Here is a 72,089-nt window from a genome sequence, read left to right as displayed (position 1 = left end):
AAAGGAAATTTCTTGAGTAACCTGTGTAACCTACTGACCATTTGACATAGATTGAAATACACACACACACCTCCTATTAGAAAGAGTGTAATTTGCGGACCACTAACTATTTTAATATTAACCTCATTTTCTAAGTCACTTCTGGAGCAGAATGTGAATAACCATGAAAGCTAAAGAATAAAAGAGAAATGGCAGGCACAGGTCTGAAATTAAATAGGAATTTATATATGAGAATCAGCACCCGAAGGCAGTGACAGGTCTAGGTGCCCAGTGACGGGGCATGAAAAGAAATCCACCCTAGCACTGGGGTGGGAGCATGGCTTCTGAATGTCTGCACCTAGCTGATCACTACATGGGATATGAGTGACAATGTCTGAGATTAAGGATAATTGAGAAACCACCTTGTGCTATTACCCTCTCGTACAGAAACAATTAGAATCTCAAAGACTTGCAAGTGGCTGACATGGTCCTGCATCCAGTGAGATGCAGCTTGGACTTCCATCTCTCTGCTCTGCCCATGGCTCTCCCAAGCTCGGCTGGGGGCGGAGGGCGGCTAAAGTGAAAGGCAACGCTCAGGATTCTAGACTTCAGCTGTTTCTTAAGCTGATGAAGCCTGGAACTGCTGCCCACTTCAAGCACCTCTCAGTTCCTCACTCTGATTATTTGGCATCACAACCAAGGAAATCTGAGATAAAGGAGGAACTTCCTGTCTAGCTCAGTGCCAGAGACACTGACACTGTAGGGGGCTCTGTGGAACAATGTGTCTCTATTGTGTGTGGTGGCAGCAGTGTGGTCTGAAGGCTATATCCTGAAATTAACCTTGGGCAGGCAGCAGAGAAAGTTTCCCATAAAACCACCCATGAGTTTCCAGTGGGGACTTTCCCCTGCCTGTATTCCAGGAGAAATCACTTTTACATTCACCACACCTATTTACGTAAACCCATGTGGCAGGACGTAGTCATTCCTTACTTTCTGAAATTAGGAAAATATTAAGGAGGGAAGTGAGAAAGAGGTTCCCATCATATACCCATGTGCCCATTTTTTTACAAATAAAAAGCTGAAGTATGTATACCCCACCAAAATATCTTGGCAAAATGGAAATCTAGATCTAGTCAGTGTTTGCAAGTTACACTCGTTCCCCACAATGTCTGAGGTAACTTGACTCTCTCTGTTATCACATGTTGGCTGTCATAAGGCCCTGATCAGCACTGACAGTGTAGCCCCTGTCCCTTAAGAGTTTTTCTTAAGGCGCAACTCATTTTCTCCACAGGCATGGTACAGGAGCTGAATTAGATATGATGCCTCTCTTCATCCCTATTTTAGAAATAAAACACTGACTGCATTAATATATAAGCAGATTTTCTCAAATCTCAAATCCAGAGAGTAAAAGAATCAAGGTTGGGGTCCAGGTCTTCTACTTGTGTGGTTTAGCCTTAGTAACAGATATCTTTGCCGGGAAGAAACTATTCGCACTGTGAGACAGACCCAGGTCTTCAGTGAATGCTTTGGTAACAAAATGAAAGAGATAACATATAAACATACAAACCCAACCATTTCCTTTACCCAAGAACTTATTTGGTCCTAGACTATAAACGATGTTTATCATTTACTGGATTTCCCAAAAGCCATTTGCTTTGTTCCTCTGTGGAGATAGGATATAAGTTGCAGCTGTGAGATTGGTGTGGCTGAGTTGATCACATATGAATCCCGCTTTTCTGAGTCGCCTCAATTTGTTGAGTATCAAAAGCTTCTAGCAATGGAAAGCAGAATACAAACTAGGCCAACGTCACCAGTATTCTGCTTCCCATGTCTTCTGTGTCACCTGCTACTTCTAATGACAGAAAAGACATATTATATTTATACCCTCATGGTATTTTTTTTTCTAGAAGAAAACCAACAAATTAATAGAAGTACCATGCCACATGATTCCATAATTACTTTATTCAAACGTGCTTCTCTTTTGCAAATACAAATAAAGGCATCAACTCATTCTTTAACTTATTAAACCATTTTTATTGAGCATTTGCTATTATGTCACACTTAGCCGGATGCAGCTGGTTTAACAAAGCATTTAAGTAACTCCTGGGGCACAGACTTTTCTATGGAGAACATGAGCAGCCTTTGACAGTGGAGAGGCTATTGAGGACACTGTGGGAAGTTGCTGTTAAGAATTGTGTCTTCAGAAATGACATCAGTTCCTTTATGTGCCTGGTTAGGTGTTAGAGTTCACGGTTTTTTGCGTTTTCCCATCATCTGAATCGTCAAGACTGATTTGAACTCTTCCTGGGTTGAGATCAATAACCCTGTGTCCACAGCAAACAGAGTCACCACCAACAATGGGAAAAACAACTGTAGCCAAAAATACTTGCTTCTGTAAGCTAGAATGGAACGTGGATAGAACAAATATACAATTCAGATCAGAATATGGAGAAATTGATCTCAGAGATCTTTCTTCCTGAAGAGGGACCCAAGCATGACTTGTACCGTTAGCATGATCCAGTATCCAGGAGCAGCAAGAAAACACCCAATTTACTGAGTTCCATAGTCTGTGCTCTCTACAGTACTGTGGAGGGGGAATGATTACCAATAGCCCCTGTCTGTCTAATGGTTCCACTAGCCAGTGGAAGTCATACAAAGTCGGATGCTGTTCACTGACTATTTGGACATAGAAAGGACACACCACGGAGCCAGGGATAGTTAAACATCACAGCAAAGTGTTTTTTCGTAGTGAATTATCAACATTCCAAATTTCCTCCTTCAGAGGCAAACATTTCAAAGTTTCCCTCTTACATGACATTTGGTAAGAGCAGCTTTTCTTATGAGCCATAGGGAAGCCCAGCTGCCTGTCCTCAGCAGGCACACACTCATCTTTGAGACCTGCACATGCAGCTCACTGACACGTTGATTTCCTTCCCCACCATCCTCAGCTAATATAAACTCTTCAAGCTGTTTGTATCCTTGTTCCCTTTAGCTTCCCAAACCCCTTTCAATTTAATAAATACAAACACTCTTGTTGGGAACAATAGAAAAATTTTTTCAAATGTTAATTGTCACCTTTTATGTCTAGATAGGCTTTTTAAAGTTTGTAAAGCCATTTAAGGTAAACATCTCCTTCATCTTTATAAATGTCCATTTTGTGCATAGGTATTAGCATCAGCACATACCAAGTAAGAACTCTGTGTGGAGATATGTATTGGGTCTCCTTGTTGCAAATCTGTTAGACGTTCCAGAAACTCACAAATGCCTTTGTTGTACAAACTTCAAACTCTGGCTCATATTCTCACTTTCTCTTCCCCTGTTATAAACTACTTTTGTCTTTAACAACTTACCTTTTATTACAGTAATTCTGAATTCCTCAGATGTACAGTTCAGCCGACTAACACAGCCTGTGCAGTGGTAGGTGCCACTGCCGTTAAGTGTGGCTTTTCTAGAGATGTCGGAACACTTATAGCAGTACTTGAAAGCAATGCCATTCTGGTAATAAGTTACTGAGTGGACATTCTTGTTCTTCCAGCCATGGCACCTGATGTCAAAGGACTCATTCTCCAAGACCACATCCGCAGTAGTCTGAAGGAGCAGCCAGTCTGAAGAGCATTCATTACATAATTGTTATTTTTTTCTCCTTTATTAATTTATTCTTGTTACATCTCAATGGTTATCCCATCCCTTGTATCCTCCCATTCTTCCCTCCCTCCCATTTTCCCCTTACTCCCCTCCCCTATGACTGTTCCTGAGGGGGATTACCTCCCCCTGTATATGTTCATAGGGTATCAAGTCTCTTCTTGGTAACCTGCTGTCCTTCCTCTGAGTGCCACCAGGTCTCCCCCTCCAGGGGACATGGTCAAAGGTGAGGCACCAGAGTATGTGAGAAAGTCATATCCCACTCTCCACTCTACTGTGGAGAGTGTTCTGTCCATTGGCTAGATCTGGGTAGGGGTTTAAGGTTTACCGCCTGTATTGTCCTTGGCTGGTGCCTTAGTTTGAGCAGGATCCCTGGGTCCAAATCTGCCTACCATAATGTTCTACTTGTAGGCTTCTAGGACCCTCTGGATCCTTCTACTTTGCCATTCTCCCATGCTTCTCTCATCTAGAGTCCCACTAGAATGTCCTCCCCTCTGTCTCAGTTTCCTGGTAAGTGAAGGCTTTCGTGGGACATGCCCCTTGGGCTAATATGCAGATATAAGTGAGAAAAAGTGGGGAAGAGCCTGGAACATATTGCCACAGGAGACAACTTCCTGAACAGAACACCAACAGCCCAGGCCTTAAGGTCAACAATTAATAAATAGGACCTCATGAGGCTGAGAAGCTTCTGTAAGGCAGGAGACACTGTCAAGAGAACAAAGTGACAGCCTACAGACTGGGAAAAGATCTTCACCAACCTATATCTGCCAAAGGTCTAATATCCAAAATATATGAAGAACTCAAGAAATTAAACACCACCAAACCAAATAACCCAATTGAGAAATGGGGCTTGGAACTAAACAGAGAATTCTCAGCAGAGGAATATCAAATGGCTGAGAAACACTTAAAGAAATGCTCAACCTCCTTAATCATCAGGGAAATGCAAATCAAAACAACTCTGAGATTCCATCTTACACCCATCAGAATGGCTAAGATCAAAAATTCAAGCGACACCACATGCTGGCGAGGATGTGGGGAGAGAGGAACACTCCTTCATTGCTGGTGGGAATGCAAACTAGTACAACCACTTTGGAAATCTATCTGGTGCTATCTCAGAAAAATGGGAATAGGGCTTCCTCAAGACCCAGCTATTCCACTCCTTGGAATATACCCAGAAGATGCTCCAGCACACAACAAGAAAATTTGCTCAACCATGTTCATAGCAGCCTTATTCATAATAGCCAGAACATGGAAACAGCCTAAGTGTCCCTCAATAGAAGAATGGATAAAGAAACTGTGGTACATATACACTATGGAATACTATTCAGCTATTAAAAACAATGAATTCCCGAAATTTGTGGATAAATGGATTGAGCTAGAAATGATCATAATGAGTGAGTTAACCCAGAAGCAGAAAGACTCAAATGGTATATACTCATAATTGTTATTTTTTAAACAATGGATAAGAGTCCTGAAGAAGGGGACAGGGAGCAGAAAGACACATGCCCAGACAGATAAAAGGGGACCATATATGAATGATCATTAACCCATATCTTAATTCATAAGATCAATTAAAGAACAAAAAAAATAATTTGTATAACCTGAATTCTACACCAGAGAATCATTCTCCTCCTGACCAGAGTCAGTCTGGATACATAAAGTCTTGTGCCCCACTGCTGAGCCCACATGTGGAAAGTCAAAAGGCCAGAATTCCCTAAAAAACTTTCCCAGCTAGGTCGACTTAAGAGGCAGCAGACAGACATACTCTTCCTAAAAGTTTGAAAAGAAATTTTGTTCACTCTTCACAGAGGCTTCTTGGTTTTGTTGTTAATTACATTTGTATGGTTTGAATTTAGAATTTTATAGATGTTAAAACATGCCTTTTCACTGAAGAAAATTATAAGCTGTGTCTTTTCCTTTTGAAAGATAGTTGGCCAAAACACTTCCTTAAACTATGCACATAAAATTTAATTACTTGTTTAATTTTTATTTACTGTCTTTTTATCTATGTAGACATATCAGTATACAGGACTGTATCTTGTTCTGTTTTATCACTAGTACATAACACAGTTTTTTTAGAAATTTGTAGATACTCAGTGGTTATTTGTAAGTAATGATTCAGCAAGTTATAAAAATCTTATTCCCTGGCTAATGTCATTTTAATAAATTATAGAACATTCACAAAAGGAGAATTTTGAATGAGAACATGTCTAACATGTGCAAGCATATTGTATTTAAGGAAAGCCCTTTGAAGACTTCTCTAAATTCTACTATCGGAAAATAAATGACTATTCTGCATTGTTTAGTTTGTATTTGGAATTTTATAGATGTTAAAATATATCTTTTAACTCAAGAAAAATATAACCTATAACTTTTCTCTTTTAAAGATGCTTCACTTATTCAACATTTGATGAATCCTGGATATGTTGTATTAAGTTTTGACACTAAAAAGTGATAAATAAACAATATTTATTGTAGTAAAATAAATAACTTTTTTCATAACAGTAAAGGACATGAGGAATGTGCAGAGGTATCTTTCATGGAATATGAATTATTCAGAACAAATCTTTACTCAGACATTATGATACATACACAGCTTTTTGTAGTGTCCATATGCCTGTCATGCCATCTCATCACAGACTACGTATCTATATCTAGGTATAATAGATTTAAAAAACAGAACACAGAAATAACATTGATGACTGCACAGACTATTGAAAGAGGATGTAAGGAGCAATTCAAAATTGGAAGACTGAAATATCTTGAATGATATACTCTCAATATCTTAGAATAAAATACATGACAGCCTTTTTCTATTGCCCTGGTTCCCAACTTGTGGGTCACAACCCCTTTGGAGAGTGTAGAACAACCCTTTCACATGGGTTACCTAAGACCATAGAAAACACAGATATTCATGAATCATAAAAATAGCATACTTAGACTTACAATCTAGCAGAAAAAATAATTTTATGGTTGTGGGTCACCACAGCATGAGGGACTGTAAGGTAGGTTGAGAACAGCTGTTCTAATGGGTAACTTTTCACATGAGATATATGTATTCCCGTGCCTTTAGAACTTACCTTGCATCACTTTCAGGTACACAGGCTTACTCTTGTAAAGTCCTTGGTTCTGACATATGTATTTTCCACTGTCCTGAATGGTGGCACTCATAATGACCAAATTTGAAGATGTCGCTTTAGAGATGGTGCCATTGTGGATCCATTTAGTAGAGTTCTTATGAAGAGAGCTGTTCCCGAGGCATGAAAGAGTCACTTTCTCTCCTGTAAATATGCTAATCCATGGTGGGTTCAAGGACACTACAGATTTCTGAGTGGCTTAAAGAAGGTAAAATAGTGAAGATATATTTTAAGTCATTGAAAATTATCCAGTCTCAAAACTAAAAACATGTCAATAGTCTATCCAATGGTCTAACTTGTTAGTAACAAGACTCTGTCCTGATATCTAGGAAAAGATAAAGGATGAAGAACACAGTGATGCTGTTTCAGGGAGCAAACAATATAGACATAATGATAGGGCACAAACAGAAGAAGTTTGGAAGGAATTGAAGTAATTTATTGTATGATGTATTAACATAATCTAATTCTCTTAACTTCAATGTCAGTATCCATAAATGTAAATTGTAATATTTTTAGGTAGGAGATAGTATTTGCCACAACAGGTAATTTCTCAGCATAATGATTTGTATATAGTTAGTGTTTGCTAATTAATTATTGAATGACTGAATTTAGAAATAATAGATAAATATTAACGCCTACGTATCATTAAAAGTGTCAGGAGAAACTGTCAATCATTTCATATTATAACAAGTATTGATACTGTTGGCTCTACAATGTAAATAAATCACATTGATTAAGATAAAATATATACTAGACTTAATATACTATCAGGTTTTAATAATTATTTAATTGTAGTTTTAAAATCTATTTAATTGTAGAATCCAGTTTTTGCCAGCTGTGAAACCCCCAGTGAGTCATGTAATCTGTTACAGGATTCTCAACTATAAAATAACAATAACAATAGCAATACAAAAGTTGGGTGAGTGCATGCCAAAGTTCTAGACAGAAGATATGATAAGAAGCCTCAGTGAAGACATGGCTGTTGGTTTAAGCAGAAGAGGGGACAACTAGAGAGGGGAAATGGCATATGGGAAACTTTGGGGCCATGAATAAAAGGGAGAGGATGAGGTAGATCTGAAAATCAGACTGAAGAAGAAGAAGAAGAAGAAGAAGAAGAAGAAGAAGAAGAAGAAGAGCAACAACAACAACAACAACAACAACAACAACAACAACAAGAGCAAGAACAAGAAGAAGAACAAGAAGAACAAGAAGAAGAACAAGAACAAGAAGAACAAGAACAAGAACAAGAAGAACAAGAAGAACAAGAAGAAGAACAAGAAGAACAAGAAGAAGAAGAAGAAGAAGAAGATGACAAAGAAGAAGAAGAAGAACAAGAAGAAGAAGAAGAAGAAGAACAAGAAGAAGAAGAAGAAGATGACAAAGAAGAAGAAGAAGAAGAAGAAGAAGAAGAAGAAGAAGAAGAAGAAGAAGAAGAAGAAGGAAATTCAGAGCTGTAAGAAAGCATTACAGGATACAAGCAAACAGCAAGAGAGAGCAATGTCCAAATACACTGAGGGAAGAAGGACAAAAACTCACCAGTTAACATGGCACTCAGAGCTGAAAAATCAACAAAGGGCAAGTTAGCGTATGTTCCCAGTTCTCCCAGACACTACAAGACTGGGATCAATATGGAAATAAGCCCCACATCCACATGAAGTTTTAATGATCAACAAGGAGAAGGAGCCACACTCTTTCCTTTATCCTCCTCTGTTGTTTTCTGTCTTGTACTCTAGGAGATGCCAGAGGATTGAAAAGAACCAACTATTAGCCTGGGTTTCCACCGGGGTGGTGCTCAGCCCAGTTTCCTTTATACTACAGAGTGCCCCACATTTTGCATGTGTGCTGAAAAGTCACCAAAAAACCCTCCCTGTCTCCCCCTGCCCCTCCCCCCCGGTTGCTCTCTAGATGCACTTGGGTCCCTCGTGGTGGAGAGTAGCATGATCCTGTACTTACAGATGATCAGTAGCGCTGGCCACGGTTGGGCAGACCCTCCAGCGGCAGTAGCCATTGCTTCTCGCCTTCAGGTGCTAACTGCGCCAGAGAGCTATGGCTTCAAAAACAGGCTCGAAACCACAAAGGAGAAGGAAATGTCTTCTGCATCGTATCTGGTTATCATCAGCTATGCCTGGGCTTGGCTTTCCCCAGAGATAATAATAGGGTTGTGCCAAATTTGGCAATTCTATAGTCACGCATTTGCTCCGTTGTACCGTCAGCTTTGTACCTAGAAACTGGTGGGTGAGGGTCATGGGTGTAAGCGGAGCCACAGGGATTCCTTAAGGTGCCATTCAGGGCACAAGCATTTGATTCGAGACTTAGACACACAGGGTGTAGAGGACTGCAGAACGAGACAAATACTTACTGAATCCCTTGTTCCAGGCACAGTGTTTAATATAACTGATACTGTACACACAAAATATTATGAGTTAGAGATTTCTGTCTAATTTAATTAGGTTTAGTTACAAGCTATATTTTATTGATAGGAAAATAGAACCTTGAAAGGTTAAGTATGGAGTGACCTATTAAATGGCTAATTTAGGCTTAAACATGTAAAAATATAACCCTGAAACCAATCTCTTAGTCACTATGATGCTCTACTTAAGAACACCCAATAACATGGAGAGCAATCGGTGAATGCTCTGAATTTCCTCTATGTTACCAACACCCTCCTATTTAATCTCCTGCTCCTTTGCTTAGTTTGCAAGTCTCCATCTGATTCACTGTGATCTACTATCTGATTGGTTCTTTGTAGATGGTCTCAGAGCCTCTTCATTAACTGGGTCCTGGTGTGGCTCATGACAACGAAGGTAGATGCGAACCTTCACTTATGGGGTCAAAGCTACATCCCAGCTTTGGTCAACTTTAAATTGTGTGATCATTCAATATGAAGAGGGTTTCTTTTTTTTTTTTTTTTAAATGCACATGAGTTCTCTTCTTCATCAGGGCCTCGCTGAGTAATTCTTGGTTTCTTTCAGTTCAGATTAAGATCTGATATTGCCAGTGATAGCGGAGATGATGACAGATGAATAGCCATGGTGTGTTTCTATCTACAAAGGTTTTCTCTTTGCCAGTGTTCTGGAATAGGAGGGAACCTTGCGTTCATATACATCATAGAGCTGATGTGACTGGAATACGATGTATCATTTCATGTTCTTCCTCAGAGTCATCTGAAGTCTATTGAATTAAACATAAAATTGTGCCGCTTAGTTATCTTTCCAAAATTCCAGCTTTCCATGAAATTGAGTAATATAGTCTTATATTGAACATAACTCCAGAACATGCAGTCACATGATGTTTTAGTGAAAGAGCTTTAATAGAATAGCTGGTGCGATTTTTCACTTAAAATTTTGTGTTTACATTTTTAAAATTGTTATCGTGATCATATCTACACACACATACACACACACACACACACACACACACACACACACACACACACCCTGAAACTGATCCCAGAGTTCTTCATGTTTTTTTCCCAAACTTTCTGTCTTCTCTGCCTCTTTAGTTCTTGAAAACCACATATTGTTGATAGTCACAGAATGGAAGTCAAATACCCCCAATGAGTATGTGGTTGGGTTCTACTTATAAAGTAGGAACAATAATATATCTAGAACATGGTTTCATCATAAGAGGTAATAGGAAATCTTGCATGTAAAACACACTGCACAGCATCTAGCATGTGAAAATATTAATAAATATTTATTCTTTCATTTGATTGTATTATTTGCTAAATAATTTTAATAGAAATATTTATTTGGGCTGGGTTAAGGCCAAAGGAAAGCTATATAATCTATTTTATTCAATGGCTGTTATCTTAGGGAGTGCACTTTGAGTAGTCTCAGTTCTCTCTGGCGTCCTGAGGAAAGAGCAGGCAGGAAATAAGTTTGATGGGGAGAGACATCAAGGAAGTGCTGGGTGGGTAGAGTTTGAATTTGTCGATCCTGGAAGAGACAGAGATGTTTACATTTTACACATTGTTGAGAGTTTATTGAGGAATATGGGGGTTCTTCTTTCTTAGGATAGAGGTCCTCCAATAAAATTGCCTGAAATGCTGCCCCTTTTTTACTGTGGCTCAAATGGCTCCTACAAGGGCTTTCCCTGCGGCCTACACATTGTCCATGCAGCTCCTCCTCATGTGAGAGCAGGAGTGCGCTGAGAGGCGCCTGCTTAGTCTGAAGAGGATAGATTTGCTAGCGAGATCATTTTTATTTGCGTACCACCCAGAGCTTATACTTAAGTGCCCAACACGGAGATGAAGAAGGTGCGTTAAAAGCAGCAACAGCAGAAAAACAGTGGGTTCAACCAAAGAAGTTCATTAAAACTGAAAAATAAGTTACAGTTCTTCCTTTTCACCCAGTAAACAACTAGCGACATGAACATCAGAAAGAATGACCTTGCATTTATGCCTGGACTGTATTTCTAAAATGAGCAAATAAAGAAGACTAAAACCTCAGAACAGGAAAGCGCAAAGATTAAATCAGAGTTTTGCTTACCATTCTTAATATAGTTTGATTCCTATTCATTTTAACCTTATCTGCAAAAATTTCTTCCAAATTTATTTTTTATCCACTGTGTGTATGGTATAGCTGCTCATATCTTGTACTCAGTTTTTTAAAATTAATAACATGTCCTTTGAGGCATAGGGATATTTTTAACACATAGAAAGTTCGTCTTAAGCAAATTGGTTTTCTGTATAATAATTATTATTGTGAGTATGCATTTGAGAACATTGTTCTGAAAGGGATCAATAAACTCAGGCCACCAAAAAATGTAAGATACCCTTCTATGCCTTGTAAGGTTTTTTGACAATTAGGTTGTGGAATTTAAAAAAAAAAAAAAGAAGAATGCATGCTTAACAAAATTAGTACACTGTATAGACTCTCACTTCTTACCACAGGAGGTCGAATCTGAGAACATATGTACTTAATAGTTAAAGGCATCAAGTCCTCAGATTTAAACCTGTTGCAAGTTCCCAGAAGACTTACTCTGTATTTCACTCTGTGGCATGGAGACATAAAGCTCTAATGGCCATGCATAAGAAATGGGATTTTTGCTCTGTGAGATGTCCTTGAAGTTGGATTTAGAGTGAGGAGCTTTTAACTGGAACTTTATTGTCCTGTAATATGTCTGAAAGAGAAACGTTAGAGCACAGCCTATTCACTGCATGCTCCTTCCAAAATCAGGAAAAAGAAAGGCCAATATGCTGGCTTATTCTATAAAACCAAGGTCCATGTGATATTGGACATGAAATGTTGAAAAGACTTTATCCCCGTCTTCTCATGGTGTACATAAATATCACATGATCTGCAATGATCACGGACAGCACTACATGTGCAATATGTCTTATCAACTTTGTCCCCCTTACCAAGTCTATGCGGTTAGCAATGAGGAAATTGCATTATAGAGAGGTTGGGCAGTTTGTTGATGGACTTAACAGTTGCAACTAAATACTTAGGGTTTGAATTCAGACAGTTTGGTTGAGTACATATTCATAACCAGACAGAGACAAAGGTTTTTTCCTCAATCAACATATAGAGGTCAATGCCTGAGGATTTACCATACCCATTTAAGAACTCCTCAGACTGGCCAGAGCTCATCAGCTACAGGCAGGACATCACTAGCCTAGCTCACCTGTTTCTTGTTTTATACCTTGCTTTCCTCACTCTAAGTGATGGTTTACCAGTCCATAGCCACACAATATAGTCTCCATGGTGGCATTCTAACTCTGTCCATCCCACATTTTGTTTCTATTTAAAGAGGTTTGTTGTTGTTGTTGTTTACTGAAAACTGCATTCCAGTCCTCTGCAAGGGCAGTAAACACTCTTCGCCTCTAAGCCACCGTGTCGACTCCTCATAATCTTTTCTATATTTTTAGGTCAAGGAGGGCATCTGCCTTGTTTTCCTTCTGTCACCATACACACGAGCCTACTCCAGAAAGCACATCCAGCAGTGGATGCTCTCTCACCTGATGAGCTTCCACACTGAAGTCAGTGGCCTTGATATTTTTCACTTCTTGGCTTGACCTGAATAGTTACCTACTTTTGGTTCAAAAAAAAATCTGAAAGAAATAAATAGAAACTCCTGGGGCTCCCACAGTAAATGGTACTCAGTAGAAAGATAAAGATGGGACTCATACACTTCTGGCTTGGGCACAGAGAGAGATTATTACACCAGGAAAATAAAAATGAGATTTTAAGAAGTAATTTCAAGTATAATCCCTCCCATCCCCCTTTTGAAGACTAATTTCTCTCCAACAACAACAACAACAACAACAACAAAAAAAAAAAAAAAAAGGAAGAATCACATGGAAATTTTCCCAAAAGTAATACTCAAATAGAGACTAGCTGGAAAATGTGTGTCTGCTATCTGACAACAAAATAATACTGTCATTCAGACCTAAAGGTAACCACAAATGGATATTAAAACTTAACAGATTGAAGTAATACATTATAGACTGTTTGTAAATAGGCCATACCAGATACACCAATTGAATGAATTTAGTGATGGCCAAATGGTTAACAAACTTAGAAAAACAATCCTAACTAGTGTTAACAATACTTGGGCATGACCTAATTTACAAAATATAGGGAAAAAACCCCAGAGGTTCACTATATTTTTCCAGAACTGAACCAAAAACTGAGTGTAATGTAGATTATGCCATACTCTGTGATGCAGCATGTAAGGTGGGCATGTGTGAATTTTAAGTTGCCTACTTTTGAGATCTATCAACAGCCACTACTCACTTTGCCTATGAACATCATTTCTAGCCAAGAGACCCAAAGGGAGTCAGGCTTGCCTTCCTGTCTCTCTGCAGATGCAGATCTTGGGCCTCTGTCATTGCTCAGAGCCACAGTGATCCTGTGGTAATGATGGTGCCGGCCTGGAGGGCATTTGGGGGTGGTAAGCAAATTAACATAGTCTAGTGCCTAGTTTAGAGCATGGTAGATGTTGTATCTATTAACTGTGGACATTACTAGTACTATAAATGTTTTGTACAGAGTTTTTGCTGTTAGAGAAGACAGAATTGAGGGATAGTTTTCCCAGAAACAAAATCTGAATGGAGGATGGTTGCCGAACGTATTCACAGCCCCTGATATTTTATTGACATAGCACTAGCACTTTGAGCTCATGGGGATGACTGTGGTAACACTTTTGAGCACTGCCCTCACTTTAGAGACGCAGCTCAGGCCTGCAGGGACAGGGCAAGGGTCAGAGGTCATTCCCAGGTGTGGTTCCAGACAGAAATTCCTGTTTTGCATGCAGCTAACGGCCCAAATGTAGTGTGGGCTGGAGTTATTTTATGCTTGCTTACAGAATTGAAAGATGGAAACAGCCTTCTTTAAAAAAATTATGTTTCAAAATTTATTCACTTTACATCCGGATTGTAGCCCCCTACCTTGTCTCCTTCTGGTCCGCATCCTCCTTCCTCTTACCTCCTTTCCTCTTCCTCTAGTCTTGAAAATGGGGCAGCCCTTGCCTACCATGTGACGTCAGCCTACCACATCTCATCAGGACTGCCTGCATCCTCTTCCTCTGTGGCCTGGCAAGGCTGCCAGGGTGATAACTATGGATCTATTTGCATTTTTTCTACATGTAGGCATCCAGTATACCAACACATTTGTTGAAGATGCTATAGGTAACTCTTTAGTGTATCAGCAGATAAGATAAGAGGTCTCGGGCTAGCCTAGAGTGTTTGCGTCTTAATAGTTAAATTGTGAATCCTAATCATTCATAACTGTGGTTACACTGCACCTACACTGTCACCAGTGTCTTTTAAGGAGTGAAGCTAGTTCTCTTGTAGGGTTGGGGGAAAATGGGAGAGAGCTCTCAGTGGTGGCTCATGATGTAATATCAGCACTCAGGATGCAGAATAGGAGGATTGTTGCACTCTTGAGGCCAGCCTGGGCTACAAGGTAAGACTGCCTCAACCAGAAATGAAAGCAATGAGTTGGGCTGGAGAAACAGCTCAGTAAAGTGTTCCCCTTCCAAGCACAAGGACTGGAGTTTGATCTTGAACATCCATGCAAAAGCTGGTCACAATGGCACCCTACTTTAACCCCAGGGAGGGCATGTGAACACAGAAGACCACCGGAGCCTCTGGCTAAATGGCTAGATAAATCAGTGAAGTTCATGTTGAAGGAAAGACTTTGCCTCCAAAAATAAGGGGATTGTGATTAAAGAAAAAACTGAACATTGACCTCTGGTGTCCTAGTAGCAGGTGAGCATGTGAACATACACACACACACACACACACACACACACACACACACACACACAAGCACATGCCTGCACTTACACAAAAGCACATACACACAAAACAGTTACAGACATCACACACACATACAAAGTAACAATAACAGAAAAGGAAAGAAAGAAGTAGAAAGCCTTGAGAAGTGTGTGTGTGTGTGTGTGTGTGTGTGTGTGTGTGTGTGTGTGTGTGTGCTGATGGTTGCTTGTCTCAATAACAAGTATATGGAAGGTATTTGTGGAAAGAGTAAGCAGCCAAACACCGTGTAGTACACAAGGCACCAGGACAGCCTTGTATGCTAAGCACTGCCCTACTTCTGGACTTGGTTTTGAATTTTACAGTTATTTATCTTGCTTGGCAAATAAATGCGAGAACAAGTCTTGCACTTTCTCATATATACCTGATAGCACAGAAAATAAACTGCCATGACTATAAAAGGAAGAGTACTGCCTCCCTTTCTTGGAACCACATCCTGCAGTCTTGATGTGTCAACGAACGAGATCAGCAGCAGCTACAATGGTCAGGATATATGTGTCTCACTCATGTTAGGCTGTGTGCATATTACTTACGCATTATGGTCCCACTTTCTTATAAAGTTTTCTCATTTTACTACTTCCTCATATTCAAATTCCGAGTTGTTCTGATTTAAAAGAGTATCTTTGTGTGGGTGGTACAAGAGGTAGGCCCAGCGTTAGGATTGCAGTTTTTGTAATTTGGATATCTCCTCTTAAAACAAAAATAAATAGAAAATAATGAATATTGGGTATTTTTGATGACTGCTTACTTGTAGCAAATAAATAAACCTCAGCACTCTAAAAAGGGCAAACCTGAAAACACGAGCATGAAATCCAGAAAAGAAATTAATTTGTTGCTCATACACACTCTTCTACAGTATTTTTCTTTTGCTACATATTTTTCCTAGATATTGCTTGATCTTCCTTTGATCAGAGAGTAATTTTCTGATATCACTTTAGTAAAGGAGCTAAAAGTATAATTTATTCCTCTAGCATCATTGATCGCTGTTTATTTTCCATTACTGCAGCAGGAGTGCATGGCAAATGCAATTTCAATGTTTGTAGTGCTGTGAGCTTATACTCGCAAACGGAGGCATTCTAATGCTTCTGGATGTTTGATTCCCATCACAAAGGCCAAAAATCATGGTGATGTACTTATAATTTTCTATTCTGTATTATTAAATAAGTTCTATGTGGGGGGAAAGACTTGTGTTTTCATTAGGCATTGAAATAAACCCCCAAATTTTTGGCTAATGACATTAGATGTATGTGAGGCTTATGTTTATTTTTAAAGATTAGCTTCCAAGGCCAGATATTTCATTCTTGCCTTTCTTTGTCCGCCCACAGATTTGCAAAGCCCAGCACTGACAGATTTGTGACTATGAAGTGGGATGGTTAGCCTTCCATCTCTGTGCTGTGAAGCTAGGAGAAGCCGGTTCCTGAGGAAGTGTTTCCTGGGACTCACATCTACACCAGAATGGACTAGAATAGATCACTACACCTGTATGTTATGTAATCCATCTGTTGCACTAGCCCAGAGCTAAGTGGCTCCTCAGCTGATGCTCCTCTTACCCAGGTCCTTGCTTTTCCTCTCTCTCCCCCCTTCCTAGCCCCAATAAGGCTAGCAGATCACCCTGCCTGTGTGCCTGCTGTGATGGTCTGCACTATCACCAGCTCAAAGGCAACAGGGCAAGCTCACTAAAATCTCACTAACGATGAACAAAAGTTTTATATTTTTCCCGTTAAGAGTGCCCAGGCATTTTAAGAACAGAAACAAAAAGTTTGCTAGCACAGATAGCATAATTTTGTAAATTTTATAAAAATGTAAAATTTCTTCAGAGCCTTGGAGATGCTATAGAGGTGAGAAGACATGAAGCCTAGCCTTGGATGACCTTACTGTAACATCTACATCTCAGTCTCTTATCTGTAGATGTCATATCAGGGCAGCAAAGATGGTGGGTTTTTTGTTTTTGTTTTACTTATTATAATTTATTCACATTGCATCTCAATTGTCATGCCCCCTCTCTTACCTTCCCATTCCCTCTTCTGCCCTATTTCCGTCCCCTAGATCTCTGATGGGGGAGGGGAGTTCCCTCACTATCTGACCTCAGCCTATCAGGTCTCATCAGGATAGCCTGAATCCCCTTCATCTGTGTGCCCACCCTGCCTCCCTGCCAAGCGGCAGTTATCAAATCACAGGCACCAGAGTTCCTGTCAGAGGCAGTCCCTGCTCTCCTCCATAATATGAACATAGAGAATGAGCTGGCCATGGGCTACATCTGAACATGACGTCTAGGTTCTCTGCTTGCAATGTCCTTGGTAGGTGTATCAGCTTGTGCAGGCCCCCCTGGGTACAGATCTGCCAGCCATGATGGTCTCTTTGTGGAGCTCCTGAACCCTTCGGGTCCTTCCATCCCCCAGCTCTTCCATGCAACTCTCAGCACTTTGCCGGGAGTCCACCTACAAGTGTCAAGTATTTGTCCTGATCTCCAACTGGGCAGTCTCTAAGAGGACATCTATGTTGAGCTAATATCTACTTATAAGTGAGGATATTCCATGCATGTCTTTCTGGGTCTGGGTTACCTCACTCGGGATGATCATTTCTAGTTCCATCCATTTGCCCGCAAATGTCAAGATTCCCTTGTTTTTGATAGCTGAATAGTATCCCATTGTGTCAGTGTACCACAGTTTCTTTATCCATTCTTGAGTTGAGGGACATCTAGATTGTTTCCAGATTCTGGTTATTATAAATAATGCTGCTATGAATATGGTTGAGCAAATGTTCTTGTTGTGTGGTGGAGCATCTTCTGGGTACATGGCCAGGAGTGGAACAGCTGGGTCTTGAGGTAGAACTATTCTCAGTTTTCTGAGAAAGCATCAGATTGATTTCCAAAATGGTTGCACAAGTTTTCACTCCCAGCAGCAATGGAGGAGTTCCCCTTTCCCCATATCCTGGCCAGGACGTGCTATTTCTTGAGTTTTTTAATCTTAGCCATTCTGATAGGTGTAAGAAGGAATCTCAAAGTTGTTTTAGTTTGTTTTTCTCTGATGACTAAAGACATCGGAAAAAACTTCAAGTCTCTGAAGAAAGAAATTGAAGAAGATACCAGAAGATGGAAAGGTCTCCCGTGCTCCTGGGTCAGGAGGAAATGGCCATCTTACCAAAAACAAACTACAGGTTAAATGCAATCCCTATCAAAATACCTACACAATTCTTTTTTAATTAAATTTTTACATATGTTTATTTTATTATACATATATACAATAAACTACCTATAGCAAGAAGAACTAAGATACAATCAGGAATTATATAAATGTTAATTTTTAGTGTTTTGGCTATTTTTATTTGACAGCCTTGAAGAAAACTTCTTTCCTATCTTGGTGTGTCTCAAATTCTGACTGTAGATCAATCTCCATCACATCTTATCATTATCAACTTAAAATATCTATCTAGACCTAAACACAATTCTTTACAGATCTTGAAAGAACAGTTATCAACTTCATACAGAAAAAACAAACAAACAAACAAAAAAGAGAATAGCTAAAACAGTGCTGTACAATAAAATATCTTCCAGAGGAATCGCCATCCCTGATCTCAAGCTGTACTATAGAGCAACAGTAGTAAAAACAGCATGGTACCAGCATAGACATAGGCTGGTTGTTCAATTGAATTAAATCTAAGACCCAAAAATAAACCTATAAACCTAGGGACATTTGATTTTTGACAAAGAGGCCAAAACCATACAATGAAAAAAAGACAGCATCTTCAACAAATGGTGCTGGTCTAACAAGATGTCCACATGCTGAAAAAGGCAAGTAGATACATATTTATCACCCTGCACAAAACTCAAGTCCAAGTTGATTAAAGGCCTCAACATAAAACCAGACACACTAAATCTATTAGAAGAAGAAGTAGGGAAGAGCCTTGAACTCCTTGGCACAGGAGACAACTTCCTGAACAGAACAACAATAGCCCAGGCTCTAAGGTCAACAATTAATAAATGGGACCTCATGAAACTGAAAAGCTTCTGTAAGGCAAAGGACAGTGTCCACAGAACAAAACAGCAGCCTACAGACTGGGAGAAGATCTTCACCAACCAACTGTACATCTGACAAAGGGCTAATATCCAAAATATATCAGGAACTCAAGAAATTAAACACCACCAAATGAAATAACTCAATTGAAAGTGGAGTACAGAGCTAAATAGAGAATTCTCAGCAGAGGAATATTGAATGGCTGAGAAATACTTAAAGATGGTGTCATAAAATGCATGACAGCAAACACAGTCATGTTTTGGGGACTAGAAACCACTGGTCTAGGTTTTCAGGAAGAAAATTGGGCCCAGAGAGATACAACACCCTGAACACAGTCCATCCCAGTATTCATCACAGCTTTTTCCTCTTCCGAGACTGTCAATGTCTGCAAATAGTAGAAATTTAGGAAGAAACTTAGATAAGAATTTGGCCCCAGAAGAAAACTTGGGGTCGATATGTGATTTGAACAATGTAACGCTTAACTATTAAAAGTAGAGACACTGTCATTATATTCAGGAGCGTGCCTTGTCTGGTTCTTTAAGTCTGTTTTTCTCATGATCAGAGTTTGCTTCTTTTTTGAGGGGCTGGTAAGGGGAAAGACTCAGAGAGAGAATAGAAATCGGTTGGGGCAGCAATCTCTAGGACAGGGGAGGCTCTGTCCTGGGAGTCTGTGGAGTGAACCTATCTGAGACTCCAAGCAATGTATGTTATGAAGCATGAAGTTGGCACCTCCTATAGCCAGATAGGACTCCCAGCAGAGGGAAGGGTGACACCAACCCACCCATAAAACCTTGGACCCAAAATGTGTCTTGTCTACAGGAAGTGTAGGGATAAATATGGAACAGATATTGAGGGACTGGCCCAGCTTGAGACCCACCCCACGTGAGAGGCCCTACCACTGTCACCATTAATGATACCCTGCTATGCTTGCAGCCAGGCATCCAACATAACTGTCTTCTGAGAGACTTCATCCTGCCGCTGATGGAAACAGAGGCAGAGACCCAAGGCTAAGCAATGGGCCAAGCTTGGGGAATGCTGTGGAAGAATGGGAGGAAGGATGGAGGGAGATGGAGGGGTCAAGGACAGCACAAGAAAACCTACAGAGTGAACCAACCTGGACCCATGGGGGCTCACAGAGACTGAACCAACAAACAAAGAGCATTCACGGACTGAACCTAGACCCCTTATATGTATATAGCAGATGTGCAGCTTGGTCATCATGTTAGCCCCCTAACCATAGGAGTGGGGGCTGCCTTGACTCTGTTGTCTGCTGCTGGGGCCCTTTCCTCTAGCTGGGCTACCTTGTCTCACTCCCTGGTGAGAGTATGCACTCAGTCCTGCTGTGACCTGAGGTGCCAGAGAGGATTGGTGGCCCTTGGAGGCCTCCCCTTCTCTGGGAGGAGGGAGAGGGGGGCATGGGAGGAGGGGGCTTTTGTTATGGAACTGGTGGGAGGGAGAGGGGGATGGGAAGAGGGGGATGTGGATGTGGAACTGGGAGGAGAGGAGGGAGGGGCTGGGGTGGGCTATAGAGTGAGTAAATAAATGGGGAAAAGTTATTAATTAATTAATTGATTGATTAATTTATACATCCCGACCCCAGGTTCCTCTCCCTCCTTTCCTCCCAGTCCTTCCCTGCTCCACCTTCCCTCTCTCCTTTCCTCACCCACTCCTCCTCCTCCTCCTTCATCTTCAGAAAGGGGCAGGCCTCCCACGGATATCAAACAGCCTTGACATATTAAGTTGCAGGAAGACTAGGCACCTCCTCTTCTTGATAAAGCTGCACAAAGTAACCCAGCAGGAGAAAATGGTCCAAAAGCAGGCAACAGAGTCAGAGACAGCGCTTGCTCCCACTGTTAGGAGTCCCACAAGACCAAGCCACACAACTGTAACCTATGTGCAGAGGGCCTGGGTCAGACCCATGCAGGCTCCCTGATTGTTGCTTCGGTCTCTGTGAGCCCTTTTGAGTCCAATTAGTAGACTCTGTGGGTTTTCTTGTGGCATCCTTGACCCCTCTGGCTCCCACAATCCTTCTTCCCCCCCAGGATTCGCAAGCCCTGCCTAATATTTGGCTGTGGGTCTCTAAATCTGTTTCCATGTGGGTGAAACCTCGCTGATGACAACTGGACTAGGCACCAACCTGTGAGTATAGCAAAATATCATTAAAAATCATTTCATTGGTTTTTCTTTTCTTGTCTTGTCAGTCGTGTTTGGAAGCACTCTAGGACGAGACAGAAACCTAGTGCAATGGAAACTCTCAGGAATCTATGAGGGTGACCCTAGCTAAGACTCCTAGCAATGGGGGATACAGATGAATCCTGTATGTAAGCAATGCTTCCAGTAGAGGGATTGGGACACCAACCCAGCCACAAAAGCTCCAAACTACAATTTGCCCTGCCTACAAGATGTGCTGGATAAAGGTGGCACAGAAATTCGGGAGTGGCCAGCCAATGACTGGTCCAGCTTGAGACCCATGCCATGAGACCCTGACACTACCCAGAGGGCCAGGAACCAAAGACTGGATAGTCCACACACCTAGGATAAAGCCACTTTTAAAAATGACAGTACATGCAAATTTTTATAGACAACACAACAAAGGCATAAGTATAAATATTACATACATAAATAGTTAATAAGTTACCATTTTGCATTTTCATTTTTTAAATGGTAACTCTAGTTGTCTTGTACCTGTGAAAGACCCTTTAGGCTGCTCAAATAAAGGCACAAAACTCACCATTAAGAGACTCAAAACATAAAACAGCACTCTTTATTATTGCTAATACAAAGTCACATTATAGAAAAATACATGTAGAAAGTCCTATATCCGTATGACCTATGGGCCAATAACTAATTAGAAGCAAAGCATAATACTCAAAACAAAATTTAAAATTATCTTCCTAATTTCTATATTGGATTCATACTACTAATTTACTGTATATTTCAGTAATGTCATAATACTGATATCTAAACTAAGAAGACTACATGTAATTATCAAGATCTGCCTCATTAACATTAGGATCTGAATATAGCTTGTTCATTAATTATGTGGTCTATTCTCATAAAAAGAGAAAACTAGGCTGTGAATTTCAGTCATACCATTTTTATGCATAGCATTTTCCAAATAGGAAATTCCTGAATTTCAACTCTCATGACAAAAGAAAGAAATGAACTAAATACAGGCTCAAATTTGACCCTGATCTTTTCTGCCACTCAACCAAACACGATGTTTAGTTTCAATATAAGGATGGTATTAATCATGCACATACATTTTTATCTAGTATTATATTGATGTGGCGAACACATTATTATTGGCTGCTGATATGAACAGTAAATAGACAAGATCAGTTCTCTCTCTATGATGAGTCTTCTGTGCGCTGGCAAACAGGAAACCACTAAAGTGAAACCGCTTCATTTCAGTAAAGTTTGCAAACAGTAAACAGTGTTCCTGTGTGGAAGCAGAGGGCAATCTATTTTAAAAGGGGAATCTTTCAAGGAGAATGACATTAAAGAATGAGATAAGATGCACACACCGAAAACTGAGATGAGAAAATTTCAAAGAGTGGGAAATTCAAAATCTCCATAACACGAAAGACCATTGAGATCAGGAATTAAGAGAACAGGAAGACAGGAGCTCAGTGAGCAAAAAGGCAGGAGCATGAAATGAAATAAAATTGAGAACAGGATAGATTGTGGGTGCCTGAAGGCCACTGCAAAAAGTCGGGTTTTCTTCGAAGGGCCATGAAAAGCTGTCTGACTGTCTACAGCGGGGGAACTTGCACACATGTAGATAGACTTGTGCATGCATTTATAAATATGCATTCCCTTGACTAAAACACTTATGTGGCTTTTAAATATATATAAATATTATATGTGTATATACGTATCACATCTATGTCCACATTTACATGCATAGATATTGAAGTAGGTATACACACAGATATATCTACAGTCATCTGAGTTGTAGATTTCCAGTGTCTTAGGATATTGTTAAAATATGATTTAATTGACAATAAAATACAATAATAAGTTGTCCTAGGGAGAGAGTAGTAAAAGGTTCATGGGTCCAAGGTGAGCATTAAGAGGATTTACTGGCAGTTTGGAAGATAAAGCAGGCATAAAAGATAGCTCCTAATTTTCTACCTTTAATAAGTCTGTGAATGGTGACATCACTTGTTCTTGAAGGCTGGGAAAGAACCACAGCCTTCCTCACTTTAGAGAGGAAAAATAAGTGTTCCAATTTAAAGAGTGCTGTGCTATGACTTCCCTTTTTTACAATGCTAGTGATAAATAGATAGTTTAGAAAGTTTTGAAAAAATAAATGTTTGGGCTAGAAATGTACATTTAAATCACTGGTATGTATGTGAAATGACTGAAGTGAAGCCAGGTAAAATATAAAAATGAGAGAAAAAGTAAAGAACAAAGCAAATCCCAGGAGCCCTAAGGAATGCCAACATCTCAAAGGGGGAGGAAAGGGCAGGTCCAGAGAAAATACTAGAGGAAACAGCTCATAAGATAAGAAGACCTTCACTAGAGAGCACACTTCTAGGGAAATGGCTCATTTATGAAACTTGTTGAGGGTAAAGTAAGATGAGAAGCTAAATAACACTGTGTCTGGCAATGTGGAAACTTCTGGGGACTAATGATGGCAATCTCTGTGGACTGGCATGTGTGGAGGTCAAGCTGAAGTGGGCTGCAGAGAACAGCAAGGGAGAAAGGAGAGAGCAGCAGCACTCTTGTGGATAACATCAGAGGAGCTTCCAAGTTGGCTAGAGGGTTTGGAGGATGCAGGGTCAAGGTGAGCTCTCATTCGGGAAAGATTTAGATGGCATTTCTTAGTTTATGAGCAATGTCTAGTAAGCTGAAGAGAGAGGTGGACACTTGAGGAGTTATGTCCTTCCACAAATAAAAAGAAAATTTGTTTTCATTGTTCGATTAAAATACAGTTGTTTTTCTGCAGTAAATACTCTGCATAAGATTATTTTTAAAAAATTTTTGCAACTTGCAAAAACACACTAAAAGGAATACTTCCTTAAGAAAAGGTCTTAAGCTGTGAAAAACCTGTCACCAGAGCATTAGCATTTGAATTTCAATGAAATAACTGAACAGGTGAGTTAAATGCTGAGTAAATAAAACCGGAGATGCATACAGATATCGATCATTTGTAGTGGTTGATAGGAGAGAGAAACCAGATAAAATACACAGAACTCTAGAGAGGAAAATATGCTAAATATTCCCAAGCCAGATTAATGTCAAAATTTGACCAAGAAGTAAACCTTGGAGCGGAGAGCCATTGTTCAGGGACTCTATACTTAGTGTATTGTACTGTCCAAGGACAGTCTGTGTTCAGTGAGTGTTCCTTGGCAGTACAACATATTAGTATGCTATGAAATATTGTGTGTGACCTTTCTGCATTGTATGATTATCCATTGACCTTGCTAATAAAATAAGAACTAACGTGAATTTCATAAACATGTATCAGGTCATAGTAAGACTGCAGCTTTTTTTAAACCATAACTAAGCTGCTGCTATGTGCAGAGCAGTAAACTGAGTACTAGGTAAGGACAAAGATGTGCATAGCAAGGTTTGTTTTTTCTTTCAAATCCATTGCTTTTTAAATATATTCATCTCTATAGGCAGAAATAATGATGCAAAAATTAAACATATTTCAGTAAAAATAATAAATATGGAATGACCACAATTCACAGCATTTGTTGAGTACATACTGCATATCAGATGCTGTTCTTTTCCCACTTTAGAGTCACAACAATCCTATAAGTAGGTGTTGTTAGCACCCATGGCTATCATAAGACACAGAAGTCTAGATCACATGACCTGCAGAGTCAATATTTTAAGTTTAAAGATCTGAATGCCCAGGATCTTATCTTATATATGGGGAAAAGGTGTTCAACATAGTCTATCGTTTTAACATGATTGCTACAAAAGCTGGGGTTATTGAGCCATTTTCTCCATCTTCAGTAAGTTGGGATCTCATGTTTAAGTGTTGCTTTAATTATAAAGCATTGTATTACCAGAGCATTCAATACTGCTAGGACTTATAGGAAAGAGCAGGCAAGGGGTGATAAGCTCCCCCCAAAAGAGGACATGGAGTTAGCCTATGCATTCATCACTTCATGTGCCACTTACTTAGTTCTCCCATGGACAAAGTGTATACAATAGAAAGTGACAAGCTACAGCCTCAGAGCTATTTACCTGAGGAGAGGCGATGTGGGGTTGGCACAGACTGTAATGAGAGCGCGTGGAGCAGGCTTCCTACATAAAGTAAGAGGTGAGTGAAATGATGGAGTCTGAGATGAGCAGATCATATTAGAGATGTGAAGGTGGACAAGATGGAGAAGCAGATGAAGAACCTAAACAGGCACACCTACAAATCAACATCGGAATCATGAGCCAGAGAGGAAATATCATCAATAGTGTTAGCCTAACAGTAGCAACTAACGGAAAGGGAACATCACGGCTCCTTCACCTTAACTTACAACCAGGGGCTAATATACAGTAAGAGCACATACAATAAGACAAGAAGCTGACAGCTGTTTACTATGGATCATTGTCTTATTCTCTATTATTTCTTACCTCCTCCCAAACCCTTTATTTACAATAGTGTTCTACCTTCAAGATATGCTAGGTCAATAGTGGCACAAACTAATCAATAACTGATTTGACTTAAGGCCCATTCGATGAGTTAAGACCCATATATGACACCACTTGGGTGACTGAGAAAGTGAGATTAGATAGCCCAGCAATCTAGGGTAAAACCAAATACTAGTGGCCTAAAATAAATAAATAAATAAAATATAGCAATAAAATGACTCCTATTGATATTCTGCTCTACTCATAGATCAGTGCCTTGTTCAGCCACCAGCAGAGAAGCTTCCTCCTGCAGCAGACGGGAATAAACATAGAGACTCACAGCCAGACATTACACACAGAGTGAGAGACCTTGGAACACTCAGTCCTAAATGGTTATTTCCATCAAATCTCTCCTCTCCGAGGTCAGAGAACATCATGGAAAGCAAGGCCCTTTAAATCAACAGAAACAAAGCTCCTCTGCATTCACAGGGACTGAAGCAGCTGAAGAGGGCCAGCAATGGTCTGCACCCGTCCTCTGAGTGCATAGTATGGCTTCTGGTTTAGTGTTTAAAAAAAAACTTTTTATTTATTCTTTGTGAGTTTCAGATCATGCAGGCCAGTCCCATCATCTCTCTATTCCCTCATATTTTCCCTTTATCTTTGCAGCCTCCTCCCTAATAAAACACAAACACACACACACACACACACACACACACACACACACACACACCACCACCACCACCACCACCACCAACAACAACAACACAACAACAAAGCATAGAAATCATCTCATCATGGAAGCTGTGTCCCACAATCTATCTCTCTGTCCACATCTTCCTTTGTACGCATTCATTGCAATGAGTCACTGGTCTGGTTCAAGATCTCCAGCTTCCATGATATTATCAATATGGGATTCTCCTGTCATCTTGTTGTTTCTCTGTGTCACAGAGATCCTGCAGTGTTGGAAGAGTAGGCCTAATCCTTTCATGCATCCCAACTGTTCTCAGATGATGTAGATCTTGGGGTGGTCCAGCTAAGAGCCTGGGTGGTAGGTGGCTGATCTGGTCAGCCCACTCTCTCTCCCTTATCCATACTGCCAAGGCGAGCTCTCCAGGACTACTCTGGCCACAGCTAGGCCACCCAATACTGCCATTGGCAGGAGGCAGAGTCAGCTCTCCTGCTCTCATGACCTCAGGGCCAGCTCACCCACACCTAACCAGCTCCACCATGCTGCCCAATCAAGGCTCGAGGTCTGTTTTCCCAAGTGCTGCAGCCTGTGAAATTCTGGAACAGCTCTCCCACTCTTAAATCCTTGGGGCTGGCTCATCCATGCCTTTACCATCAGGACCAGCTCTCATTGTGTTGTCCAGGTGAGGTGCAGGGCTTGCTCTCCTAAGTGCTATAGTTAGTGAAGAGGTAGGGCTAGGTCTCTTGCCCTCATGACACCAGGGCCTACTGTCCCAGCTACTTCAGGTGGAGAGGGAAGGTGAGGACATCACCTCTCAACACACACACACACACACACACACACACACACACACACACACTCTTGCCACCTCCTGGCAGAGTTATGGTGGGACCAACTCTCCCATTCGCTCAACCTCAGGAACAGCTTACCCACACCCACTTCATCAGGGTCAACTCTACTGTGCTCTCCTGAGTGCTATACCCAAGGAAGGGCAGGGCCAGATCACCTTCTCTCATGACCTTAGGGCCAATTCTCTCCAACTGCCACAGATAAAGAGGGGAGTATCTCACCCACACCATGCCAACTTACGGCAAATGAGTGGCAAGGTCAGTTCTCCCGCACACATCTTTGGCTGGCTCACCCACACCCCTGCCACCAGGCCAGCTCCACTACACTGCCTGGGCAAGGCACAGTGCTGCTGAGTGCTACGTCAGGTGAGAGATGAGGTCAACATCAAACGAGGGATGGGGCCAGTTCTGCACAGCCCCTGGACATCCATAAGATCTCTGGGGGATGCCCCAACCAGAGACACCCCTGTGTTGTAACGTGAGCCATGAACATTGGCACAGGGTCTTGCTGCTGCGTAGCCATAAACTCAGACTTGGCTTTAGGGACAGCTTGGGCTGAGAGCTCATCATGGTCCCAGGTGGGTTGAATGGGTAGGGAAAGGGAGAGAATCTGAAAGGACTTGGGGGATGGAAAATGTGATCAAAATATATTTAAATTGAAAATTGTTTTAAATAATAAAAGAGAAAAGAGAAAGGATTTCCCAACACACATCAAGATTTTGGAACTAACCATTGAGATGTAATATGAATAAATTAATTAAAAAATTTTAAAAAAGATTTCGGAACTATATCAGCTTATGCTGTGCTGGAGGCAGGTAGAGGAAAATATAGAATACTGGAGTGTGCAGACAATTTGGGCTAAAATTTAACATTTTTAAATATGCAATTTGTATTTATGAACCCCAATAGGCTGTCAAAGTAATGGGGAGTAATTAAAAGACTGCAATTATTCTACAAGCTGCCTTATAAGAATAGGACTACAGTGCTAATGTTTTGAGTAAATGATATCTCACATATTAAGACTTTTGCCAAAATAACGTTTCTGTGAAATGGAAGGTTGGATTCATCTTCTCGTAGGTCCTCTGTATATCTAACATCCAAGTGTGTCCTAGCAGTGAGGAGTATGGGAATTCAAGAGGACAGAGCTAGTTATGTGGACAATATGGCCCCTGGGGTGGTGAGTCCTTTATTCTCCTCATGACTTGCCAGGGTGACAGTTCAGGACATAGAGAAACCTTGCTTTCTGAGCCTCCTTCTCAAAGCTGGCGGAGGTGAAAAGAAAAGACAGCTGCAGGCAGTGACAGATCTGAAAGCAGAAGCTGAAGAAATAAAGGAGTTAACAGCAGAAAAGTGAAAGTGAGCACTACTGGTGCAAGCATGGAGAGTTTGTAAGGAGGGGGAGTTGTTTCCAGTTTCCTAGTCAAGTTTTACCAAAAGCCCTAAAGTACTTTAGAAGAAAAAGCTAGAAATAGTAAATAGAAAAATAATTTAGAGACAATCAATTTAGATGGCTTCATTTTGGTGTTTGTTTGTCTGCTTGTTTTTTGAGACAGGGTTTCTCTGTGTAGCCTTGGCTGTCCTGGATTCACTTCGTAGACCAGGATGGCTTCAAACTCACAGAGATCAACCTGCCTCTGCCTCCCTGAGTACTGATGGCTTCATTTTGAGCTGAGTAAATACCACAGAATGGGTCTGTGTGAAGCAATTAATCAGTAGCAGATAAAGAGCAACAACAATAAAAAGGACTCAAGAAATGATAAGGGAATGTGTGTGTGTGTGTGTGTGTGTGTGTGTGTGTGTGTGTATGTGTGTGTGTGTGTACTATGGAGCGTAATGTGGGGAGGAAGAAATTAAAGGATTGAGGAAAACCGAATGAACAAAGCATTCCAGATACATAAATCAGAATGATACGATGAAAAGAAAGTAGGTAGTTCATTTAGCTATTTAGGCCAGTAAGTTCTCTTGACTACCAGATTCATAGTCACCAGTTTAAGAGATGCCATTGTCTCTGAAGAATAGAAAGGTCAGTGACCCCTTGTATGCTCAATGACCAGCTTGGTAAAGTCTTGTTTAGTATCACCAGAACTTTGTACTGCTAGGCAACCCAGACTAGAGAAAGCTTCACAATGAAGGGGGATCAAATGCATCAAACCCATCAGTTTTCAAATGGGAAAAGAACAAAGAATGGTCTAATAAATGGAGATTGGAAAGACTTAGTGTATCTTTGTGCAGTAGGAAGTAGTTAATAAAGAGATTCTTCACTTGTTAAAGTTCAGAGAAGAAGTGTTGGTAGAATTCTCAGCCATGATGTGACATCTGTATCATTTTTACTCCCTGAAAGGTTCAGAGAACTTTGTGAAAAAGGAAACAGAAAGACTAAGAACCAAACATCATGGAGGACTGGGAACCAAATGTCTGTCAGGGAGGACTGGCTCAAAGCTGTCTCCTGGACATGACAGGAATGCTTTACTCAAAAACTCATATTAGCTGTGATTGTCTGTGGAAGATCTGCATGAGATCAAGTTGGTCATCAGTAATCCAACAAAGCTGGGGAAGGGTCACCTGAGATCCACTCCTAGCTGAAGAATTTATTATGGGTCCTAAAGAACAGTCAGGGGAAGTGTTCTGGTAAGTTGCTCATGTTTCTGTAGATAGCCTCACTCCTATGTGCATACGAACAGCATTTAGTGGAACATAAAAAATATCAATATTAATGACATCAAAATTTTAGAGAGGGATTTCAAGAGAGGATTCCAAGAAGATATGAAGGGTACAGTGGGTGTAAATATAATAGAAATATATTATATACATCTATGAAATTCTCAAAGAATTAATAAAAACTATTATATACTTTTTAAAAATTTAGGGTAGTCTCCATTGCCAAGGGTCTACGTCTCTACCACATAAGCCCCAGCTTACAATGGTGATCTCACTAGAGTTAGCTGTGGCCCATGCCTAGGACTCTACAAAGCTCAGAGTAACCCAGAATAGGAACATGTTCATTTAACTTTACATGTATAATTGATTAACTTTTGACATTTTCTTCATTCAAAGAGTGTACAGAGAGGGTGATTGTGCCCTCACCCAGTATCTCAACTGTTCCCTCCTGTACCTCTCAGCTACCTCTGTATAATTCTGTCATAACTGAGCATTACCCATGGTCTCTATAGTATAGCTTATACAAGGCTGACTGAAGTGAAGATCCCATCTTTGTAGCTATGGGAAGTCATCATCCATGTATCCATGGTCAGTTGATACCTTCAATAGCACTGCTACTTTGGGTTACTCATGATCCTATTAGTAGCTTTAATATATGCTTTCTGAATTAGCAAAAACAAAAAACAAACAAACAAAAACAAAAAACAAAGCAGAACAAAAACAAACACAAACAAACAAACAAAAATCATAGGTTACCCAAACTGAACTTTGATGGGACCATGCTTTGGCTTGTCAATGGTGTCCTATAAGGATGGTGTAGGCATTTGTCTGTCTCCCCAGGGAAAGAGCTCCTGCAAAGTTACACAAGATAGTCATTTCCATAATTTTACTTCCTGGAGGCTATGTGATGTGTGCATAGTGTGTTCAAATGTGCATGCCAGCAGTTATTTATTGTTGTCATGGCGTTTCGTTCTTACCTAGCCATAGCATGTAGCACAATATGAGAAAATAGCATATTTTCTCATCTGGCTTCTCATCATGTACTCATTGAATTGAATATCCATAAATATTCGATCAACATCTCTTTACCTGCGGCTTACTTTAGTGCAGAGAATGTTTAAACCTCTAATAAATACTTATCATAGAGGTACATGAACAATTAACTGATTATTCCATCGAGATGCTGCAACCTCATAAATAACTTCCTCCTACAGGTAAATATTTCTAAAATTTGTATGCATGTTAAAGAGCACTAGAGAGGGCTAAGGGCAGTCTTGATCTCCAATTCTTCGTCATTGTTTGAAGCAACCAATCTTGTCTGTGCATCCATGCTTAGGAAAACCAGCCCTGGGGACGTATTCTATACTTAATTTCAATGGTAATTAGCATCATAGACTATTTTCCTTTATGACTGATGGCCTGTCAGTCTTTTTCAGAATATGTAAAATGACTTTATAATCCCCTTTCCACTTTTCTAACCATGCAATATGTGACTATAAATTTAATTAACTGGAAATACAGCATAATAACTGAATAAATGAAAAGGAAGATGGAGTTCCTTGTCCTGCCAAGTCCCAATCTGTAGATACTCACTATTCCAGTCATATGGCTGAAGAAATCTCCTTAGTCCAGCCTTTTATGATTTATTTATGAACAAAACACCTATGTCTAAATATCACAAGCAATTCGGTTCTACATGGATCATTCATGGTGGTTTACTTGGATGCAAATGCTGTGGCACTGATGAAAGGACAGAACAGATAGAGTCTTTAATTCTGCATCATTTTTTCTCTTATGACAATAAGCCTTACTTAGATACCCTCCCTCCCTCCCTCCCTTCCTCCCTCCTGCTTAGAAAATCACACATATTTGCTGCAATTTGCAGATACAATGCTGCTATCTCAATCCATGCTAATGATATTGTACAAGTTGGCCCAATTATGACTATTTGTAGGTATGTATCATTAACAAATCAGAGGTGAATGGTTTTTACTTCCTTCACTGGATGGAAGGGAACCGCAGTTGTATAGTTAAATGTACATGAGGATTCTGGTGTCTGTTCTTATTCCTAACTTACATCCCAACTAACTGATGCAAGAAATTTCTATACAAAATAACATTTTCATTGAATAGAGATAAATGAACGACATAACTGAAGACATATTGTTTTATGCCTTATCATAAAACCGATAAGTTAAAGTTAGTTATCAAAAGATTAAATTATTAGGTTGATGAAATCAGTTTAAATGAAAGATCAGGTTGATGCCATCTGAAACACTGATCATTTACATTTTTGAGGCAATTTGAATACAACTTTTCAAATTTACACAACCATGGTTTGCATTTATGCTTTATAAGGTGATCTTAAGATTTGGGGCATGGATGGGGAGTAAGAAAGGATCTGGGAAATGGGAAAGACTATTATCAAAACATATTGTATGAAATCTCAAAAAAGTTCGAAGAAAGCTTTGCTTAGAATTGAAAAAACCAGCACTATGTGTCTGTGCCTCCTTTATAAGTTTTAAAATAAAGTAGTTATGTCAGTGTTCTCTTCACCTTCCGCCCTCCAGCGCCTTCCATACGCTCCTATCTCCATCTTGAATTCATGGCCTTTTATTCTTCAATTATTATTATTACATGCTGCATATGCCCCTTAATTACATCTCCTAGATTAAAATATAGACTGACTAGTTAGTGTGCCAGGTCTGGTAAACAAAGCAGAAATTTTATTATAAGTCTGCCCAGTGCTGTGGCCTGGCAGGCACATGGACACACATAGTAAGGGCTATGCTCCTGGGTCTCACGTGGAAATGAATGCTTTGCAGAGAACTGAGCACGAGCCCATTCATGTTATGTTCTGTAAATCGTATGTCTATATGTTGTCTGTGTGCTGACTCTTTCAATAAGACTGAACTTAAAACTGATAGATTAATTTGATAGATAAAAATCTGAGGACAGCATGGCTTTCACATAGCTTTCAGCATGGCTATGACATAGATATTTATGGCTGATCTTTACCCCCCACCCCCGCCCCAGATTTATAGTGAAAATCAGGAGCAAAAATCAGACAAAACTAAACACTCAAAACCTTTGGGAATCTAAAGAGTTGTCAGAGAACAGTCATAGGGGAGGGGAATAAAGGGAAAATGGGAGGGAGGGAAGAATGGGAGGATACAAGGGATGGGATAACCATTGAGATGTAACAAGAATAAATTAATAAAAAATTTAAAAAAAGAAAAAAAAGAAATGCATAATTGGAATCAAGGGAAGGGTGGCTGCTGAAAGGATAAGAATTTTTTAATAAGTAAATTCTCTGTGCTAGGCTACTAGAGAAAACAGCATGAGCACAGCTCAGGAATTGGCCTTACTCAACCCATTACAGGGTTAAGGGCACAAAAGTTTTAGCTCATTTGAAGGTTTTCTATATTTTGCTTTGAGAAGACAGTTCCAACATGTGCCTTGAGAAGTGTTTCCTAAGTTTGACTACTAAGGCACTCAGAAATTCCTGCAGCCATGATCCAAGAGTGCATAGCGACTGTATAGGCTTGGCACCATGTATTTGATGCTGGTTTCACATTCATGCAGCATGCAAGAGCTACAGCTTCTACACAGGTTTCAGAGGGGTGCTAGACACAAACATGCACAAACACATATACAGGCGAAATACCCATACACATAAATAAAAATAAATAAATGTAATACATATAAAGCGATGTGGTCTCATCACTGTAACTTAGTCTAACACAGTTGCCTCACAAAACCCTCACCAATAAATGCCACTTACATATACATTTAGGGATTAAAATTTTAACCTATGAACATTGAAGGATATATTCAAATAGTAGCAGGAACATGAATGATTCAGCATCCCACTTGGCTGTATAAATGCTTTTAATAGATACAGCCATATGAATACATAGGAAACGTTTTTAAACTACTAATGATTCTCTCCCTCCCTCCCCCATCCCCCCTCTCTCCACTTTTCTCTCTCTTACTCTGTTAAGACAATACATCATGTAGCCAGGCTGGCCTTGAAGCTCCCTAAGTAGAAAAGAATGACATTGAACTCTTTGATAGCCCTGTTTCTTTTGTGTGTGTCACCTTGCCTGGCTCCGTAATGTTGATTTCTAAGTTGGGGGTTACCAACGGTGTCTGCAATCTTCTGTTTTCGTTTATGGGTCTCTGTGATGAATGAGCAGTGTTTTAATCACTAAGGAGGGAATCGTGTGTATTTGACATGTCCTTAGCCTGTATGCAAGCCTGGTGTGGCAATTTCCTGCATTTGGGTAGAGCTGAGCTGATTCCTCACAGGCTCCCCATGTGGGCAGAGATCATCTTGGTAGGGAGGATCACCAATCACTCGTCATTTCATTTTATTTCCAGGAAACACACAGTAAGCTGAAGGAAATACAGGAAGATGTCTGGCTTTTCCCAGTGTGGGTGACACTTTTCTGTAAATGTAAAGACGATGCATTTATCAGAGAGACTTGAGGCAATCAACTGTAGGCTGAAGACAAGCCTTGGCCTCCAGTAATCTGCTGGTGCAAGTGATCTTATTTATTTGGATAAAATTTAAGAGATAATCTGCTTTCTAGTACAGAAAAATAAAATGTAGGGTCTTCTTTATCAGTATTAATTGGTTAATTTTTCTAAAACTCAATGCAGAATCAGTTTCTGAGACTTGAACAATTCTCGAATCAGTAAACAAATGAAAGCATCTTCTCCACCAGCCACAGAACTTTCTAATGAAGCCCTTGAGACCAGCAGTCGGGTTCCATCCTTTTCCTCTCTTAGGACCTCTAAGGAATTCTCCAAAGGAAAGATCCCCAGGAGATGAGGCCAAGAGATTGCCTAGTTTCTAGGGAAAATAAACATTCAAAGCTCCTGAAATTTACAACTTAAGAGACCATATTTGTCTCTTTTTTTTCTCATACATTTCAAGGCCAAAGAAGCCAACTCTCCCAACTGCAGTGGGAGACAACAATAATTTAATTTTTTTTATCTTTTGATACCAGAGAGTTGCATTTTCTTCATTTTATTAGTCTTAGCTTCCACTGTACATGCCTCCTGGATGTGGGTTTTGTCCAGTTGTGTCTGTTTTTAGACTCAGCCTTTTCAGGTACTTAGTTAAGAGTTACCTTCAGAATGTGCCTCCTTTCATCCCCATTGCCAAGGTCAGAAACAGTGAGTAAATGCGAATGGAATACCAAGAGTGTCTTTCCAAAGTTTACCATGTTTTCCTCTCCAGTTGTCAGTATTTGGTGGCTTATGTAGACTCGCATGTACATTAATTTTACTTTTTTATCCTGCCCTTTGCTGTGGTAATGGATCGAAGGACACGAAGTCTAGCTGTGACATGTAAGTGGTCACCAGTATGTGAAGTACTCTCATGTTAGAAGGCATACACAGTGGAATGATGTGGGAGATGGTAATTAGCAAGGAAATAGATAATGAGACAGTAGAAAGTGATGTTTTCCAACTATTAAGGACAAAAAAAATGGGCTTGATGCTGGTAGTGGAATATTACACACCTCTGAAAATAAAAGGAATGAGATGGACAGTAGGACTGTGACAGGAAGCATTCAGGACATAAACTCCAATGGAAGAAGGTAGATGGCAATTGCTCTGTACAGTCAACTTCCATTATGTAAACCTGAAATGGTGCGGAACTGTGTGAAGTTACACAAAAATAAAATCCCAGGCAGAAATAAGTAAGAGGAAAAAGAAGAATAAGCTTGTTTGCTTATAGACCAGAATTTGTGGAAGATACGCTAACTCTTCTGTTCTCACATTCCCCACCATTCTGAACACTTGTAATTTAAAGGTCTAGAGTTTTTTTTCTAAACACACATAGTATTTTCTTTTCTTAAGGGGGCTACTAACTGATCATGCAATTCATTTCTAATCATCGGGGGCACTGAAGCAGAATTTGGGGGACTACTTATGAAGAAAGCTGTGCTGGAAATGATCTCTTAACTCTAGGGTCCAATGACTCGGTCATATTTGATAGACTGAAATACATGGATTTTTTTAAATATTATTATTCTGACTTCCAATAGGGAAGCCTTGGGGAATGAAATGAGTAGGATTAGCTGCTTGCTCAGAATTGGTTTTGGGGTCTAGGAAGGAAGTAATTTCTCTAGAAGAGTTTCTTTAAATTTTTTTTAGGAGCTGGGGTGATTTCCCCCCCTCAAAAAAAAACAGAAGAGATATTAAAATAAAATGTTGCTTTTTTGATGCTTGGGATTCCACAGAAGGAAGCTGGGATGTTGCATTGGATGTGATTATCCAGCTGCCCTGGTGTTCATTCATCTGTTTGTTCCATCATGAGAAGCCATCGTTTTCCTGATGAAAAAAGATTAAGGAAGTACAGGAATTCATATGCTCCACCCGGCCTTTCTAGAGCCTGCCACACTTAGAATCCCCAGCTACATAAACCTTGCTTTTACCTTGTCTAAAAAACATATCACAAGTCTTGGTTATACAAGAATAGTTCCGGGCTAGCCCATCCTACCCCGTCATCTACAAGAAAAACAAATACATATTCGGCTTTTTTCATATCGTGTTATTTTCAAACTATTTGGCACTGCTTTTCCACGTTTTCAGGCAGGAAACTCCAAATTCTTCCTCACTCAGCTCCTTGCATCCCATTGTAGTGAGAGAACAAAGATACTTAGTCAATTGTCAATTTTTCATTAATTCTATTTCTTAAATATCATACTCATTTTTTTTTTTTTGGTGTTCCTTTAACTTCTGCATCTATAATGAGCAACTCACTGCTTCAATCTAACCTATCAGGTCAGAACAATTCTATTTTACTAATTACAGACTTCAACAACAGAAGACAACTCCCTCTGGCTTTCCACTCAAAGATTCTAAGTCACTCAGACATTGTGCCTCCAGCCTTTTCCTCTCCAAGGCAAGTTCACTCACTGTTCTCACCTTTGTTCCTTGGTCTCCTCTGCCATGCAATGATATTTTTGACTGGGGAGAAATATTTACCAATTTTTTGTTTAGACTTGTAAAGAAATAGTTAAGTGTAAAAGTCTGGATTATATAGACATCATTAAAATGTTAATTTTGGACTTTCTAAACATTAATCAAAAAAGATAGTTTAGTGAATTGTCTTCATTAAATAAAGTTATTGAATTTTTTCTTTCTTTTCTATTCCTTTAAAAAATATTTTAACTTTTAAATTAAAGTATAATTACATGACTTCCTTTATTTCCCTTTCCTCTTCAAATCCCTTCCATGCCCTTCCCTACCTACTCCCTTTCAAATGCATGGTCTCATTTTTCATTAGTATTACATATCCATGCATAAATATAAAAACACAACCTGCTGAGTCAGTTTAGTGTTGTCTGAATGTATATGATTTCATTCCTTATTTTGATTCTCTTTTGTTTTATAAATTGCAGTCTGTGATCTTTCTAGTCATCAAATTTTCTGTGTGAGCATTCCTTAGCTATGATCTGACTACATGGTTCCCACCAGATGCATATGTCATAATTAAGTTAATTATCATGTAGTTATTAATATACGTTGTTTCTGGCCTTAGATATTATAGATAAAAATAATTACAAGTTCTTTGTACCTACACCCTGTTAACATATCTGAGAGTTTCCTTAGAATACATAATTGGAAGTGGAGCTATCAATCCAAAGAGAGTTTGTATAGGTTATCATCAATCTAGCTATTTCCTCAGCTTTTTAGGTTCTGAAATTTTTCTAGTTTTCAAAATTATTTTTCTGGATTTTCCCTTTCTTCACAGTGTAATTCCATTCCTAGAGAAAAAGAAAGTACTTTATTTTTTCCAATGAAAAGAAGGAGCCATCTTATCTCTCACATATTGTGTGACCAGGATGCTCCTTTGCTAGTTGAGATACAGGACAAATCACCTAGTTGTAGAAGCAGAAAATTACATTAACTTAGCAAATCACATAGACTTTAGTGTCATAATTTTCTTGCGGCAATATGGGAGAAATAAACTAATATATAGGACGCTATAATGCTGAATAACATATGGAAAACACTTAAAATGCAACAAGGGACTGCTTACTGTTACTGTTACTCAGTTATTTTTGAACAGGAGTGACTTCTGATGCTACATTACTCCTTTTTAAGAGAATAAATGTTAAAATATTGGTTTTCTCCATAGCCATAGAACATATAATCATGAAGAAATTAGAAAAGATAGTTTACTGTTATTGAGACGAACTACCTCTGAAACTTACATGTAACCACAAGCTGGGAAGGGCACAGAGATGGACACAGTCCAGGGAAATAAGTTGCTGGGCAACAAGAAGCTTGATTGACAGGTTACAACTAGTACTGAGAAAACTTCCTGAGGAAAGGGAGGCACCTGTCAATATTGAGGAAAGAGGGGAGTATTCTTTCTTTTAAAAATGTGATGAGGGACAGTCAGGCTTGCAAATGCTGAGCGATCTGTGAAGATGGGTTTATAAAGTAGACAAATGCATGGAGAACACAAGTGTTATAATAATGCGTAAGATGACCTATGAGAGATTTGGTATAAAGGGGGCTTATTGTGGGAAAGGGTAGAGAGAGGAGGAGGGCACCCATCACAGAGAGAGAGAGAGAGAGAGAGAGAGAGAGAGAGAGAGAGAGAGAGAGAGGAGAGAGAGAGGGAGAGAGAGCATGTGTGAGGTGTTGGGGCAGCCAGCATTCTTTTCTAAGGAACACAGAAATGCAAGCCTTGAAGGAGACTACAACAATTCCATTTCAAACAGATTTTAGGTGACAAGTTCTGAAACTGTGCTCTTAGATAAAACCCCTTCCAGATTTAACAACGCCTTGTCTGTTTCTCTTGCCCACTTCCCTCAAATATGTAACGTCTGCCTCACCAGGAAATCTGTTCCCTATTATTTCACACATAAATGTTTACACATTATATCATTTCCTGATCATGTCTACCTTTGGCTACTAGATGGACAGCTCTCCCTGCTAACCCAGATGCAGAGCCGTTGTCGGTTCTTCCGGCAAGTCGCCTGCTCAAAGCATTGGCACTAATGTGTTCTGACTGATTGGCTCATATGTCATTTCCACCTGGAAGATGATGAGAAAAAACCACACAGTGGTGAGTGAGTTTGTTTTCCAGAGTTTCTCCAGCTTTCATGAATACAGGCTTACTCTCTTCGTGGTATTTCTGGCCTTGTACCTGCTAACTCTGACTGGCAATGTCATTATTGTGATAATTATCAGTATTGATCGTCACCTTCACACGCCCATGTACTTCTTTCTTAGTATGCTTTCCACTTCAGAGACAGTGTACACATTAGTCATCGTACCAAGGATGCTCTCCAGCCTTGTGGGTTCAAGTCAATCCATTTCTTTAACCGGCTGTGCCACCCAGATGTTCTTCTTTATCACTTTGGCCATCAACAACTGCTTTCTGCTCACGGCGATGGGGTATGACCGCTATGTAGCTATCTGCAACCCCTTGAGGTACACGGTCATCATGAACAAGCGGGTGTGTGCCCAGCTCGTATGGGGGTCCTGCAGCATTGGGCTGCTTGTGGCCATACTTCAGATTGCATCTGTGTTCAGGGCACCCTTTTGTGACAGAGAGGTGGCCCACTATTTCTGCGACATCCGCCCAGTTATGAAACTGTCCTGTGCTGATACCACGATACATGACGTAGTTAACTTTATCGTCAGCTCCCTGGTTATTGTGGTGCCCATGGCCTTGGTTTTTATCTCCTACATCCTCATCATCTCCACCATCCTTAAGATTGCCTCAGCTGAAGGACGGAAGAAGGCCTTTGCCACCTGTGCCTCTCATATCACCGTGGTCATCATCCACTATGGCTGTGCCTCCATTGCCTACCTCAAGCCCAAGTCAGAGAACACCAGGGACCAGGACCAGCTGATCTCAGTGACTTATACTGTGTTTACTCCTCTGCTTAACCCTGTGGTATATACCTTGAGGAACAAAGAAGTCAAGGATGCCATTTACCGTGCTATTGGGAAAAAATCTCTTGTCTAGGATATTCGATGCTTTGGCGTGTAGTGAATTCCCTTTATCTCTCTGTAGTTTCAATTAATCATGGCCAATTCTGGCCTGAAAGTATAAATAGAATGTTTCTAAGGCAAGCAATTCTTCAGTTTTTAAATTATTTACCATTGTAAGTAACATGATGAAGTTTAGTACAGCTCTGACCCATTCTACTTGCAATATGAGTCATCCCTTCATCCAGTAGATGTTGTATATGCTATCCACTGATACTGTATAATATCAGTGTCTTGAGAATAAGGTGCAGACAACAGTCACATAACTTTTTATTTAAGCATATAATTATAAATGTTCTGTTGTATCAGAGTATTTTCGTCTGCTCATGTGCGTATGTATGTGTGTGCACACATGTGTGTTTATCCATGTTTGAATGCATGTAGATATATGTGGGGGGTCTTCGTACATGTGTGTACATGCATGTGACATTCTAATGCTGATATTAGGAGTCTTCCTTGACCATTCTTCTACCTTATTCTCTAAGGTGGGGTCTCTCAGTCAAGCTCAGAGCTCAAAGATCGAGCTAGTCTCTTTAGCCAGCTTGGTAGTGGGGATTCTCTTTGTCCATCACCTGAAGATGGAGCTGCAGATGGGTTGCCATCCCTTCCTCCCCTTTACATGCGTCCTCGGAATTGCACCTCCACGCCTCAACCTTGCCCGGCAAGTGCTTTGTCTACCGAGCCATTTCCACATCACTAGCTATTGTGCTAATTCCTCGGTGTGCTTAATTTATAAATCAAGTGGTATCAAAGCCACGTATAAGTAGAAGAAAAAGTGTATACAAGGTTCAGAGCTTATATACCCCAGTTTCAGGTATTCATAACATCATAATATAGTCCCCATGAGTAAAGGAGAAGTACTATGTAGGCTGTCACAGTCTGGCTTTTCTTTTATTTTCTATTGAAAATTGTTTTTTCATAATATATAATCTCATCACACTTTCTCGGTCTCACAGTTCCTTCAAGATCATCACCATCTCCTTGTCCACTCGACTCCAACCCTTCTCTGCCTAAACAAACGCACAAAATTAAAACAAACAAACGAACAAAAAACAAGAAACACACATGCATACCCCACAAAAACACGAGAACAGAAACCAAAATATACAAGTAAAAGGTCTGGGTATTTTTGAAAGCTCCAAAACACAATTTTTCCTGTAATTTCTTCTGTATTCAGAGGAAGTTGCAAAATTTGATGGTAAGGTTACATTAAAGAGTGACTCAGACGTACTAAAGGTTGTGTCTTGTTTTTATTTTGTATTTATTTTCTTTTAATCAGAACTTTAAAATCTTCCTATGGTGCGAGAGGCTGACTCTTGTTTCTTTCACATGCTAAGCAAATGTCCTACCAATCAGCTACACTCCCACATTCTTGCTTTTATTGTTATTCTGCCATATCTTTTATATAGCCCAGGTGGCCAACCGAGTAATGACCAGACGCAGATCATAAATTGGAAGTGGGGAGGAGGAATCATAAGCAAGGGTGAAGCTCATTAGTATCAGCTCATTGGCATCAGAAAAGTGGAATGTATGGGTGCCTACCTGAATTCTGGGTTGAAAGATGACCATAAACACCAGATCTCCTGCATATCAGTCATTTACATTATGATTTGTAACAGCAGCAAAAACACAGTTATGAAGTAGCAAGGAAACTATTTTTATGGTTGGAGGTCACCACAACATAAGGAGTTCAGTATTAAAGGGTCTCAGCATTAGGAAAATTGATAACTTTAAACACTTATCCATAGACGAATCTGCGGGTCTAACCCCTTTGCTATTGCTCTCCAAAGGTAAAGCTTACTTTCATATGTGAGGAAGGGAAGAGGGCCCTTCTGTCAGAGGCCCATGGGAGGGGAATAGGGCAGAAGAGGGAGGGAACATGGGAATAGGAAAATACAAGAGAGGGGATAACAATCAGGATGGAATTCGAATAAATTATAATAAATTTAAATTTTTTAAAAGAGTTGGATTTATTTAGTGTGCTGAAGAGACTGAATGTGATAAATATTTTGTGATCCATGCAATGTTGAGCTGTCTTTCCTTTTCAAGAATCCCACTGAAAGTGCATTGAAAGCACACTTCAACCTAAGCCCAGGGCCTCTGTGTCTCTAGTGATAGTGTGAGAGCCAAAGTTATGCTTTAAAAGTTTTAATTACCGTGCCTAAGAGATCCATGAAACAAAAGTGCCTCTATCCTGTAAGTCTCTTGCCCAAGGACAGATACTTTGTGAAATGCTGGAGCCTGTTATTTCTGGGAGAGAACAAGCCATTTGTTTTTGCTCCCCTAAATAGGTTTGTTTGACTCAACTACATAGTCTGCGCTTCCTCACAGATAGGCAGGAGGTACATGGGCAGAAAATACGTCAGCATATGCTTGCTTCTGATTGAACCCGGTGAGAAATGCTGTGGCCTTATGGGTTTGCTTTTATAACCCTCTGCAAAGTGTGTCTTGTCATCATTTTCTGGGAATCCCAGAATAGACATGGCCAGAGTCCATCATTTTGGTCAGTATTTAATTAAAGTGTGCTTCAAATTTGTCTCAGAAATTGTGGAATTGGTCTTTCTCTCGTGATTCTCTAGTTTAACTGTAGGAGGACCAAGATCGGGCATTCATGCTTGTTCTAGAATAGTGGTTTCTTAAAGGGGCCTCCAACACAGTTGATCTGTATATTTTTTGGGGGGGAGGTCTCTAAGCAAACCTTTGCAAACATCTTTGATTCTTTCCTGAGTAGGAAAAAGATCATTTGTTCAACCTAGTTCCTTGAGAAATCCTTTTTTGAAACTTTTTAGGAAAGTCTGACTCCTTCAGATAGTCTGTTCCCGAAGGCCTCCTTCTCCCTGAGGTCACACTGTGTTCATGGGTTCCCGAGTTTGAGTACACAGAACCATAAGGCCTCCTCCCGTCACACAAGTTTCTACAAGATGGGTGCTCATTTCTGAGTGGAGTGTATCCCCTTAGCTCCTATGGTTGATGTTGTAGACAATGATGATACAAGCCACTGCAACTTTTGCAAAAGTAACTAATATATAGCAAAGACTCACACTTCTTTGCTTTTAACGCAGTTCCCATTCCCATTGTAGTAAAAACAAAAGCAGATTTAATTTCATAGAGTATGTAATTATCACTAAACACAGATGATGACTGACAAGAAAGAAGTTTAAGCCCACAGTTTGGGCTTAGTCACCACATAGCCATTGTCTTCATAAATAAGACTTTGCCAATTTATAAGGTTGCCACTATAACAACTGTCATGTGCCTCTTCCAGAGGGACCACATGGTCCCACAAGGACACCTCCCATATCTCCCCCAAAAATGATTGTTTTACATCAAAATGTCCCCCAAAGGAATCCTGCTCTTGTCCTAGGATAATCTTTGCATCACCTCCCACAGTGTACCCCCTCTTCAAGCCTTTTCTCCCCAAAGGCTTTCCATCCAGCCAGAATTCTGCAATCCCAGAGGCAGATTCCCAGCTCATACAGACATGGATTGGAGCATTAGGATTTGGGGGTGCTTTGAAAATGGCTACCGTATTCCCAACATAGAACATGTATTCCCCCACTTTTTCCACAAAGAGAAGAATCTCATTGTCCTTGGTCCTTGTGTTGTAGGAGAAGAGGCTGTAAGGACGGGTGAGGTCAGTGAAGGCCTTCAGACACAAGGTGAAGTTCTGCAGTGGCTTCCTCACCTGCGGGATCAGGGATACATAGGCAGTGGATGATTCTTGGGGGAAAATAAATGCCTTCCCCTTCATGTCTGTGGAGAAAAAAAACCAGTAAGACAAACATCCTATCAAGTCTGATGTTTAATTTGTTGTTTTTGTAGCCCTAGAGCTGCTTCATGCCAGAACATGTAGATCCCGTTGGAGCACACGGAAATCCTGCCAAGGTGTGAGCTCAGCAACGCTACATAGTTATGCAGTGTTAAAGGCGGGGCTGGAAGAGGTGGTCCATGCTTGCAGCCTCAGCATAGGAGAGGCGGAAGCCATCTACTTATGTGGTGACATAAGGACAACCTGAGCCCCCCGAGACCCTGTCTCAAACAAAACAGTGAACAAGTGGGTTCAGTTGATCTGTTACAAAAATTAAAGATTCCCTATATCAACCCTACATCCATCTTCCTTGAGACAGCATCTAGATAAAGAAGAAGCAGCGGCAGAAAATGAAATGTAACTGAGTCATTGCAAAGAATAAAGCGTGAGATACTGCACATTCTCCCACCACTGACCCGATCATAATATTTCTCCTAGAGCCCTGCAGCTGGGGTTACATACATCCTGGACCTTGTTGTGATGGACCAACAGAATCATGTAAATTACTTGGTCCAGACCATCATAGCATACACCTTCATCTTCACTCTCTACTGCAGTTGCTATGTTCAATAAGGAACCAGTTTTCCATGGCAGCAACAGGATCAAGGGATTATTTACTATGGATTTATTTGGTCTTAAAAGCCATGTGAAAAGATGAAAATGTAATCATTATAGAATGATTCTTTCCTGGGTCAGAGGAGTGAATTTAACAAATGCTGTAGTTTGGAAAATAAACTTGAGAATAATGACTAACTGAATCAGAGGAGACATTGCCTAGAAATAATATAAGGTCTTGAATTGAGTTAGTTTTGCTTCATAGCAGGAAATGGGAAAACAGCATGAATTCTATTTCCTAACCTATAAGGAGTTCTTTAAGGAATGCCTATACCCTGGCCCCCTGGAGAATCACAATAAAACACTTTCAGAAAAAAAGGGCTGCCTACAGTATGAGAGAGAGAGAGAGAGAGAGAGAGAGAGAGAGAGAGAGAGAGAGAGAGAGAATTTCTGTCAATATAACAGCACCTAGAAGATTGGAGTGTAAACCATGTATTTTTTCCCTGTGATCAATTATCTCCCTGTTTGTAACCATGTCAGTATACAAACTTGAAGCAAAATCTCATGGTTAGCCTGAAATAACTTATAGCTCACTGCTGACAGTAACACTGCAACATAGAGAAATGAGTGTCAAGTTTTCTTACTGGCAGCAACAGGAAAAAAAATATAAAGCTGTCAAAACAGTAAAGTGTCTTCTTTGGTTAAAAAAAAAGTTAGTTTTAATACAAAATTCATTCTTCCTTAATTGATCTCACTGTCATTTACTGGGGGAGTGTTCACCATCATGATTGTGAAGAAATGAGGCTCAGAGTCTTGCCACTTGACAAAGGTCATTCAATTTTCCAAGTATTAGGAAGAGATGGGTTCCTGGTACAAAGAGTCCAAATTACTTCCAAGATTTCCTGTTTCTTCCTACATTACCTTAACTAAGTATTTTAAAAGAATGAGTTATTAACATCCCCTTTACACACGCGCGTGCGCGCGCACACACACACACACACACACACACACACACACACACACTCCCTTGTGTTCTTTCAGATAAGAAGTTACTCTGCTCTCATCAAAGAAGCAAATCCCATTCTTCTTTCTTGAAACCAGATATATCCTTATAATTAGCACAATAAAGTATATACCTTTAGTCATCAGTATCTGTGGTAGTTTTTAAAATATGACCTAAACTAATTCTTTTCCCTTTGGGTATGGGTTGATTCACATGAGACACATTTGGGGGATGTCTAAGATTTGATTAAGGAAAGGCTGTGGCCTCTGAACTGGACATTTCTTCCAGCCACATGTTATAGGCTATTTTGTATAAAGGGCCTCAATGACAGAAAATTAAGAAGGGCCTATAGTCAGTAGGCAAGAAGGAACTCAGGCACCATGGCCAGAGTCCTGAAAGGAGCTAAAATTGATTAGCCATACAGGTATGGGAGCAAACCTTCTGCAGGGGAACCGTCAGAAAACAGCGCAACCTTGGTTGAAAGGCTGCAATCCCATAGAGACCTGTGCTGGGGAATCATAGCTGCAGAATTCTGCTCTCTGTTGTAAAAAAAAAAAAAGGCACAGGATAGTAAACATTCACTGTTTCGAGCTGCCAAGCTTAGAAGGTATCATAGAATAGTAAGTGACATCCACATTCCTTTTACTCACATACTCCTGAAAGCAGCTACAGTATAGAGTGTTGGACCCAATCTTTTCTAGGTGTGGAGACTTTTCCAGCTGTGCTCGGCACCTACCTGACTGTGATACACCTCCTGAAAGAACAGAGAGAAGCAGGGTGCCCACAATAAGCTTCTTCATTGTGCTGCTCATCTCAGACTCCTCCAGTAGTGGGAGAGCAGCACTTGTCTCTGTGGAGCTGCCTCTGCTGTTGTCTCTTATATTGTACTCATGGGGACTACACCTTTGTTTTCACAAAAGAAGACAAAGTCATAAAAGGTTAATATTAACTGAGCCATTATGTAGTCTTAAAAACAGCATGTTATTAGCCTGAAATAATATAAAATATCTTGGGTAAGCTCTAATCAAGCAAGTGAAAGACTTGTATGATAAAGACTTTAAGGCACTGAAGAATGAGATTGAGATATCAGGAGATGGAAAGATCTTCCATGCTCAGGGATTGATAGGATTAATAGTGTAGAAGTGTCTATCCTATCAAAAGCAATTTACAGACTCAATGCAATCCCATCAAAATTCCAAGACAACTTTTCACAAGCCTTGAAAGGGCAATTTTCAGCTTCATAGGAAAATAAAAAAAACACCCAGGGTAGCTAAAATGCTTCTGTATAATAAAAGAACTGCTGGAGGTGTCACTATCTTCAGTCTCAAAATAGAGAGAGCTATGCTAACAAAAATGGCATGGTATTGGCACAAAAAGACACATGTTGATTAAGGGAATAGGAAATCCAGGAGTTCCAAAGCAATGTGTCCTGCTGATGACCACTGACTGAAACCAGACAAAAACCTTTCCTCTCTTTAAGTTGATCAGATCAGGTATTTCATTATGCTAATTGCAAGCTGACTGGTGGTCACACTAATTATAGTCCTGTTGTTTGCACTATAATATAAACATACTTGTAGAACATCTATAAAAATTCTTGTCCATCCTTTCTTTAAGGTCTGGAGAATAGCTACAGAAGGGGCCCTCACTGATTCAGATGATGGTGAAGTTAACACGGAGTTGCAGGAGGAGTCGCTGAGTTCCCTATAAAGGGAACTTGAGGTTGAGAGTTAAAATGGCATCTTGTGTGTGTCTTGAATCAAGTCACTGCCAATAAATTATGGGCTCAAGTGAGGTTTCTGTGAAGTTGGATAGTCTGAGCCTTCCTCAAGACATGAAAGCCTTTCTTAAAAATGAAATGATACTTAAATTCAGGGCACGGTCCAACTATGACATGACTAAAACCTATGATTTAGACTTGACTATCTCTATTTCACTGAAATATTTGTTTACTTGTTTACAATAAAAACCACTGAAAGTTGGATTATTTGCTTGCTTCTTCGTTGCTTATCACATAGTTTAAGACTTTAAAGGCAGGAATATATGGGTCAGGTTATGGTTTCCCCGCCGCCCCCCCCTTGTTCAATCTCTTCATCCTATCACTATGATTGAACTTATAATAAGAACTCTAAAATTATCTCTGAGCTGAATGCTTGTTGAATTTCCCAGTGAATGATAAGAACTAAAGGAAATTGTGTGTGTTGCAGCCTTGTGCTAACAAAAGCCACTATGATTATGGTGGTCTGCTTTCACTTAATTATGAGTGCAATGAGCCGCCTTGAAACTCACTTTAAAAAAAAAAACAATACATATTTATTTATCCACAAGTCTGTGGGGTTGGTGATTTTTAACTCTAATTCTTTGGTGCTTAGTGGAATGCTTAGTGGTGCTTAGTGAGCTGGTTGGTACAGAGCAGAGCACACGAGTCAGAAATAGAGTGGCTTGAATTTCAGCACGTGTGATCCTCGTCTTGTTTGTGTTGGTTTCAGATTAGCCTAAATCAATCTCGGTTTCTCTGTCTCTCTTAATTCTAAAACTGCATCCATGCCAACAAATTAAAAGAGCATCCAATTTTAGAAGTAATTTTACAGCATGTTTGAGCACAGTACAAAATAAATAAGTTATTGTGTTACTCTATCTCAATATGTTGTAATTAAAGGTTAAATCACACGCTTGTTTTATCATTCTTTAATAACAGTTCATAAAATATATTTTAAAAGATAAATCTGAGTTATTCATATTAAATAAATGTTTCATAGTATCCAATGGACTTTAAATTAGTTATGAAAGAAAGGATATAATTTATAGATAGATTTAAAATAATATTTTGCATTTCACATTTAACTTGGAGATGGCATGTGTGTATTTAAAAAGTGAAGACCAAATGTATCTTTTTGGTATATCACAAAGGAACAAAAACAGTTTTGATTATTTGGGTATTTTTTTTTGCTGGTATTAGAGATTAAAAGTACAACTTTTAAAAAACTAGTTTATAATTCGGTTTCTAACTGTTTATTATAGTTTCCAAAGATTTAATTAAGTGCTAGAGACCTCCCTAGGTGCTATATGGAACTTATAAGGTTTGAATAATTCTCATCGTATATGTGAATAAGTCTTAAAAATAAGATATTTGTATAACTTAAAGTAGTAGCATGTATTTATACAGAAATATGTACAAAGGTATGCAAGTGCAAAGGAAATATTGACCCATATCCATTTTAATGGCTCTCTTGAAGAAGAGAAAGGAAGGCACGAGAACTGAAACAGATTTCTGACTTATCCGTAAATGTTCCCTCCCATAAAAAAGAAAGCAGGAGAATGGTAGTGTAGGCACGGGACTACATGTAAGGCAGCCATGGAAGCTGGCCGCAGCATCTCGGGAGCTGGAGTTCTTGACTAAACAGGAAGCTAGGAGGAGTCAAGAAGACTGCAGCTGTGTCAAGGTAGCCGTCTCTCTCTCTCTTAAATTTTTTTATGTTTAATTCGTTCACTTTACATCCCAATTGTAGCCCCTACCCTCGTCGCCTCCTGATCACACCCTCCCTTGGTCATCCACTCTCCCTCTCTCCCCTTGTCCTCAGAAAGGGGAGCCCTCCTCCCCTAACATCTGACCTGAGCCTATCAAGTTTTGTCTGGACTGCCCGCCCACCAGGGGGAAGTGATCAACGTGTTGGGCGAGAGTCTATATCTGAAGTAGTCCCTTCTCCCCCTGCTGCCATCTCTTGATCCTCAGTAGCCCTCCCTGCCGAATTCTACCCTCCTGGTTAATCACCTTTGGAACTATGTTTAGGGTCGTCCTGCTGAATCAGCAGCTAAAGCATTAGGAATCTTTCCTAGATGCCACCCACGCAAACCAGTGAACAAGCTGCATCCTCTAAAAGCCCTGGCTTCTTTATACTACAATTTTCATTGTAGATTCAAAGCATCTTTCCTCATCTTCCACATCTTTTTTTTTTACACTTTGGTAAATGTCTTTTTTTTTTCATTTTTTTATTAATTTATTCATATTACATCTCAATGGTTATCCCATCCCTTGTATCCTCCCATTCCTCCCTCCACATCTTTTTATAAAGATCTTGAGAATAAAAATCCTAAAAGAAAGGTCAGAGTCATCATGATTTGGGAGAGAAGAGGGGCTCCCCTTGCCACATGAATATGCCATTTGCCTCATAAATATCCACAGCAACTTCTTAAAAGTCCACTACACAGAACCCAGTGTGCTATCTGTTCCTTTGGATCAATTTACCCCAATCACGCTCTGGAAAGCACTGCTGGACAAGTCTTTGCATAAACCTAATGTATCAACAGGCTGGGTTTTTCCCACCAAGAACATAAAGCCAAGAAGAAACCGTCATTTGATAACAAGTCAATTCAGTCAAATGTGTCATGGTAAGTACTTATTATCTAATGTATAATTTAGTAATTTTATCTTTTGTAAATTTAAACTTTTCATAATTGTTATATTTACTTTGAATGATAATCGTGTCAATTTTCCAAGGTGTCATTTTTATTTCCTCATTAACTTATCACAGTTCAGTATGAGTGCTCTTTTGATCCACAGTTTAATCAATGATTTTACATGGATATAATATGAAATAGGTATATGACTGAGAATAAAAAGAATACAGTGGATAATGTCACCAGTCATTGAACCATGATAATACCCAAAGGGCCTGAACCATGGGCAGGTAGTTCAGATCTCTACTGACAGATAGCCCTGCGCAGACAGTAATTATCTAGAGGGTTTTCACAGGCTCAGCTATTAACAAAATCAAGCATCAGTAAGTATTGCCTTTGCTTCCATTTCAAGCACAAAGTTTAACCATGGACAATTTCAGTGTTGTTTCTTCTTTTTTAACCTAGGCATCAGTCAGTCTTTCGTGTTCCCACGTTGTCCCAAGATCTGCAAATTTAGCTCCTACATATCTAAGATTCCACGAAGACGTACTGCCCAATCTCTGGTCTGACATGCTATTCTGTCTCCACATAAATGGACGTGAAACGACAGGCCAGAGCCCAGTAACAGATGCTGAATCTCAGGGACTGTTCCCGTTGCTATATATTTATTTTTAAACCTGGCTTCTGTGAGCTGGAACAGCCTAGTGAAGATAGATGGTAAATGAACCCTTGGCCAGGATGCCTGTAGCTGCTGAGGCTCCTCTCACTCTGGATTCACTTGAAGGAGTTGACACAGACCAATTCTGAGCAGTCGTGGGTTAAAATAGAAGGAGGAGCGATAAACGCTATTGGTGCTTATGGAGGAAGAATTAGTCTGAATGGAAAGTGGAAGCGGAAAATGGTGGGAATGGCTTTGAACATCAGAGACCCTTCAGATCAGAGGAAAAAAAGCATTTAGCTGCTGGAAGAGGGAATGCCATTGCTTTTTATTGAGAGATTGGGAAGTGGTGTGAGGCCCGTTTGCTAGAGGGAAAAGATGCTTCAAAGCGAACAGCCTCTACTAGTCTCTTCCTAACGGTGTGACCTTTAGGGTCTCACAAACTCCTGTGAGCCTCAGCTTTCTTGTTTGTAAAATAGACATAAAAAAAAAACTGCTACAGACTTGGTGTAAATATTACATTCATTAACTATAAGCTTACATCATTTAAATGTTATAAAAATATTAGAAGTTAAAATTAAAATGTTCTTTTTTAAAATAAAGAAAAAAGTTCTACCACCAGCTCAGAAATGATCTGTGTTTTCCTCCCTCAAGGTAGATTTCTCCAATCAACAGCATTTCCTTCAAATGTGATTTCAAACTAAAATCACAAACCTGAACAGAGACAATTAGCAGCGTGGAGATATAGTTGAAATGTTCTGAAAATCATATCCATGATGGAAAAAAGGCCTTAAAAATCTTATCATGAATAATGCTGATAACTCGGTATGAATATGTAAAAGAGTGAAATTGGACATAATCGTTTACCATACACAAAAATCAGCTCAACACTGATTAAAGATTTCAGTGTAAAGACTGGTAATATATTTGACCATATCCCCTGGATGGGGAGACCTGGTGGCACTCAGAGGAAGGATAGCAGGCTACCAAGAAGAGACTTGATACCTTATGAGCATATAAAGGGGGAGGAAGTCCCCCTCAGGCACAGCCATAGGGGAGGGGAGTGAGGGGAAAATGGGAGGGAGGATATAAGGGATGGGATAACCATTGAGATGTAACAAGAATAAATTAATTAAAAAATTAAAAAAAATAAAAGTCCTAGAATTAAAAAAGAAAAATACAAGAAAACACTTTCATATCAACCTTATCAATGACATTTTGGCTATTGCAACATGAACAATAAGCCAAAAGAAAGCAAATGGGACAGGGACCCAATAATATTAGAAGCTCCTCATAAAACTAAAATTAGAACTACCATATGGCCCAAGTGTCTCTTCCGGCTTATATGCCCAAGGAAAGTGAAATCAACATCTCAAAGATGTACCTGCATTCGCATGTCCTACATCACCATTCACAATAGTCAGTATATGGAAACGGTCTGTTGGCTGAGAAAGGAAGATACTATGATGTACGTTGCCTGACCTAAATTAAAACTACACCCTTTCACAGTAATATGAACTCATTTGTAGGATTTTTAAAAAATTGTAGTGTGTGTGTGTGTGTGTGTGTGTGTGTGTGTGTGTGTGTGTGTGTGTGTACCTGAGTGTAACAGCATGTAACGTGGAAGCCAAAGGACAATTTGGCTGAGTTTGTTCTCTCCTTCCACCAGGTAGGTCCAAGGAAGTGAGCTCAGACTGTCAGGTTGGAGGCAAGCGGCCATACTCGCTAAGCCATCTCACCATCCTGTAGGCCTCTTGTTAAATAAAACACTTACATATAAAAATACTAAATGATCTCATACATGGAATCTTTTTAAAAATAAAATATATAGAAACAGAGAGTGTAAGCGTAGTGGTTATCAGGGAGAGTCGGGGAAAGGAAAAGTGGTGAACAAGGTGTACAGAATTATACCACATAGACTGCTAAGCCTGGAGACGTCATACATAAAAGGGGAGCATTATTAATACAATGACTACATACACTAAAGGGGGACTATTATTAATTCTATATTGTATATTGAAAATCTACAGAAAGAGCAGGTGTCATGTACAATTTCCACCTAGCCTACAAAAAGACACAACCATAATTATATATGTGTGTGTGTGTGTGTGTGTGTGTGTGTGTGTGTGGAGAGAGAGAGAGAGAGAGAGAGAGAGAGAGAGAGAGAGAGAGAGAGAGAGAGAGATTCCTACAACTAACAATGAACCTGAATGACAGAAAGCACAGCTAGTAATGTACTTGACGATACATACATATAAGGCACTGAAGTCAGATCCCAGAACTCATACATACAGTAGATGAGGCCTCATGTGCTTGTAGTCTTAACATTAGAGGAGACAGGTGGAGCTCCTGAGCTCCCTTAGCAAACCAGCCTAATTGAATCAGTGAGCCCCAAGTCCATGTGAGAAATCTTCTCCCAAAATGAGTATGGACGACTCCTGAAGATTGATTCTTCATTTCTACATGTACTCATATAGATCTATATGCCCACAGGAGCACACAGATGTGTGCATAACACACGTGCGCGCACACACACACACACACACACACACACACACACACACACACACACGGGGAAATTAGGAAATTTTTCTCTCAAAAAGATTTCTATGGTTATTTTAGGTGAGAAAGCTGAGCATGATTCAACATACCTGCAATGCTAACACTTTGGAGCCTGAGACAGGAGAATCAAGAGTGGAGCTGCCTTAGACTACATAGCAAGATTTTGTCTTATTAATATCTTTCATTTAGAAGGTTTAGTGAATTATAGGAAGTGTGTATTGTGGTCATACTTGGCCCCCAAAGAAGGTTTTATTTATTCCTCAAATCAAAAGAAAACAGACGAATGTGTAGTGCCTAACCTCAACCATTGCCTAAGGAATAGTTTTATGGGAGTTGAGCCTCCATGACAGAGATGACAGGTTTAGTGACTCTGAACTATTGACGTTAGCTTCTTTTCTTGCTAAAAGCTGACCGAGGATTGGGGAAGCTATGACATATAAAAGTAAAACATCCGTCAATTGTTGTTTCATTTCTTATACTCTCCCCTCTAAAACAATAAGGATAGAGCCTCAAAGGAATCAACACATCATCTAACATAAATAATAAGCTCCAGATTTATTCATAATGAGCCACATTCACCCATCCAGGTAGTATTGTATAACTAGAGTGTAAATGGCACAGGCGCCAGGTGTAAGAGGAAAAAAAAAAAAGGACAGATGGCTTCTGCATGCTTTGTTCATTAAACTCAACAAACCAACTGTTTTTATATTCCTGGAATTGAGCTGGCCAAATAAATATGATAAGATAGATAAGACGTTACCCTAGGGTAGCCAAATTTCTGCTATCATATGTAAATAGGAGAATACACAGCTGTATATCCTATGTAAATTCCAACATATAACATAATAGGAAATCAACATATGGTCAATATAACCTGGACAGGGTACTTTCTTCATCTTATCTTTTCTCTATGCATGTTATTTACACATTCTGATTGTAGATGAATCTTACCCAGCAGCCCCAACTAATGACTTAGGCCTCTTGTCCTACCTGTGAACAGAGCAATAAACTCCTTTTCTGTCCACATAACATTGAAGGATTCAGTCTATATGCTTGGCGTAACCGTCGTCAGACTCATCTAACGCATTCTAGCCTCGGTCCCTGTGTGCCAGGTGTCAGACGCCACAGAACTCCTAGCTGTTCAAGAGGACAAGGTCAAAAAAGAGCTCCAGACGAGCAGGAGGCCAAGACCACCCTGGGGTAGGAGTGGGACCTTTTACAGGCAATTTGATATAGACAATCCTTTGCTGGGCAATTTGGGATTACTTCCAGAGAACCACTGCTCCCTCAAAGGAGACATTTCTACCTATCCTAGAAATGCCATCAGACACTGGAGAACTTTCTTGCAACTTTTATTTTTGTGATGTCATTTTAAACTTATAAGAAAGACGTGGGAATAGTACCAAAAAATCCTTCCATATGCTGTAAATTTTTGCTGTGGTAAATATATCTAATATGAAGTTTAGATTTTAGTTGAAATTTACATCAGTGGTGTGAAGTGTCTTCACAAGCCTGTGTAATCATTACACCCATTTCTATGACAGTTTCATCACCAAACAGAAACAGTGTACCTACTAAATGCTAGCTCTCCATTTCTCATCTTTGCGCATTAGTTGACAATCACTTGCCTACTTTGTCTATTTTCTGTCTCTATTTTTCTATTCTCAGATTTCATATAAATGCATCCTAAGTTGTTTGTGCTCTTTTTGTGTGACTGGCTTCACTTAGCATGTGGTTTTTAAGTGTTTTTGGATGTATGTTTTAATATATATCAGATTTCTTTTCTTTTTAAGAATAGGCCATATCCCACTAAGTCTATATATATATATATATATATATATATATATATATATATATATATATATATATATATCACAGTTCATCAACATTTGGGTTCGGCGTGTGTGTGTGTGTGTGTGTGTGTGTGTGTGTGTGTGTGTGTGTGTGAATTGTAGGAGGCCTTTTGTGTATTGTCCCTTTTTAATTCAATGTCAGATGTTATCATTTATGGATACACACACACACACACACACACACACACACACACACACACACACACACATCTCCTAGTGCTGTTTGATGTCTTTTTACTTTTTCAGTGTTGTCCTTTGATGTTTGAGAGTTTTGAATCTTTGGGAAGCCCAGTGTATCTATTTTCTCTTTTATTGCCTGCATATTTGGTGCATATTCTGAAAATCACTGCCAAATACAGAATGCTAAAATTTTTTCCTATGTCCAATTTTAAGAGTTGTGCAGTTTTAGCTCTCACATTTAAGCCTTTGATGAATTTGGAGTTCCTTTATAATATGGCTATTGAAGTCTACTTTCCACTGATATAATTGGTAGTCAGTGAGTGAGTCAGAATAGAAGTTGACTTAGCTTGCTCTGAAGGCAAGAAGTCCAATACCACAGATTTGGCCTCGAGGAATCAGGTCATGGAGACAGCACCATGTGGCAAGACAGAACCCTTGTTGAAAATCAATTAGCCATTTATGATTTTTGGTCTTTGTTTTTGTTTTTATACATTCGTCTTTGTGCATTATATATATATATATATATATATATATATATATATATATTTTTTTTTTACATAAAATGCCTGAATGTTACTATTTGATCACATTTGTTTTATATGCTTCTTTCCTCATTTTCTTCTCTCTGTCATCTGTCCTATGCTCCCCACATTTTTGTCCATGTTTGAGCTAAAGAAAAATGAAGACATTATAGATCTATACCTCTGAATATTTCAGTATGCATTTTTTAAATATCAGGCATAGTCTCTTATATTATGCATTTCAATAGGAGTTACCCCTAAGGGGATGGAAATTGACTATATAAATGAAAACTCAGTTATTACAATGTCTGTAGCCCTCTAAAGTTCAATGCTACCCAATAAAATCTCACTTTAGTACTTAACTTCTCATATAGGAAGAAATTAATTTCATCTAAATATCATTTGATTAATTTAACTCATCTCCTTAGAGAAACAATAGTGGGTGAAAGAGTTGAGAAATACCTATAATCATGCCATAATAACCCAAATGAGGAAATTAGTGTTGTTGAAATAGCCTAATATAATGCAGATTTGTTTTTACACTTCACCAATTATTCCATTGTTATTGAATGAAGTACAAAATAAAAACCCATCTCTTCCTTGGCAAGCCATTGCCATGGATCTTGCGCAGTTTTTCTTCATCTGGAACAATTCTTCAGTCTTTCCCTTTATCTCACCACATGGCTATTTTGACAAGGATCTATTGGCCAGTTGTTTTGCAGAATGCCCCTTAGCTCACATTCATCAGCCGTGTCTTATGACCAGACTCAAGATCTGAGCCTTTGGCAGGACTTCTGCTTTGGGAAGTGCATATTTTCTATTTTCATTCTAAGTGGGAAACACTATTCTGGGTGCTGGAAATTTGCAGAAAACATTCCTGAGGACAGACGTGTTTAATTAATGGTCAGCATTGGATAAGTTATCTTGGATCACTTTGCTTGAGAATGTTATGCTGTTGGGAAAATAAAAATCTAATGACCCTCAATAATTTCATCTATAAAATTGAGGATAAGCATATGTGTGTATCAAAGAATTACCATAAAGATAAAAATTGGTAGTGAATGCAAGTTTTCATTCCAAAGCCTAGTGCTTACAAATGTGTTAGTATTTCTCTGTATACATAATAAAATGAGATTTATTTTTTATTTTATTTATTTTTTAAATTTTATTAATTTATTCATATTACATCTCAATGGTTATCCCCTCCCTTGTATCCTCCCATTCCTCCCTCCCTCCCATTTTCCCCTTACTCCCCTCTCCTATGACTGTGACTGAGGGGGACTTTCTCCCCCTGTATATGCTCATAGGGTATCAAGTCTCTTCTTGGTAGCCTGCTATCCTTCCTCTGAGTGCCACCAGGTCTCCCCATTCAGGGGACTTGGTCAAATATGAGGCACCAGAGTTCATGTGAAAGTCAGACCCCACTCTCCACTCAACTGTGGAGACTGTCCTGTCCATTGGCTAGTCTGGGTAGGGGTTTGAAGATTATGGCCTGTATTGTCCTTGGCTGGTGCCATAGTTTGAGCGGGACCCCTGGGCCCAAATCTGCCTATCATAATGTTCTTCTTGTAGGTTTCTAGGATCCTCTAACTAGAAATGATCATAATGAGTGAGTTAACCCAGAAGCAGAAAGAGTCAACTGGTATATACTCACTTATATCTACATACTAGCCCAAGGGGTATGTCCCATGAAAGTCTTCACTAACCAGGAAACTGGGATAGAGGGGAGGACATCCTATTGGGACTCTAGATGAGAGAAGCATGGGAGAATTATTTTTTAAATATGTGGTAGACTACCTGTCAAGTTAAAAAAGACTCTGTGTTCAAATATCAGCACTACAAAGGAAAAAAAAAAAGAAAAAGAAAAAAAGGCCAAGATGGCAAGCAGCCTTGTGCTAATAGTTGCACTGTAACTACTATAGGTTTTCAACTGTTATTAGGCTTTAAAAGTTAGTGATCATCAAATTGGAATAAAGAATTGCTCTCTGTAGCCATAATAAGGTGTCTGAGCATTCTGGGTTAGGCCAGCTGTGATGGATGCGTCTTTCTCCTATAATTAAGTCTGTGTACCTGGCTGAGCCTCAGATGAACTGGGAAGAGCTTACGGCATTAAGGTTCAGGCTAGACTAAGAGCGGATTTGCTGAGCAGCTAATGAAACTTAAGCTTCTTTCTCATTTGCTCAGACCTTTTGTAAGAAACCATCTTTCCCCATTCAGGCTAAACATTCATTTTCTTCTATTCAAAACCCAAATCTACTCTTCGTCAGCTGCTGATACCAGAACCAGAGTCAAATTCTGTTCTGTCCATTTTACTTGATGATAAAAAGAAAGATGCTGGCTTTGGAATCTCATGTCAGACCCTTGCCTCAGAATTATATGATGTGACATACAGCAAACAAAATGAGCTACAATGAAAACAATGTCAGTGAGAGCAATTCTTTTTACTGCTCTTCCCTTCACTCTTAAGCAAAATTGTCTTTCTCGTAACGAGATGTTTTTTTAGGCCATTTTGTGTTGTTGAATGTCATCTTGGTTATCTTTTGGAGAGGGTTAATTAATCCAAGATATTATAAACTGCTATACATGGAAAAATGGCTTAGATTATGATGGCCCTGGAAACAGAAGAAAACAAAGATGACTTTGAGATAAATAAAGAAAAAACAGCCTGTGGAAGTATATGGTGCAATAGGCACTTGTAATGAAGTCAGTGATTTAATAATTTGGGGAAGAGTTGTCAGGTATTCACATGGGAAATTTCTGCAGGATGGGGCTTCCATATAAGATTACTCTATCCTTCCTACAAGTTGTGTTATTAAAATGAGTCTGCATGGGACTCTTAATTTAATGATACCCTTTAGTTTGTACAGTGAATACACTCTAATAAAAATAAATAAGAAAATTCTGCAAAAATTCTGGCTGACAGTTGCCTTGTAGCAAGCAAGGGAAATGGGCTGGGTTCCTCTTCTGTGTTGATGCAGGAGCAAGGAAAGACAGGGGCAAATCGCCCAGGAAACAGGAGCAAAGGAGAGAAAGAGGCATCGATTAAAATGGAAAGCAGGCATAGAAACAAAACGTTCTAGTGAATTTGCAAAAGTTAGATGAGAGGTTTAGACCACCCTATTCATCAAAGAATGTTAAGTTTCAGTCAGTTTTAAGTAATTATGTGTGTATCAAAGCACAGACTGGCCCTGACGCCTGAAATAAAACTGTGAAAGAATCCTTGGACACTGGACAACCAGGATCATGTTTGGCAAATGTTGGGATAACCGTCCGTGGAATACTGGAGGATACATCAATGACCACTAACAGGAGTTTTGTAGTCCACAAGCACACTCACACCCCTCCCCTGTGTTTTTATTCATCTTCTTGGGGAAGAAATATAGGAACCCAAAGAACACAGAGACAGAGGGGCAATAAAAGTGGACCATGCCAACAGCTGGGTGCCTTGTGTTCAGGTACCATTTCTAAAAGAATTCTAATTGGCCCTGGGAAGCAATTCATTTTAAATCCTTAACTCACAACCACTCAGAACACTGTCTCTTAATGTCCAGCCTCTTAGGACTGGGTCTTTCAGTTTCCTTTTTTGTACAGGACACTATTTTTGTTTTGTTTTATTTTGCTTTAAGTAGGTGGCCTTTTAGCTCTCAGTCACCAGTGGGTCCCTTTAATCACACTTATGCCCTACTACCAGCAGTTAATGCTCTCATTCACATTACTACTCATAAAGTATCTTTTCTTTTCCCCCAAATTGTCCTAATTGCTCTTAAATATGATTTTTCCCCTCTCCTTTCTATTCTCCAGGGTCTTCCTGTTTTTTCATCCTAATTAAGGCTTAAGTAGAAATACCTGTTTCCACCAATATCCATTAACACACTAAATTCTGAAGGTAACAATTTCCTCATATGACCTACCTAGTCTTTTGTTTTGAGGGAGTTTTTTTTTCCACTAGTGAATGTGGTGGTGGGAGTGATAACAATGTGAACAGGCACGAGAAAATATCCCAAATGAAGTTGACAAGCTAGAAAGTGCAATACTGATGTTTTCCCATTTGTAAGAGCAAAATTTCTAGGAATTGCTGATTAAACAATCATTTCCCATTCAGCTTCACAGTTAAGATAAAGCAGCTCTCATTGATTGAGAAAGCTGGTTTTATTTTACTGGGAATTTCCCTGTGTTTGTTTATACTGATAAGAGGAGGCAGGTGTTACATACTGGTGGTAAAAGATACATGACAAGCTCTGTAGATAGGGATCTTAACTTCAATGCCATAGAAAAGAGTCCTTTTTATTATTTTCCCTTGAAGTTGCCCATGTTTTTAAGTTTTCAAAATGAATTCTCTGTGTCTCTGTCTCTGTCTCTGTCTCTCTCTCTCTCTCTCTCTCTCTCTCTCTCTCTCTCTCTCTCTCTCTGTCTTTCTGTGTATACCTGGCTGTTCCAGAACTCTGTAGCCCAGGCTGGCCTTGAACTCAGAGATCTATGAGCCTCTGCCTCCTGAGTACTAGGGTTAAAAGCATTAATTGTGTTTCTTGGGTAACTTCTGATCTCATTTTTCCTTTTCTTTATTTTTTACTTTTATATATACATTTATATCATCACACATATATACAATAAACTACATAGAGTAAGAGAGACCATGAAACAATTAACAATTATATAAATGTTACATTCGTAGTGTTTCGGCTATTTGTATTTGGCAGCCTTGGAGAAAACATCTTCTCCTATCTTGGTGAGTTTACAATTCTGAATGTAAATCAATATCTATCATGTCTCATCTCTATGGATCTAAAAACATCTATCTAGACCTAAAAACAACTTAACCCCTAAACACCTAAGCTTAATTGCAAAACTAAACTATCTAGTCTTCAACCCTATCAGAGACTTTTACAAAGAAAATTTCTAAACGAATGTTACCAAACTTAACAGGAGTAGTTCTCAGAAAAAAAGCAATGAAAATCAGCATCTATTTAGTTAACCTTAAAAAAAAAATCCTATCTTAGGAAATTTGTAGTATAGGGAAAGATTTAGTAGTCTTCACCTGGCCAAACCTTTGGGCACTGGGGTTAGAGCCAAAACTTAGAATAATTACTGTAGAGGCCCAAATGGTGCTTTGCCCAGAATATCAGGACATGTCATTGGACTAGGGGTCTTTTCAGTTATAATCTAAAGAAAGAGTTAACAAAGACATTCATACTACACTAAGATGGGGACTAGACCTAATGGCATGGGTCCTTTTGCAGGACAGAGAAGAAGATACAGTATGAAGCTAAAGGTTGAGATTAATGTTGTCCCCCACATAGGAGCCTCATCCAGGACTGTCGATGGAAGTAGGAACATGCATGCACACAGATTTCAGCTTCTCACCCCTAGGGCCTGAAAGAATACAGTTCAAGCCGTCAAGCTGTGCTAACTTGTTATGACCAGTTTGGAAAATGAGTTTACTTTCCTTGCTAGAATATTCTAGCAACAATTTTATAGGATAAGGAATGAAATAGACCTGACTGAAAGACCAAGAACTTCATCGGTGGCTTGGGGTTAGCTGGAAGTGGTCTCAGATGTACAGGCACTGTGAGGGTTTCTTCTTGGGTTCATAAGAAATACGTGGTGAGTTTATCCGAGACAATCCTTATTATGTTCCCGCACTTTCCATACTAGTCTCAGAACAAGCATAAGACAACAGGCCCTGAAAAAATGTTCTATGCAGAGACTTCTGAGAAAATCAGAGCCACAGTCTTAGTATCTCTATGCTTTTTTTGAACAAGTTAACTTTTCCTATTGTATGTTTCTGTATTTCAGTCATTCTCCAAATTCAGCTGGCTAGATACCCCCTGGCCTAACTAGCAAACAAGAATGCCAAGCCCTGAATGTTGGTGACCACTAGAAACTCCCTAAGGACAGCCATATCATAAAAAATAATCTCATTTTTCTGCCTTCTCTAATTGAACATTTATATGATTCTGTCTTACCTTCTCTGTTAACCTACCAATGACATTTCTGTTATAAATGTTTTAGTGGCTGCCTATAGAGTTTGCAACCTGTGTGTTTACTAGCTTAAGTCCACCTTCAAATGCCCCTACACTGTTTCACACCCAGTGTGGTACCTGACAACTTAAATATTGCTGACTTCTCTTTCCCGTCTCTAGATATCACACTATATTTAAGTGCCAAATTTCACTATAGTCACCTAATATGTATACTACTATTAATACGTTAAGCAGTTACCTTTTATATAATTTGAAAATAAGAAAAATAGTTTCCTTTCTTTATTTGAATATCAGTTTTCATTCATTATTTTCATTACACCTGAAGAAAAAATTTTAAATTACTTTCAAAGCCAACTTTGTGTGTGTGTGTGTGTGTGTGAGAGAGAGAGAGAGAGAGAGAGAGAGAGAGAGAGAGAGAGAGAGAGAGAGAGAGAGAGAGAGAAAGAGAGAGAGAGAGAGAGAGAGAGAGAGAGAGAGAGAGAGAGAGACAGAGAGAGACAGAGAGAGACAGAGAGACAGAGACAGAGACAGAGACAGAGAGACAGAGACAGAGAGAGACATCATGTATGCAACTGTGTGGAAGACGTAAGCAGTTCTATATTCTGCATAGAGGTCCGAGAAGAATATCTTTTGTCCTGCTCTGTCACTCTCCATCTTATCTCCTTAAGACAAGGTCTCTCTCACTGAACACAGAGGTTTCCACAGACTTGCTGGCCAGAAAGCCCAGATCTCCCTGTGTCTGTGGTCTCAGGAATGATGCTGCCTTGTGCAGCTTTTTATTTGGGTATTAGAGTCCATCCTAGGTCCCTATGCTTGCACAGCAAGCACTCTCCCTCCCCGAGCCATCTCCCAGCCCCTTATGCTTTTCTTTTAGGAAGTCTTTATTCACCTTTCATCTTTAAAGTGCACTTTTGCTCTAAGTAGGTAATTTTCTTCTTCCAGAGCTTTAAATATTTTCCCCGACTCTCTTTCTTATGTGGTTCCTGACAAGGTCTGCTTTAATATCATTTTTCTTTATGAGCAAAATGTTTTCCTGTTTCCCCCCTAGATCTCCCCATGTCTTTGGGGTTTTGTGGGTTGAATTACACGCTTGCCTAGTTGCAGACAGTTTGCCTTTTGCCATGCTTGGTGTTCTCTGAGGTTAGTGAATTACGTAATTTGCCATGAACCTTAGGAAATTCCATTTTATTCCTTCAAATTTCCATCTTTCTTTCTTATCCTTCAGTTCTTCCAATTATGCATGTGTTACACCTTTTGAAATTGGCCCACAGTTCTCAAATGTTCTGTTTTGTTTCTTTCTTTTTCTTCTTTTGGATTCTTTTTTCTTTGTATTTCCATGAGAGTTATTAACATTTCATGATTCATGGTAACTGCTGCTTTTTTCATTCACATATAGCCTATCTAATAAGACCAATGGGCATACAAAGTTTCCACTTCTGCTTATATTTCTATCTTGAATATTGTTTACTTTTCTGGTAGGTTGCTTAACATGTCATTCCTAGTTTTATTAAAACATGTGTCTACTAGTTTCAAAGCCTGTCATATCTGGATAGGTCTCTGATTCTTTTTGTCCCTTGAGAGTGTGCAGTGGAAGTTTTGGTTATGTTATGTAAACCTGTTTTTGTTTCAATCCCAAGTGTGGGATGTGAAACTGCCTTGTGAGAAGGCATGTGATCTTTGTCACCTGGGAACTGCCTCATGGGGGGGCATTGTCTTTGCCCCCTAGAAAACATCCTTGTGCAGACTCTGAGAGGGTATACATAGGAAGAGAGAGAGAGAGAGAGAGAGAGAGAGAGAGAGAGAGAGAGAGAGAGAGAGAGAGAGAGAAATGCACTCCAGAGAATGCTTTGAAAAGGCTACTGCTTTGTTTCACTGTCGCTGCTGCTGTTTGCTGTTTAGATCGTCTGCTGGAGTCTTGAATGAAAGAGGGTGGCATCACTCCAAGAAACTCAGCCTGAAAACGTCTACACCACTTGTCTTTATTAACCTACTTTCTCTCCTCCCTAGGGTCTGTGGTTTGAAAGGAAGGTAGAGGCATTGAGGAACCGCAAACAAAGTAGGTTTAAAAAAATCAAAGCCTACAAGAGTGTTCTTTCACACACGTTGTATCTTTTGGGTTGAAGCCTGGCATGATATATTGGATAATAGAAACTGAAATACGCTTGCATTTAGTGCACAGTTTTATATTAGCCTGATTAAAAGTTGAGCTGTGTCAGAGGTCAAGTTCATCTGTTGTCTTTGCTGTGTCCTATATTAACCTTGGGATTTCCTAAGTATTTCACTTCGGAGACAGGTTACACCTTGCATCTCCTTTAGCAAGTGGCCCACTGTTACCTTGCTGATCAGGTGGTCAAGTGTGACGCTAAGGCACATGATATCATTTTCCCTGTCTTTGGGCTGATTTTCCTGCCGTGTGACCTGCATAAACACGCCTGTTCCTCCTTTTCACTCCTTGTGAACTAGAAGCACTAGAAAAGGGCTTAAATTTGAGACATGCTCTTTTTCCCAAGGGATGAGGCTGCAGTAAACCTTCCCTCTTGAACAACAGGTCACTGCTATCAAGAACACTGGGACTGAGTTTCACAACAGCTTCCCTTTTTGCCATCATTTTTTTAATTGAAAATTTTATTTTCAAGTAATAGATTTCAATCATATTCTTTTCTCCCCCTGACCACTTCCAGATCTTCCCACATTCCTGCTCCATCAACCTCACATTGTCCGTGTGTGTGGGAGTGTGTGTCTTTCTCTCTCAAATAAAAACCCTAAAATTCAAAAATTAAAACAAACAAAAAGTCAATAAGACAAAAAGTACCAAAAGAAAATGCATATATGTGTGGGCACGCGCGCGCACAGACACACACACACACACACACACACACACACACACACACACACACACAAAGATAAAACCATGGAGTCAATTACTCCAGAGCATGAGGTCTGTTGTTGAGTATAGTTGGTAATACACAGTGACACACCTTTGAAGAAAATTGATATTCCCTTTTCCAGAAGGTATCAATTGTAACTAGCTTCTTGGTTAGGGGTGGAGATTTGTTTCCACTTCCCTTTCTAGATACTAGGATTTTTGTCTGGTTGTAACGAACCTGAGCAGGTCTCGTGCCTGGTGTTATTCTCTTTGAATTCATACGTCAGCAGTTTTGTAGTGACTGAAAGAGGTTCTTTCCTTAGAGTTTCCCACTACCTTATAATCCTACGAGTTTTTCATCTCTTCTTCCACATAGATCCCTTGGCCTTGAGGGGAGGGGTTGATAAGGACATTCCAAGTAGGGCTGAGTGCTCCAGATTCTCTCTTTCTCTGCACGCTGGCTAGTTTTCCCCTGGGGCTTATGACCCGTCTAGTCTCAAACTCTGGGCCATTTCAGCAGTGTCAGATCAGAGTTTCATCTCATGGAATGAGCCTTAAATTAACATTTTAAAACTGGGCAGTTACTCTAATGATATGTGTGCTACTTTTGCACCAGTGTATCTTTCAGGCAGTTGTTTCTCTGTTGTAGACAGAATTTGTAGATGTAATATATTGATGATTACTTTTCTCCTATAGCAGCACGGAAAGTACCTTTCAGCACCATTAATGCTAGTCATTGGGAGCAATACTGTAAGTTAGGTACCAGCTTGATTACTCTGTGTTTAATGACATAATTAAGTCAGATCTTCTGTGATAGAGCCTTACCATAAGGTTGTGGAGAATAACCAAATATTCTTGGCAATAGATTATGATGTTTGAAAGGGGTGTCAATGGACCCTGTTGGCCAATGACTCAGCAAGAGACTTTACTTGGTGGCATAAAATGCCTAGTTGGGGCATTGTCTCCCTAGTATATGGTGAGTCCATTTACATTATTTTCATACATGTATATATTTCAGGAAACTTCTTCAGTAGTAGGTTTTCATAGGACTTTTCAGAAGGCCTTTAGCGTTAATTATCACTTCTCATTTTCCCCCTCCTTTCCCCTTCCCTACAATATCCTTCCCCATTAAACTCTCTTAATAAGACTACATTATGTTTCTCCGTCCTTGGAAGATCCCCATCTCCCACCTGGCTCTTTTCAAGCTACCTGTCCTGTGTGGTTAGTCAGATTGAAACATACACATCTAAATCTTAAAAGCCAACATTCACATAAGAGAGAAAACATGTAATATTTGTCCTTTGGGGTCTGGGTTATCTTACCCAGGATGATCGTTTTTGGCTCCATCCATTTTCCTAAAAATTTTATAATATCATTTTTCTTAATAGCTAAAATGAAAATGTGCCACATTTTCATTATCTATCCATTAATTCAAATAAAAACTGTTTCTAGTTTCTGGTTATTTGAATAGAGTAGCAATAAACACGGATGGACAAGTATCTCTGGAGTATGGTGTAGGGTCCTTTGGGTATATGCCCAAGAGAAGCATAGATGGATCTTGTGGTAGATCAATTTTTTTGCTTCCTGTAGAGTCTCCACACTGATTTTCATAGTGACTGTATGAGTTTGAACTCCCACCAACAGTAAGCAAGTGTTCCTCTTGTGCCCCATCCTCACCAGCATGTGTTTTCATTTGTTTTATTGATCTTGGCCATTCTGGCTGGGATAAGATGAAATTTCAAACTAGTTTTAAATTGCATTTTCCTGATGGCTAAAAATGCTGAAATTTTAAAAGTGTTTCCTTTAAAGTTTCTGTTCTGTCTTATGAGAGCTCTGTTTAATTCTATACATATTTTTAACTGGGTTCTTTTTTTCTTGTTGTTCAATGTTTTTAGTCCTTTATATATTCTAAATTCCAACCTTCTATCAGATGTATAATTGGTAAAGATTTTTTTCATTTTGTAAGCTACTGTTTTGGTTGAATGATGGCATCCTTTTTCATGTGGAAACTTTTCAGCTTTCTGAGGTACCATTTATTAATTGTTGGTCTTAGTCTCTGTACTATTAGTGTCCTGTTTAGAATATTCTATCCTGTGCCAACAAATTCAAGCCTATACCATACATCTTCTATCTGACTGAGTGTATCTGGTCATATGTTGAGGTTCTTGACCTATTGGAGTTGAGTTTTATGCAGTGTGGTAGATAAGGGTCCTATTTAACTTTTCTATGGGTGGAAATCCAGTTTTCCTAACACCATTTCTTGAGGATGCTGTCTTTCCTCCATTGTGTATTTTTGACATCTTTGTTGTTTGCATTTAATATGGGGACTTCTATTCTGTTCCATTAATTTAGACAACTGTTTTTATGTCAGCATCATGCTGTCTATTTATTACTATGTCTCTGTAATATACCAAGATATGGTGTGGTAATCTCTTGAGCGCCACTCTTTTTATTCATGATACTTTATTTTTAATATAACATAATAAAATATAATAAGATAAAACAAAAATTAGCACATCAAAGTTGGACAAGCCAAGCCAACAGAAGGTAAAGATCTCAAGAGAAAGTATAAGATCCCGAGTGCCACTCATTTACACACTAAATTATAAATAAATAAATTTTGAAGAAACAAAACAGTCAAAAATAAAACAAACAAACCAAACCAAAAACCAGCTAACTATATTTCTAGGATGGTCTCAGCAATAAGCCTGTGCTGTTGTAACTAGACACCATTGGACACAAGAATAGCAAAGCCCCAAAATAACACAACCAGGCATTAATGCTAAGCATTTAGATGCATTTTTTTTTGCAAAGCATGGTGGAATTATAGTGACTCTCACTGTAATCTGATCCTAATTTGGGCGTGATTAAAATATAGAATGTGTCTGGAGATGTATTTCTAGTGTTTCTAGATGGTCTACTAAGAAGACTGTTTCTTAACACATGAAACAAAAAATATCAGTGACGATGGTAAGGGGTTGTGGATCAAACTACAATCCCTTCCCACTTTCCAGGTCAGACTTGGAATGCGTCGGCGGAGGGAGTGACTGATTCCTTCTGAGTAGAAGTTCCTACAATACCAGGACAGCTCTATCCATTCATCATCTCCCCACTCCTTCACCTAGGAACGCTGGACCACCTACTTCAGCAAATACATGCACAGAGGACCTGATGCAGGCAAGTGCATGCTGCCTCGGTCTCTGTGAGTTTATATATGAGCTTTGCTCACGATGACTTAGAGGGCCTTGTTCCCCTGATGTCCCCCATCTCCTCTGATTCTAACGCCTTTTCCATCTCCTCTTCTGCAGGGTTCTGTTCAAGGCACTTTAGCTTTGCAGGTATTTTATGCTTCCATTTGCATTTTAGGTTTTTTTTTTCATTTCTGTGAAGAATGTGATGGGAGGTTATGAATGGGCTCACACTGAATCTGTACATTCTTTTGATGGAATGGTCATCTTCACAATATTAATTCTACTAATGCATGAGCATGGGAGGTCTTTCCATCCTGTCTTGATTTTTTTTTCCCCACTGGAGATTTAAAGCTTTCATTGTAGCGGTCTTTTACCTACTTGGTTATATTTATTCCTAAATGATTTATTTTTTTGCATCAATTGGGAATGGGATTGCTTCCATTATTTATTTCTCAATTTTTTATATTAGTATCTAGACAAGCTGGAGTAAGATATGAAAGAATTTTAGAGATGCAAATAGTAGAACACCATCCTGTGAATAGAAAGATGAGGCAAAAGGAGACAGAGGCAGGAGACTTGCCTAGGTAGGAGGTTGGGAGGGTAAAACAGAGGGATGGAGGAGATGAGAAATAAATAGCTCTGACAATGTTTAAAAGGGACACTAGGAAACATAATATTTTCTAAGCTTTCTTAAAAACACTTAATATATGTATTTTTCCTATTTAATACAATATTGTATTCTCTGAGGATTTCATACACCTCCATCTAACTCTTCCAAGATACATTCCCACTTCTTCACTACCATGCTCAACTTAATGCTCACTTATGAAAATGTTCATGTATGTATTTAGTGCATGTATGTACACCCTCATGACTTTATGAGTAGCACATGTGTTCTAGTACCCACAGAAGTCAGAGGACATCAGATCTCCTAGAACTGTAGTTACAGTCATTTGTAAGCTGCCTGGTGTGTGCTGGGACATGAACTTGAGTCCTATGCAAGACTACTACTATTTTATATTACTTAAATAAGTAAGTAGAGGAGACACTACATCCTGGGTCTCTGTATCCTGCATCTAAGGAACTTGATCAACCTAAGGAGAAATATTATATGTTTTCCCTTATACATGGAAGTTTTAAAAAAAATCAAACAGAAGCAGAGAACAGAACATTGCCTGGGCAATGGAGCAATGGCAGGATGTTGGCCAACCAGAATAATACTTCAGTTAAGAAGGAGCAACAATTGAAAATATTTGAGAACATGGACACGTCAATGAGCTCATTTCATTTACATTGTATATATCTATCATGGCATCATTTTTGCATTCTGGAAGTATATACATTTATACCATACCAACATCCTATAAAAATAAATGAAAATTAGCAATGGATACTCCCTATAGGATCAAAATTTACTAAGGATGTATTTGTTTAGGTTAAATACACAAAATGACCCAGCTCCACAACAGAATTTATAGAAAAGAGGTACAGGTTAAGAGGTAATCATGGAAACACATGGAAATATTTAGTCCAGTCTTGGGATGGGGCAAGAAAACTTCTTTTGGGATATAGTACTCCAACTGAGAAGTTTATGAAGGGTGGTGGCAGTGAGCCACTGTTAATGAAATCCCAGAAGGATATTTGGCAATGTTTGGGAAACAAAGTATGCTGTCTAGTGTCTTAAACAGAAAATAGTAGACTGTAGTGCACAGGATGGTGAGCAGGGGGAAGGGTCAGGATCATTATAAAAGGTCGATGCCTCACAGTGTGCAGAGTCCAGTTTATTAAGACATATTAGTCATGTCAGTAAATGTGAACTTTATCCTAGTTGCCTGTGAGAAAAGACACTGGAAGATTTCAACCGTGGAAATGACACGATGCAGTTGGCATTTTGTAAATATCACTCTGGTAACAGTTGGAGGAAGAAGCTTAACCCCTGACACGAAGTGACTAGTTATTGAGCTGTTCCGGTAATCCAAGTAAGAGATGATGGAGTGATAAGAAAGAAGAAAAAAGAAAGGAGAAAGGAGCATTTAAGAAGTGGAATTGCTAGGTCTTAGGACTGTGGATGGTGAGAGGACTAAGTAACATTTGGTGGCATGCTTGCATCAGCATCCTGGTTCCTGATTTAATCAAAATCCCTCAGGGTGACAGTGTCTGGGAACTGAAATACAGCAGCCATAAGGAAGGACCTCCTTAAATGACAGCTAGAGCCGTGGCATTCTGAAGCCTTGCATAGAGCTCTGAATAGCATCCCAAGGTGGGAAGCAACCAGAAGACGGCAGAGTAAGTATCTATAGAGGGTTCTTTGCACCAAAGACTGTACTCTGTACATAAGTGAAAGTCTTGTTGAGAATGGAAGAGGAACAGAATAAAAGGAAAGTCCCCAGTTAACATTCACTCCTCTTACAGTGGGTAAACCTGGTGTTCCACAAGACAACTGTATCTTAGAATAAGGCAATAAATTGAAGCAATTTATTTCTCCACAGCCCAAACTCTAATCTCTGACATACTCCAGGAGGAACTAGGAATAGCACTGCTCTCACAGACAAGAGCACCCTAATGGTTAAGTACACATCCTTCCTCCTGTTGGTTATTTCCTATGACTGGGCCTATAGAAGTGGTTTTTTGTATCCATGACGGTACTTCCGTTTTACATGTGTCCATTCTTTTGCACAATTTATTGTTTTCTCCTAAACATAGTCCTACTATTGGTCTAATTTTTGTGATTCTGAGTGAATAAATCACCCACCACCAGCAGTCATGTTATTATGCTTAGATCATGATGGGTCCAGGCCTATATTCTCATAAGTTATGAAATTATACGTAGTGGTACTGGAGGGCTCAGAAAAGAATACTGCTATTAGAAACAATATCTGCCATAAAAGGGGTGGAAAGGTATGAAGCTCATCAAAAGATTTTCTGAGGACTCTACTGTCTTCTGTGTCACTATTGTAGGTGACCCCTTCTTGAAGCACTTTAGCTGGTGCTTCAGTCAAAATGGGCTTATGCTTCAGTTTTGGAGCAAAGACTAGAGACAGTTTTGTTTTGTGCTGAAGAATAAAGGAATTAAGAGTTTGCAGGGATGTGGGAGAGAAATGGGTAAGGAAAACATAAGGGGAATGACGGGAAACAAAGGAACCAGCAAAAACAGTGAGAAACCTGTGCCATACATACAGGTGCCAAAACTCTGAACCGGATGCAGAGACTCACAGTCAAACATTAGGCAGAGCTCGAGGTGTCTTGTGGAAGAGTAGGAGTGATGGAGGGGACAGGGACTCTACAAGAGGTGACTCAACCACCGACCAAAGGCCATGCGTGGACTGGACCTAGGCCTTTACTTATATATAGCAGATGTGCAGCGGGGGCTTTCTCTGACTGCGTTAGGTGCCTATGGATCTCCTTCCCCTAGCCGGGGTGCCTTATCTGGCCTTATTGAAAGAGGATCCACCTAGTTGTGCTGAGACTTGATGTGCTGGGCGGGTTGGTACCCCTGAGGGGGTTCCCCTGCTCTGAGGAAAAGGGGAGGGTAGGACTTCAAGGAGAAGAGGAAGGGGTGCTATGATCAGGGTGTGAAGTAAATTAATTAATGGGGGGAAAGAACGTGGTAACAGTAGCTGAAGACAAGGAGACCAGTGTACATTTGGAAGTGAGGAATCTGTGCCCCCCCTACCCCTCTAATCACCCTTCCTAACTTTTAGTCAAGCCTCATATAGGCCCTATGTGCGAAATTTTAAGCAGAAGAAATGTAGATTGCATAACAACACAAATCCACGAACAGAGAATAGTACTTAGCATAGGAAGCATCTATGTAACAGGGGCCAGAGACAAGTGTGAGAGAACACAGACCTCTGATATCAGTGAGATCAGAGAGTAAGATTGAGCTTTCCATTTTCTTTTGAAATGGGATTGAGTTTATTGAAAGGAAGAGTACCGCACCTAAATACTCGGTTACACTAACTGTGATTGCCCCTCACAGATGTGAAACGTGGAAACAAACTAATGGAATATAGTTGAACAAATATGCAACATTGTGTACTAAATGAAAATGACAAATAAAACGTGCTCCAAAAAGTCTTACCTAGTCAGATGTATCTTCATAGAAATCAAGCTAAAATTAATCATATAGTTATTGTTTTAATATAGCTTTGAGGTTTCAGTATACAGTGGATTAATAAAGTTCTTGTTGTATATGTATAGATCCTCCTGATGGCTATCTATGTTTGAGTAAAAATAAAATAGGTATATATTTCTTAAAATATGTGTTTATTCCAAGAATTTTATGTTTCCATGCCCTTGTTTCAGAAAAAAATCAATAATTCTGTTTTTTTAATCAATAGTATCACAGAGTATTTATCTTACAGAGAGCAGTGCTAAATGACAATTTTCTTTGAGTTACTGTAGTCTTTGTATATTTTTTGTTAATTTGAATTTGCAGAAAATTTACTTTTCTCAGGCAGTAGCAATAAGAACTGACAAAAAAATGTTTAGTGTAATATTTAATGTTGGAAGGGAATCGTAATTTTGGATGCTATGTACAAACACTGTCATGAGGTCAATACCATAAATTATCTTTACCATGGTGTGCTATAAAATATTTTAATTTCATGATATAGATTGCTACCACTTAAATCATCATTCTTTACTATCTCC

At 39.5% G+C, this 72,089-nt stretch overlaps 3 protein-coding genes across 3 annotated transcripts; 1 reads left to right on the top strand and 2 right to left on the bottom strand.

Annotated features, from left to right (window-relative positions):
- Positions 1-1,968: 1,968 nt before the first annotated feature.
- Positions 1,969-8,812, bottom strand: FCER1A (Fc epsilon receptor Ia). Its single transcript, XM_084796055.1, has 5 exons — positions 8,712-8,812; positions 8,295-8,315; positions 6,702-6,956; positions 3,330-3,584; positions 1,969-2,378 (listed from the first exon to the last, which is right to left on the bottom strand). The coding sequence occupies exons 1-5, from the start codon at positions 8,764-8,766 to the stop codon at positions 2,227-2,229; spliced, it is 738 nt and encodes a 245-aa protein (XP_084652181.1). The 5' UTR covers positions 8,767-8,812; the 3' UTR covers positions 1,969-2,226.
- A 30,092-nt stretch (positions 8,813-38,904) lies between these two features.
- LOC311597242 (olfactory receptor 10J1-like) lies at positions 38,905-39,837 on the top strand (the record flags this gene model as incomplete). The annotated part of the gene is made up of 1 exon (XM_084781447.1): positions 38,905-39,837. The coding sequence occupies one exon, from the start codon at positions 38,905-38,907 to the stop codon at positions 39,835-39,837; it is 933 nt and encodes a 310-aa protein (XP_084637573.1).
- A 3,180-nt stretch (positions 39,838-43,017) lies between these two features.
- Positions 43,018-46,026, bottom strand: LOC311597231 (mucosal pentraxin-like; the record flags this gene model as incomplete). The annotated part of the gene is made up of 2 exons (XM_084781440.1): positions 43,018-43,613; positions 45,963-46,026. 2 exons carry the CDS (start codon positions 46,024-46,026, stop codon positions 43,018-43,020), a joined length of 660 nt encoding a protein of 219 aa, XP_084637566.1.
- Between the last annotated feature and the right edge of the window lie 26,063 nt (positions 46,027-72,089).

This window comes from Acomys minous (genome assembly GCF_964271855.1).
Source record: "Acomys minous genome assembly, chromosome: 1".
NCBI classification, from domain to species: domain Eukaryota; kingdom Metazoa; phylum Chordata; class Mammalia; order Rodentia; family Muridae; genus Acomys; species Acomys minous.
This window is presented reverse-complemented; position numbering and strand designations above follow the sequence as displayed.

Bases quoted from the DNA above. Each gene is read 5' to 3' on its own strand.
- FCER1A (XM_084796055.1), bottom strand. From the start codon at position 8,766: ATGGCTACTGCCGCTGGAGGGTCTGCCCAACCGTGGCCAGCGCTACTG. The intron at 8,316-8,711 runs GTAAGTACAGGA...TTGATTTTTCAG, and splicing joins GCCAGCGCTACTGATCATCT to CTCTGAGTGCCATGTTAACT. The intron at 3,585-6,701 runs GTAAGTTCTAAA...AATGCTCTTCAG, and splicing joins GTACCTGAAAGTGATGCAAG to ACTGGCTGCTCCTTCAGACT.